Source organism: Xyrauchen texanus, chromosome 3 (assembly GCF_025860055.1).
Source record: "Xyrauchen texanus isolate HMW12.3.18 chromosome 3, RBS_HiC_50CHRs, whole genome shotgun sequence".
In the NCBI taxonomy this organism is placed as follows: Eukaryota; Metazoa; Chordata; class Actinopteri; order Cypriniformes; family Catostomidae; genus Xyrauchen; species Xyrauchen texanus.
In genome coordinates this window covers 38,559,529-38,631,617 of record NC_068278.1, presented here as the reverse complement: position 1 = coordinate 38,631,617, position 72,089 = coordinate 38,559,529, and the positions used below count along the sequence as shown (strand labels likewise).

Here is a 72,089-nt window from a genome sequence, read left to right as displayed (position 1 = left end):
TAAAATTATATAAACAAAGCACTTCATGACCCCTTTAACTGTCCAGTTTTGTTGAGCCTGTGCCCACTGCAGCCTCAGCTTTCCCTTCTTGGCAGACAGAAGTGAAACCCAATGTGGTCTTCTGCTGCTGTAGCCCATCCACCTCAAGGTTCGATGTGTTGTGCATTCTGAGATGATATTCTGCTCTCTACAATTGTACAGAGTGGTTATTTGAGTTACCGGTGCCTTTCTGTCAGCATGAACCATTCTGGCCATTCTCTGTTGACCTCTCTCATCAACAAGGTGCTTCTGTCAGCAGAACTGTCACTCACTGGATGTTTTTGGCACCATTCTGAGTAAACTCTAGAGACTGTTTTGCATGAAAATACCAGGAGATCAGCAGTTACAGAAATACTCAAACTAGCCCGTCTGGCACCAACAATCATGCCACGGTCAAAATCATTGAGATTAAATTTTTTCACCTTTCATTTGTTATCTTTATTAAACATTGCTGGAGCAACATAGTTGCACACTTGGGCTAAAAGCATTTGTTTTATGGGGCCTTTAGCCCCAGCAACAAGGGGGCTTTTAAACCCAAATACTATCCTTTCACTTACTGGACAGATATTAAAAAAATTTGATTTAAATACCTTGAGCAAAACTGAAAATGACAAATAAAAAGTTTATCTCAAATTTTAATAAATTTAGGGATTTTCATTAACAGTTACATAAATTTGCATAAAGTTATTAAATATTAGATCAAATTACCTCAAAATCAACCTTTAGATATTGCATGCTATGACTTATGGATCAAGAAAATGTTGCAGTGTATAGTGTAACAGGAGTCTAGGAAAGTGCTGTGGAAGTTTTTATTTCTATGTTGTTTTTTGGGAGAAAATCAAATCAAAAGTACCTTATATACCCCAGTGTATCTTATTAAGTAGAAATAATTACTGTTCACTCAGTTTGATGGCAGCAAAGCCACAAAGAAAAACTGACAAATCGTTCTCAGAGATGTGCTGTTGTAATCATGTAGACTATTGTAGGCCTACAAGATCCAATGAAATACTGAGTTCATTCATTCACTTAAACTTTAATTTGATAATATGACAATATATAGTATTGATACACTTGATCTGAATTAGGATGTAGCCTTTGTATCTCTTTGTCAAATAATTTTTTTGGCCCAAGTGGTGAATCTTAGAATAATATGCTCATCATTCTGGGGTTGGTAGCAGCCAATTCCTACAAAAAAATTAAAAATGAGATGATGTCATATATACAGGCATTTAATGGCATAACTAATCCGGATTTAAAAGTGCGGTCTCTGTGTTTTTGTTTTCTAAATGCCTATATGCCTTGAAACCTGTTTTGATTTTATTATTTTACGTTGTAAATGAAATAAAAACAAAATATTGTTGAATAAATCAAACAAATTTCTTTCTCCACAGCATTTATGTGGACTGTAGCCCTAGAAAGTATGTCCATTCACCAAGAGAGACTCTTACCAATCTCCAGACGGGTTAATTTCCCTCCATTCTCAGACAGAAGCTCCCAGTGTGTCTGGTCCGCATCAGACTCACCCAACCCATTCACACTCTCCAGATGTATGCCAAAGTTATTGTTAATAGTATATGTGAATCTGTTGTTAACAGAAATACAGGGAGCAAATTAGCAATACAAACAGATCAGTACCACAGTTGAGCAACAGTTCAAAGGTGGATTTTTGTAATAGTCCGGAGCCTTTCTCAGCTGACTGAAGAGACAGGTTGACTGTAAAAGTATTTCAGATATGAGACAAAGTGGGAAAATCCTATAGGAACCTGCTAATTAGTAAACTTATAGTTACAAAATGCTATTTAATTAATGTGCTCTTGACTCGCTCCTAGAGGTCAATAGGGCAAGAGTTTACTTATTTAAGAACAATTTATAAAAGAATGTTGTGAAATACTTGAAGCCGTTGTGTGTTGCCTGTAGGTCATTTAAAGCCCCAAACAGCACCCCTCCTTCAATCACAGAGCTGGAGTAGGCAACCTGCTCATTAGTGAATTCATTAATGACGGTCAACCTAATGGGCACCTGTTGGAGTTCACCTTTTCATGAGGGAGAAAGAAAAATAAGAGACTGTTATATACTTTTTCTAGTTTAAATGTATTAAAATGTATTAATTTAGTTTGTAAAAGGTGTACTCTGTACAATAAGATAAGGCTTTAGAGTAACATTAAATTAAAACATTTGTTAATAAAATAGTAGCTATTAATGATTTATCAGTGACCACCGACAATTTAAGTGTGCCCTATTCAACGGAGTATAAATAGGATATCTGCCAACAATAATTGATAAACAGAAAAAACTAGGGATTGAAAATAAATTAAACATTTTGAAACAGTCCTGAGAACACCAGAACTACCTGTATTGCTAATAACAAATACTGTTGCAATTTTTGTTGAATCCAGATTAATTTCCATATTTATTCATGTTCGTTTAAAAGTTCACAGTTTGTGCATGATAAAGCCCCCAGAACATCTAACATATCAACACACTGTATAACATCATCCTATACAGTATAATTTATGCTAATAGAAATTCATGTTTATGTCATGTCAGTTATGCTCAACAATGTTTTAAGCAGAAATCATGGCTTTATCAACACTCACCAAAGTTTGTATGCAACCCCAGCCCGGGGAAAGACAGCAAAGTCACAAAGCAGAAAAGGCCAATCATTCTCAGAGCCATTCTACCAGCCTGCCCAGCATGTCTGAGTGTCTTTCACACCCTCACACTCCACGTATTTATATTCTTGTCGGTCCATACAAGCAAATTTCTAGGTAATACATTACTAAGAAGTCTTATCTCAAGTTTTACCATAGTTGACTGCTAAGAACATAGATTAATTGACATTGATGCTATTGATGCTTTGTTTCAATATTTTCCTCAAATGTTTACTTGGCTTGATGTATTGAGCTGTAAGTCGAGCACAAAATTGATAACATTGAAAGTATAGAAAGAGATATATGCTTGTTTGGTGTAGTCCCAGTTTTCTTTTGCATGTCGTAAAACATTACATGAGAGGGTGTGGATTGTGTGGTTAAAAGGATATTCTGGGTTCAATACAAGTTAATAGACAGCATTTGTGGCATAAAATTGATTACCACAAAAATTTATTTTTACATTTCTTTAAAAAAAGCAAAAATCTGAGTTACGGTGAGGCATTTACAATGGAAGTGAATGGGGGCCGATCCGTAAATGTTAAAATACGAATTATTTCAAAGCCACAAGGCATTAACAATATTTGTGTTAACATGATTTTTGTGATTAAATTGCTTACTAACCTTTTCTGTGTAAAGCTATAGCCAATTTAACAACGATGTAATGTCAACAAACCCTAAAATGACTGCAAAAACAACAATTTAAACACCTTTACAGTTCAAGTAATACATGTTTTAACAGAAGAATTAATGTAAGTGCTTTTATAAAATTATAAGCTTCACATTTCTGTAATTAAGCCCTCCAAAAAATGGGCACCATTAATTTCCATTGTAAGTGCCTTACTGCTTTGATTTTTGCTTTTTTTTTTTTTTTTTAAGAAAAAAAGGGATGATTCAAAATGATCTTAGGTGGTAATCACCATTATGCCACTAATGCTATCAATTGAGCTTAATTGTACTGAACCTAGTATAGTCCTAGAAGTCATCATTCAGAACTGAACTCTTCTTATCTCCTAACAGTTTGTGTACTTGCAATTAATTATAGGACATTCATGAGTTTGCATGTCCTCTAGTCCTTTAAGTGGAAATGGTAAGCATATTGATGAGGGTAAACAAATTTGTATCGCTGTCCATAAGGGAGGGGATCTAAATTCTCTCCCAGCACTATTGAAGTTAAGATTAAAAATTATAAGAAAAAATTAAGGAGGATTTGGGGTGGTGGAGGGATGCCAGAAGAATTGTCATAGAAGTGAGGTAAGCAGCAGCTTATATGCACTTGAATTGTGATTGACGGGTGTGATGTGATTTGACAAGCTCCTCCTGAACTTCTGATTATAACTTCACTCATTAGGCCTATATCATAATGGAATTGTGGCGGGCCGGGCGGGGTCGGAATTCCGCACACCCGGCCCCTAATCAAACTAATTAGCCCTCGAGAGGGATAAGGGCCGACCGAAGATGGCAGTGCGAGAGAGAGATTTATGGACAGCTGTCCGACACCTACAGTATGTGTTTGTCTTTTTGGTTCAGTTTTGTATTAAACTTATTTATATTGTCAAGCCAGTTCTTGCCTCCTCCTGTCCCTTTAACCCCCCTTTACACTGGTGCCGAAATCCAGGAAGGAGGAGGGATACACCATAGTGGAGTTCTTGCCGCTAACATCCACCCCAAAGGAGCAGCTGAGGCCAGTGTACACTTATATGAGATTAAGACTAGTCATATGAGTGTTTTAAAATGATTTATACTGTTATTTTACTTTGTGCTACAAGTACATCCATGAGCACTACCAGGCCAGATCAGATCAAGTCTTCAAAAAGCTTAATGCATCCACACCGTTAGGCTTCTAAGATCACTGGATGAAGAAGAACCAGTTACTTGGTGCACCTTTAATTTGTTTGGCTATGCTTATTTTACTTGTTGAAAAGATAACTTGTAAGACAATTCTGCTTTGCCATCCGTCTACTCCTGAATCTTTTACTCTTTACAGCACTGTAATCATGGAGGAAAGATATGGAGAAGTTCTCAATCTACTCACTTTAAACAAGTTCCCTGCACAGTACAGCAAGTCAGAATGGCAAAATTTGAAGCGGTTTGCAGCAAAGTTCAGAGTCACTGGTTAGTATGTCAGTAGTTTTGTACCAAAAGTGGATTAAATTAGGTACATCTCTCATATAATTTAGGTATTTTAATTTATGGTTGCAGATGGAATGCTACACTTCAGAAGAAGAAAAGCAGTAAAGAGCAAGGAGGACTGCAGAATGTTTGAAGAGTTCCACAGCATCCCTATTGGAGGCCACAGTGGAATATTCAAAACGAGAAATGCACTGTGTGCCAGATATTATTGGCCAGGGATGACAGTGGACATTGAGAAATGGGTAATTACCTATTATGAAACAAAGAATTCAGACTGTATTATCTGATTATGTATTATATATCTGAAAATGACTATAGATTAGATTAGATTCAACTTTATTGTCATTGTGCAGAGTACAAGTACAAAGACAACAAAATGCAGTTTGCATCCAACCAGAAGTGCAAAAAATCAGAAAGGTGCAACATTATTAAATATAATAAATGCACATCTGTGACTGTACATTCTATTTTAAAGGTGAACTAAGTAATTTTCCTTAAAGTTTAACACGTTGTATTCGGACATAGTACTTTTTTCACATACTGTTTTTCGCTTATTATGTAGGGAAATAGGCATGGGGGGAGGGGGGACACATACAAAATGTGTAGTTGCTGGGGGTCCTCTAGTAGGAACAGGGTAAGGAAAGACTGAGCAGAAAAATTATTTTTTTTCTGATCATTATTAAAAATATGTAACTAGACAGTATCTTGTCATATTGCTTTTGTGTTATAAAAGCAATAAGCTCAGCATTGTGCCTAAGAATGTCACTTACATCATCACTGATCTTGTGGTTTATTGTTTTAATCTATCACAAATGCAAATGAGCTTTTTCTAAGACCACCTAAGTGTTACAGACCAATCATATCTGGGCAAAAGTTGTAGTCTGTCATATTGTTGAACATATAAATATGAGTAATTGTTGTAGATTTTACTACATTTCTTTTATGGTCAATAATTGTCTATTTTCTAGGTCAGTGAATGTGACAAATGCCAAAGGGTGGGAAAACCTCTTATAGTAGACAGTGAGCTGGAGAGTATTCAGGTATGTATGCCCTTGAGTTGCTAATGTATTTACTTTATTTTAAATATACAGATTTGTGATTTGAGAACTTAAAGATAAATATTATTTTCTGCTTGCCATTCATTTATTTTAGGTCTCCTCAGTCTGGGAATTGCTAGTAATTGATTTGACAGGGCCACTGTCCAAAACAGTTGATGGACATGTGTACATATTAACAATCACTGAGTATTTCTCAAAGTGGGTAGAAGCTTTGCCTTTGAAATCCAAATCTGCTGTGGAAATTTCAAGGCACCTGTGTTCTATAATTTACAGACACGGTTGCCAGTCAGGATTTTATCTTATCAAGGCAGAGAGTTTGTTAATGAGGTGAGTCAAAATACATGAACTATTATAGTGCCTAATTCTCTTTGCATATCAGTGATCTATCAACACATGATTGGTAGGTCACTGATAGGTTCCTGTAGCTCATAAAATAGAGCAGGGTGCTAGCAATTCTGGGATCATGGGTTTGGGTCCAGGGATTGCATGAAATTGATAAAATATATACCTTGAATAGATTGTAAGTCACTTTTGATTAAAGCATCTGACAAATGCATAAATGCAAATATAAATGATTAAAGTCAGAATTCATAGATACTTTCTTTTCAGATAAACATCTGCCTTTGTGACCTGCTGCAAATAAAAAGGAGTGTGACGGCTGCATACCATCCCCAAACAAATGGGTTGGATGAAAAAACAAATGACAACATAAAAAGGTAAAGTAACTAAGAAAGACTAGCATATTAAGTCTGGCCATTTACACTGAACAAAAATATAATATCCCTGTTAGTGCCAAGACAATCCATCTTTGCCAAGACAATCCATCCACCTGACTGGTGTGGCATATGAAGAAGCTAATTAAATAGCGTGATCATTACACAGGTGCACCTTGTGCTGGGGACAATAAAAGGCCACTAAAAAAAAAACGGCTCTTCAGCATGAAACCATTCTAACAGTGCCGTTTACAGCTGACAGTTACGGGTTACAAGGTTTGAACATCAACCGTAATGAGATAAAACTTAAATGCACAGCTTTTTAATACTTCTGTGTACAAATTTGAAAGCTGCTTATTGGATAAATTCAGGTAAACATCATATTATGCGACTACGCATCACTTTACGGAGAGTTTATCACCTACTAGTTAAGTCTTGCCTTAAGAACAGGTGGTGAAACCAAATTAATCACTGACTTGGTTACAAACTAACTAGTGGTTACTAAGCCCTTAGTGTGAACTTTACATCCTAATTTACGTGACACCTTGCGCAGAGCTGGTACAACCCTACCCTGTTCAGCAGTGGTGTGTACCTACTGACAGTGGTCCGAGGAGGGACAAACCACAAACTGGTGACAGGGTGTTGGGTGCCTAAGGCTCATTCATGAGTGAGGGCAACAAAGGTTATCCTGTCTGGTCCAAACTGACATAAGATCATCTGTGGCACAAGTCAGAGAAAATGTTATTGATGGTTACCGGAGGAATGTGTCACAACACACAGCGCATCACACCCTGCTGTTAATGTGGCTGCTGTTGGATGACCATAATATTATGACCATAGTGGTAAATGTTTTGGCTCATCGGTGTTGACTAAAATGCTCCAAATATCTAAATATTTATTCATTGGATATTAGTGTTTAAATTTCAGATTCTCAAGTTGTCAGAGAAGATGATCATGATTGTAGATCCACAAGGAAAAGAAGATGCTTACAAAAGGAAGATACATAGAAACTGGAGGTCATTGCTCACATTAAAAATGTTCTTAATTTTAATCTTTTGATCAATTTAAGAGTGCACCAAATCATTTTATGGTTGTTTTACTGGCCAGTGCAGTGAAAAAAAATACTTAGTACACCTTTAAGAAAACAAATCACTGTCACTAATGTAGTAATCATGGCTGACAGTGAATAGAGCAGTTCTACAGTGACACTGGTGACCAACCAAAACTCTTTTTGTGTGATGCTCCACCCACACTTTGTAAGGGATAATGTACAGGCCTGTCGGGGTTTATTATGTGATAACAATCTGCTATCTGTGCATAATCCTGCTTATTACACAGCTACTAACCAAATAAATGAATACATGGACAGAAAATATTGATTTGCTTTGAAATTACATAATTATATTAGAAGAAATAAATCGCTGAACAGCTTAAAGTATATCCGCCTCAGGTTTGTGTCGGAGTTCTGTTTGTGTTTATTTAGTAAAAATGGCCGTCTGACTCTTAATTATTCCGCATTTTACAAGACTACTTGCAAATAAACAAATACATGTTCATGAAATATTGATCTGCGTTCAAATTATGCGAGATCAAATACGTAGTTGAACTGCTTGAATCCACCTCTGATTCAAGTCGTTTTTTTGCTGTTAATTTTATGAAAATGACCATCAAACTTCATTTTTGAGACTGTTATAAGACTACTTGCCAAATTAATTAATAAATTCACATGAAACATTAATTTATGTTGAAAATATTTTATTAGCTTACTTGTAGAGAATGCAAAGATCCAAGAAGCAGTAAAGATGGCGTGCAGTACCCGGGTGACCGGTCTGATATGTCTTTCTCAGGCTGTTACAAGGAGATATCAGACCACTAGATTGCCATTGACCAATCAGAATTGAGGATTCCAGACCGCCATGTAATAATAGGTGTTAGTATAAGCCCAAGACCACTTTCATATTGATCAGTGAAACCTAAACAGTTACTGAGGCAGATAAATTATTGCATCTTTAAGATTTACTTTTCATAAGCAGTAAAATCATTTATAGGTGTCTATCATAATTTACCTGTGATCTCAAATATAAAATATTTGCTTAAGGTGTTTTTTTTTATTTGTTTTTTTAAGAAATTTCCTAAACATGCAAAGTCACAATCTGACTTGGACTACACATAGTTTTTCAACATGAGCAACAGATGGATGGGAGCAGCTGTGGAGTCTTAGTTTTAAAAGTAGGGAAACAAATTATTTAAAAATCAGCAAAGATTTGTTTTACATTATGTATAATGTTCTTGATTAACTTTTTTTTTTGTTAGTTTGCAGAGGATTACCTAAAAACAGGAACAGCTCTCAATGTTCAGACAGATCCAAAATCTGTGGAAATATCCAGAAATTGTATAGCATACACATTAATTGAGCATATTAGTAAGTTTATTTGCCGTAAAATTCACAATCGCCTTTTAAAGTAATTTCTGAAGACTGGTATGATGGTCTATAGAAGTCCTTTTTGTATTCTTCATCAGCATATACTTGGCATTGCTAATGTTTCTTTATTATCAAGGTTCCATAACCAAGCACAATGTATTGATCAAGTGGATCGTAGTGATAAAGTATTTTTGGTAAATACCCCTCTCTTTATCCCACAAGGTAACGTTAATGCCCTCTGCACAGTCTGTAACAACATAAACCCATGCAATGGCATCTCTGACAGCTTTACCATGGTAAATGACACATAGATTCACCATGTTCACAGTATAAACTTGATTTGATGTATTGTTGATTTCATTCACTTGACTCTTTATAGGTGCAGTGCAATTTGTGTTCAAGGTGAGAACACTTAACTTGCATCCCTGATGTCACGACTGCAGAGGAGCTGCCAATATATAATTGCACCCATTGCAAATTATAGCGTTTTATTTTTTCAGCTGATCTGTTGTTTCACTACTTTATTATTGGGTTGCTCTTTGTTACGTCCCTGGACGTTTGTTTGTTTTTTGTGATTAACATGTTTTTATTGATTTAATCTATTAAACAAGAACATTAAAACATTAATAAACAGAATCAATATTTAACCATATTTGGTCACATAATTATAGACACACACAAAAAAAAAAAATTATAATCACACACATCCTCTCTCTCTCCTCTGTCCCTCCCTGAGAGCCCTCCAAAATAGGCATTATTTTCCCCATTTCTACACAAAGAGGTCTAAACTCCCCAGTCTTCTGGATGCCCCTTCCTCAAAAGCTGCCAACCTGGCCATCTCCGAACACCACTCCTGAAATGGGGGTGCTCCAGTTGACTTCCAAGCTGACAGGATGTGCTACCCCTGTTTTTACATCATTTATTAAGACGGTAGATCATTCTGATGGGGTATATCAAGCTGACGGGTTGTGCTACCCCTGTTTTTACATCATTTATTAAGGCGGTTTTTAATATAAATAGCTCATTCTGAGAAAGAAGCACATTTTGTTATGAAACCAAATATGACAGCTTGAACTACCGGTAGCACATCCTGAGCGGGTAGCACAGATTGTCAGAACACCGGCCCCTAATCAGGCTTATTATACCTCGAGAGGGATAAGGGCCGACCGAAGACAGTAGTGCGAGAGAGAAAAATTTACGGACAACTGTCCGACACGTGTGTGTGTGTGTGTGTGTGTGTGTGTGTGTGTGTGTGTGTGTGTGTGTGTGTGTGTGTGTGTGTGTGTGTGTGTGTGTGTGTGTGTGTGTGTTTTTGGTTCAGTTTTATATTAAACTATTATTTATATTGTCATGCCAACAGATGAGGATGAAAGTCTGTGAGCAGCATTGATGTATTATCAATACTTTCCTTTATCTAATTATTTTATTGTATTTTCTCAACCTGACAACAGGGCTAAAAGGTACATTTGATTTGATTTTCTCCCAAAACACTGAATAGCAACAAAAACCACCTCTGCACTTTCCTAAACATCTCTTAGTCACTATGCACTGCAAAGATTTCATGATACAAGAGATGATTGCTTGTGATTCCTAAAGGTTCATATTGAGGCAATTTGATCTAATATTTAAGGTGTTTTTTTAAATGTTTGAAATGTACTTAACTAATGCAAAACCCTGAAAGTATTGCATTTATTTTGAGACTAAATATTTATCATTTTCATTTATCTGTTACAATGGAGATTAATTTGTTTAAACAATTGAGATGTTATGAAATAGTGCCTCCTCTAAAGTAGTCACATCTATCTATCTATCTATCTATCTGTCTGTCTGTCTGTCTGTCTGTCTGTCTGTCTGTCTGTCTGTCTGTCTGTCTATCTATCTGTCTATCTGTCTGTATGTCTGTCTGTCTGTCTGTCTGTCTATCTATCTATCTATCTATCTTCTTGCATCTCGAGGCTACATGCACAAGGATTTGTATTTACCCCTTCAGCATAAAAGTACTGAACATCCTTTTTTTAAAGCATGATACATGTTGCGGGAAAGGTTACACATTTTCTCTCTTCATCCCTACGTTAGGTTATGCAGTAGGCACAGTGGTATGATGTTGAGCGAATGCCAGCAGTTACCGTATGTGCGCTCGCCATTAATGATATAGGGCGTCGTTTGAACGCTAGTTACCCCGTCGGTTTCACCGAAAATAACCCCACCACTGCAGCATCAGCACCATAGGATGCGTAGGTACCACCTTTAAAGGGACCGCGCGCAAAATGTTCTCATACTGCTGGATAGGCTGTTACTCCCCTTTGTTGAAGTTTTCCATTTCCCTAATTGAACCCCCAATTTAGGAGTTCTAAAAATAGATTTTCCATATGTTATCCTGGCCCTGCCCGCGTTAAAGGAAACAACCCTTTGCCCGTGTAAACAATTTAACTGAACGCGTCCTTGCGATAGAACAGAAAATCGAGACGTGTTTTTAACTGTTGGACTTCGTTTTAAGTTGACAAGACGCCAAAAACAACAACAACAACAAAAACTCTTATATGTTTAGCCTACATTGGAAAACACTTGAAAAGCAGTGCAGACGCACGCCAAAACGTCATCGGTGTGAAAGGCCCCTTAGAGGAGCAGGTTACAGAGGCTCGACTTTTCTCCTGGATTATGGGCAAATTGATATCTCCACCTGTCCCGTGACCGTAGGGTGGCTGCATGCCAAACTTGCCCTCACTTTCTGCAGATTATTATTATTATTGTTTTTTTATACAAATAAACCACCACACAACAGTCCAGTAGGCATGTCATTACGCTCTCTACATGCATCTGCTAACACAAATTAGCAAAATATTAAAGCATGCCAGTATAGGACAATTACATCTGTCTTCAGTACAGGAAAAACATAAACAACGCTTTTAACAGCACAGAGATTATGAAACATAATTTTGCACCTGCGATTTTTCCAGAATTGGCTTGTTATTTTGGAAATATAATTTTCTAACACCTGAACCAAACCCATCTACAATGTCCTTACTCAAGTGTGTTACACGGGTTTTTTCGGATTAACCCTTTCAACCTGCCAGTTACGCCCAGTATACCTCAGACCGCCGGGCGTGCCAGAAATGCTCTCACCACTGCGTGTTATTAACAACTACTGCGGTACATCAACCGGAGGACCAGAGACGACGAGCTCAACTCCTCTCCCACTAGCAGGAAACGCATACCGGATGACTGATGTAAATGCGGAATGGTCGATTGTTTGTCCTTCCATCTGCTATCCGAAATTACCACTCGGGGGTTTTACAAAGATGCTGCACCTGTTTAATTATTCATGACTCTTATATTTGTTTTGGATGGGAATAATCGGTGTATTTTCAATTAACGATATGATTGTGGTGTGTAGCGGTTTTCCGAAGGAGAAGAGCATCCTCACCGACTCCAGTCCGCGGGATAAGGTGTGTTACGGACCTGAGCATCTTTTCTATTAACTGGACTGTAGTGCCCACTCCTGTTGCTTGATCCTGTGTGTACATATGATGTAATTGAGTTCTAAGGCATGCATTGGACATTTTTATAAGAATCGACGCTGCCAGTCCCTTGAGTCGTCTTGATCATCTCACCACGCCATAAAAGTATGTATCAAGTAATTTTGTTTGTGTATATGGGCGTGTAGATGGACTCCTATATAAACACACAATCCTGGGTTTTGCATGCGTCTGATGCCATTGAAAGGTTCCCGGGCATGTGTAAAGTGTAAAGAGGTGTAAAGAAATGTGAGACATATATGGAATATGAAAGGTATTTCAGTCTCGTACATTTCTTTGTTCATGAACAGACTGTTCGGCCCCCTTTCTTAACAACATAATTGGTCATTATGTATTCTGTCTCATATCTGTTCTGGGGTGTAGAGCACCAGTGAGTGAAGAGACGTGGTGACCTATCTCTGGCAGATTTTAGAACAGCTTGACTGTGTTTCTGCAAGGATGTGGCCTTTCTTGGACTGATCAGAAAATATCTATTACATTTAGACTGTGTTTCATTGCAGTCAAATGCAAAGCTGTAGCAAGGTATTCTGGGCCCCCTGACTGTATATTGCTCTGGGCCCCTTTCCTATAAAAAAAATACAGTTTAGAATTTGTTGTGGTCAAATGTATAAGCAACATACTGTATCAGTAGTGATATCCATTATTGATTGTCCCACTAAACGAAGAGCACATTTAGTGGGGCAATCAGTAATGGGCATCACTACTCTAAATTGAAAATAGAAGATTCCTGGAAAACACGCTGGCTTATAAGTCTTGGAGATGAAACAGAAGGGGACACGGAAGAATATAAGTGTTGCTTGTGACTGTGATAACTCATTCCTATGATTTGGGTGAATTTACAGTTCTTGTCCCTTAAGGATTTGTGGCTCATCATTGGGGTGTGTATTTCATCTTGCTACTATACGACTGCCACCCTAACATCACTGCCTTTGCAGAAAATAACTATATTGTTCAATGACATACTTATCGGTATGTCAAAGGTTAGCACAGAGGTCTTATTTACCTCATTCACATTGAAGGCCTAGTGTCTCATATGGGCAGTGCTGGGTAGATTACTTCTGAATTGCAGTCTACAAATTACTTGCAACCAGTAATATTAAGGAATCTATTCTAATTACATTTGGAGTAGGATAGTATATACCATGTTGACAATGTTGTGTAAATGCGTTTAAAAAAAACTTACGTAATGAATAATTGTTTTTGGAATTTATGTGATTTTTTTGTGTTCTACTTGCTGTTTGTTTGTTCCTGAGTTTAAAAAAAAATGTATATGCACTTAAAGGGATAGTTTATCCAAAAATGAAAATGTTCTCATCAATTACTCACCCTTGTGCCATCCCAGATTTATTTAGACTTTATTTCTCCTGCTGAACATAAATTATGATTTTTAGAAAAATATCTCAGCTCTGTAGGTCTGTACAATATACGTGAATGGGTGCCAACATTTTGAAACTCCAAAATGCACATAAAGGCAGAGTATAAGTAATCCATAAAATTACAGTGGTTAAATCTATATCTTCAGAAGCCATATAATAAGTGTGGGTGAGAGACGGATCAATATTCTATTTATATTCTATTTAAGTCTATTTTTACCATAAATTCTCCTCCTTACACAGTAGGTGGCAATATGCAAGAAGAAAGCAAATAGCCTAAAACAAAAGAAGAAGAATGTTAAAGTGAAAGTGGGGATTGATCATAAAAAAAGGACTTAAAAAATGATCTGTTTCACACCCAGATGCATCATATCACTTCTGAAGAGATTTAACCACTGGCGTCTTATGGATTACTATTATGCTGCCTTTATATGCATTTTGGACCTTCAACATTTTGGAACCCATTCACTTGCATTCTGAAGACCTGCAGAGCTGAGATATACTTCTAAAAATCTTTGTTTGTGTTCAGCAGAAGAAAGAAAGTCATACACATCTGGGATGGCATGAGGGTGAATAAATGATGAGATTATATTTGTTATTTTTGGGTGATCTATTCCTTTTAAGGGTCATAAATCACAAACACATTTTTAAGGATATGTATGTTTTGTCTATATATATATATATATATATATATATATATATATATATATATATATATATATATATATATATATAATTTAATTTTGTCTTCCAGGTTTGATATTTTTTGGGTTCAGACTTCCAGAATCAGTAATTAGTGGAGGTTTCTGGATATGATGTTGACATAGCATTTGACAGCTATACATCAGCAGTGTTTAGTTACTTGCATAATTATTCGTCATGAGAAGGCATGATCTAATCATTTGTGTGCTGTTTTTGTCCACAAATTCAGAAGCATGGATTGCAAATGTATTTATGATATATGGTGTAAATATATGAAGGGAGTTGCATGCTATCACCTGTGATGCTGATAGAGCTCTAGGCACTCCATCAATGACAGACTGAATTATGTTTAAGTTTAACAAGCATTTCTTATGGGAGAGTTATAATTATGGACAATCGCCCCGGGGTGCAGAGTTCAAAATCATTTTGCGAACAGGTGGTGCATGGGTAGGGAGGAGGAAACAAACTCTGGTTCGTACCAAGCAATCGAACCAAGTGTGAAAGCAGCCGAAGTCTATATCAATGGTAATTTACATTTAAATTATTTTTAAAAAGAACAAGTAGGGAAATAATAAATTATGAGCAATTTACTGCTGGTGCTTGATAAATATGTAATCATGTAATCTATTAAAAGTAAATATATTCTGATTATGTGTATTTTAAAATGTAATTTAATCCAATTACAAGTACTTAATTTTTGTAATCTGATTACGTAATCGAAATAGCATATAATCCATTATTACTCAGCACTGCATATGGATGTATAGACCAGCTTTCTAGATTTTAGACTACAGCATTTGTGGACACTGCTTTATTAGATTCTCCAGTCCTAAATCTTGTGCCTTGAATAATAATGGAAAATAGGCAAAGCGCTTCTTAATAGAAAATACCATTTTGACATTACAAACAATTTAAAGTTAACATATCTTATCATAATATATTATATTAAAATTTATATTTTTAATCATACACGTGCTTAAGTTGCTAGCTGGCAACACTAAAAACATTCATCCTTTTGAGAGCCAGGGTTCCATCAGGCACAGCACCCGGAATTGTTTTAGATGCTTTGCAGCCTAAGTGCATTCTCATTGATGTGAAATACAATTACTCATATGGATTCCACATTCTCATTGCTTTCAGTTCTGTTTGTGCCTCTGTTGCTAGGTCCAGTGCTTGCACTGTCAGTGTCATTGAATACGAGTGGTTAAATGCTGATATAAGTTTACAAGACCGAAACTCTTGATTGCAGAATGTATGCATTCTGTCTTGCATGTTGCAGACTACTCCCATTAATCTGTCATTATTGTTTTATAAGCTATTTTTAATGTTTGTATAAATGTAAAATATACAGTACATTTATAAAATGACGATAATACCAAAGCCCTTTATAATAGGGCTTTGGTATTATCTGTCATCAGGTAATTTCGAGTGAATCAGCACAATACTGTTGTCAGGCTGTAATTGAATCCCTACTCCTCACAACAGTTCTGGAATTACAACCTCAGCATTCCACGTACAGCAGGAAAACGTGAGAATCCAAATAATTCTGCCTGACAAATTTGTCTGAAAAATAATTTTTATCAAAAATAGAGGATAATTCTTTAAAAAGCTCATATTAGATGTTTTAAACGTTAATATAGGATTGTACAGATGTGTTAAATTGTGCTCTAAAAAGCTCTGCATTACTAATGAAAGGTACAAAAATATTAAACACTGAGATGTTCACTGAGACCCACTGGTCATGTCAGATATAATCCAAGTGTTTTCTGAGGGCTGCCCCCGCAATGGAGAAAAAAGGTTTCCATCAATGCTTCAAGTGCTGGCATCAAATTCCATAAACTTCAAGCCTTTCTCTAATAACTCAAACTGTCTGCAAGTGGTGTAACCCTTATGTCTGAGCAGATGCTTCTTCTTTCACAGAGATGACAACTTTATGCTCAAATTAGCACTTTTCTAGATGTCCTTAGTGCAGTGTAGTTAGCTTTCTAATATCACTCCAATTGCCTAAGTGAATATTCTTTACATTATGTAACTGTATTAGTATAATGTAGTTAGGATGAGATAATGTTCAAAGAGGAGAAGGATGACCACCATGACTGAAGTAAGTTAAAAATAGGTAAAGCCTACTGTTTTCTTTCAAAAGAAGGAACAGTCTTGTTACCTATCTGTTCCTCCTTTTCTCTGAGCTTAACTTCACCAATGTAGGCTACCATATACTCAAATAATTACACATCAAGGACACATTCTCCATTGCATACAGTGTGTGAGTGTGAGTGAGTCAAAGTGATTTTATTGTATGAAAAATATTTGATTGCTTTGAACATGTGTAGATTTTTGGGACAGTTTTGTGATTCCAAGTTTTAACATTTTCAAAACTCAGATGTAATTAATCATATGTTTCTGTGTCTGTATAAACACGCTCTCACATCGAAATTGTAAGGATTCAAATGACTTTACTAAATTTGGCTAATTCGTGTGATATTGTACGACTGCAGTTATACAAATTCGTATGACCTTCACTAGAACCAATGACATTGCTGGACATCGTCATGTCCTTGACACCTTGTGCTTACTTCCGTATTACACATCCGGGCATTTGCACGTGATGAAATCGTACGAATTCATACAAACAAAATCATACGAATGAAATCATATGAAATAGCCAAGTCGTAAAATTTGTCAAAATATTTGTGAGATTGGGTTGGTATACATGTTCAATGTTGGTCATTATTTATACATTATACTGATTTCTCATCATTGCTTCCTCCCTTATTTTCCAGGCTCTTGGTATGGCTGCGAAGTCCTTAGAGCCTGGGTCAGTTTCCATTCCAATGGAGGAAACCAAGCGTGCAGGAGGAGCTCCTCCAGATGCTGCCTTGCTGACTCACTTAAAGAAAGTCGAGAACCATATCACAGAGGCACAGCGATTTTCTCACCTACCTCGACGTTCAGCAGTGGACTTAGAGTTTACAGAGCTCTCCTACACCATTCGCGAGGGCCCCTGCTGGAGGAGGAGAGGTATAGCTTGAATTTATGATGATTAGAGTGATTAGAGTAAGATGAAGCTTAAATTTTAAGGCATAAATTGAAAATGAATCTTAAAGGGTTAGTTCACCCAAAAATATAAATTCTCTCATTTACTCACCCTAATGCCATCCCAGATGTTTATGACTTTATTCTGCTGAACACAAACAAAGATTTTTAGAAGAATATTTGAGCAATAGTGGTTACATCTCTATATCTTCAGAAGTGTTATGACAGGTGTGGATAAGAATCAGTATTTAAGCCCTTTTTATTTTAAATTATCCTCCCTGCCCAGTAGGTGGCAATATGCATGAAGAATGTGAATTGCCTAAAACAAAAGAAGAATGTGATATTGAAATGAAAGATTTATAGTAAAAAAGAACTTAAAAATCAATCTGTTTCCCATCCGCACTTACCATAACACTTCTGAAGATATGGATTCAACCACTGGAGTTTATGGATTTCTTTTATGCTGCCTTTATTTGCTTTTGGAGCTTCAACTTTTTGGTACCCATTCACTTGCATTGTGAGGACATACAGAGCTAAAATATTCTTCTAAAAATCTTTGTTTGTGTTCATCAGAAGAAAGAAAGTCATACACATCTGGGATGGCATGAGGGTGAGTAAATGATGAGAGAATTTTCATTTTTGCACTTTAACTGAAGAAGAATTTATATTAACAAGTGATAAGAAGGATATATTATATAAGGAATTCCAATTATGTTACAAATTAAGCATAAAATCTGTTATCAGGCTAATAGTAAGTGCTAACAGGAAAAACATATTTGAGTGATGGTCAATTTGAGATTTCTAATGTGTCAAAAATCAAGACGGTGTTGTTTATTTTTCTTTGACAGCCTCACAGTGCAAAATAAATATTATCATAATCAGTGTATCCAGTTATTTACTTCATTAATCTTTCCCAGCCCATGACAAATGTACCAGATGATATACAATTGAGTTCTATTATTTTTATATAAAACTTATTATAATTACTATAGACTAAACCTAATCCATACCCTTACCTGACCCCTAAACAAAAACATTTAGCATTTTGGGGGTAGCTAAGTACGTACAGATACACACATACATACACAAATTTACACGGACACAGCTACTCTTAGTAGTTTCTCACACAATCACACTTACACATGGTCATGCTGACACACGCACTCACCCCACCCTGTCCTGAACTGAGATTGCTGTTCTCAGCAGACTTAAGATATAGTAAATAATTCACTTCCACAGATGGCACACTGCTCTGCTGTCTACTGCCCAGCCTAACTAAACCTGCCCAATATGAGCTCAGCCCACACACACTGTATTTACAAGGACACTCTCCCTCTTCAATGCCCATGTTTTTGCTTTGGTTCAGTTGATCATACTGTGTCTGTCGCTGTGCAGCATAGAATACTTTTTGATGGCTGGATGAGGCTTAGGGGGATGTGTCGTCTTGGCTAAACTTTTCTGGCATGCTGGGAATATTTTCATTCTCATCTCTGAATCTCAAGCGATAAGATAAAAGGCTATCTGCAGTACCATATCCAGTGATGTCATAAAGATGCATTGCTGACACACCCCTCCATGAAGAACTTTGGAGAAATGTAACATCTAAGAAACAATGCAGTTAAGTTTTAAATTGATTACAGGATAATGATATGTTCCTTAATGCTTTTATACACACAAAAAAAAGACATTGTTCTTTTTTAGAATTGCAGTAGTACTCTATGTGCTTTACTGATGAGAACAATCTCATTACTGTGCATATCTCTATCTTCTACTGTTTTTGTCTTGTATTTCACATCTCACACACATTCTTCACACTTCCATGGATTTTAGCCTGTAAGCAGCAGAGAGGCTGGTGCAGTGCTGTGTTAATGCTGGTGAATGGTGGCGATTGCACAAACTGCAGCTCCTTTAGCTGCATGTCCTCCAGCATGCTGAGCTCAACACACTCCCACACCAGAAACCATATAAGGAGGAGACAGACCACAATAAATGGAGGAAATTATAACACTTGTAGGGATAGTTCAACCAAAAATTATCATTCTTTCATCATTTACTCACCCTCGTGCCATCCCAAACATGTATGACTTTTTTTCTTCTATAGAACACAAAATAAGATTTTTAGAAGAACATCTCAGCTCTGTTGGTCCTTACAATACAAGTGAATGGTGACAAGACCTTTGAAGCACCAAAAATCACACAAAGGCCACATACAAGTAATCCATAAGACTCCAGTGGTAAAATCTATTTCTTCAGAAGCAATATGATAGGTGTGGATGAGAAAAAGTTGATCTCCAAATCTCCACTTTTACTTTCAAAATGTGGAAAGAATGTGAAAGTAAAAGGGGAGATTTATGGTAAAAAAGGACTTAAATATTGATCTCTTTCTCACTCAAACCTATAATATCACTTCTGAAGATATGGATACAGTAACCACTGGAGTCTTATGGATTATTTTATGTGGCCTTTGTGTGATTTTTGGAGCTTCAAATATCTGTCCACCATTCAGTTGCATTGTAAGGACCAACAGAGCTGAGATATTCTTTTAAAAATCTTATTTTGTGTTCTATTGAAGAAAGAATGTCATACACATCTGGGATGTCATGAGGGTGAATAAAAGATGAGAATTTTCATACTGGTGTAAGTTTTCCCACCAAAAATGGTAAATTCTCTCATAATTTTTCTAATTAGTTTAAGTTAAATCTTTCTTATAACTCATTATGCCAGTTAGTGCCTCCTACATCAGTATGCCATTCTTTCATTATTATGTCATACCTCATTATACTGTCCCTCTGTTGTTCCATCTGTGCAATTTACTGTATGTATGATGCTTCTCATGCTGAAAAATGGTTGATATCATCTTTCTCACCTTTTGAATGAGACATATTTGTTCAACAACTTCATTTGCATATCTTTATAGCTTTATAAAACACAGTCAATTTGAGAATATTTTCCGGTCAATATTTTTAAGATATAATTTCAAAAAAAAAAAAAAAGGTCAAAGGTGAAATGTGAACTGTCCGTCATAGTAACATTGACTTAGAATTGGGACTATCTGTTTGTTTGTGCAAAGTAAAATGATGAGGGGAGTGTTTTCAAGAAACCGGTTCGAAACCTGCCATTCTTTTTGGCAATTCTATTTGTTACATCTTACGGCACAAAAATGACCAATTCTCACACATACCAAGGTAGAATGAACCTGGAAGTGCATCTAAATCTTGCATGCAAGCAAATACATTTGCTAATGCAATTTTTAGATGCTCTTCCATGTTCATTCTACCTTGGTTTTAACATTATACTCACTGTACAGGCTATGTATTTGCAGTCAGTTTAACGTGGATGCATGTGGAAAATGTCATTGTGAATGACATATTGTTCCCCCTATAAGTACCACCCTAACTCGAAGCCTTGCATGATAATGTTTCAGAGTATAGAGGCAGAGCAAATAGAGTAATTGTTATGTGCAGGCTGATGGTGTTGTTTTTGATGGCTGAGTACAGGTTGCTCTGTGGCTTTCCTGTCATTTATCTCTCCTTCTTAAATGTCATACTGGCTCTTCCTTGTTTTTCCATTCCCAGCCTCTCATCTTTATTGATCCGTCTCAGTTGTTTTTGCTTTTTTGTATTACCTCAGGTCCCTCTCTCTCCACTCTGTCTCTCTCTTGAACCTTGTTAACCTGTCACGTTTTATCTTCTCTATTCCTGCAGTTTTGTATCCCCTATTCTGCTTTCTGTCATTCTTTTAGAATGTTTGAGACATAACCATGCACTGAATTCTGATTGGTTGCCTTGGAAAGTATGAAGCCGTGGGATATACAGGTGAAACTCGAAAAATTAGAATATCGTGCAAAAGTTCATTAATATCAGTAATTCAACTTAAAAGGTGAAACTAATATATTATATAGACTCATTACAAGCAAAGTAAGATATTTCAAGCCTTTAGTTGATATAATTTTTATGATTATGGCTTACAGCTTATGAAAACCCCAAATTCAGAATCTCAGAAAATTAGAATATTGTGAAAAGGTTCAGTATTGTAGCTCAAAGTGTCACACTCTAATCAGCTAAACACCTGCAAAGGGTTCCTGAGCCTTTAAATGGTCTCTCAGTCTGGTTCAGTTGAATTCACAATCATGGGGAAGACTGCTGACCTGACAGTTGTGCAGAAAACCATCATTGACACCCTCCACAATGAGGGAAAGCCTCAAAAGGTAATTGCAAAAGAAGTTGGATGTTCTCAAAGTGCTGTATCAAAGCACATTAATAGAAAGTTAAGTGGAAGGGAAAAGTGTGGAAGAAAAAGGTGCACAAGCAGCAGGGATGACCGTAGCCTGGAGAGGATTGTCAGGAAAGGCCATTCAAATGTGTGGGGAGCTTCACAAGGAGTGGACTGAGGCTGGAGTTACTGCATCAAGAGCCACCACACACAGACGGGTCCTGGACATGGGCTTCAAATGTCAAACGTCTTACCTGGGCTAAAGAAAAAAAGAACTGGTCTGTTGCTCAGTGGTCCAAAGTCCTCTTTTCTGATGAGAGCAAATTTTGCATCTCATTTGGAAACCAAGGTCCCAGAGTCTGGAGGAAGAATGGAGAGGCACACAATACAAGATGCTTGAAGTCCAGTGTGAAGTTTCCACAGTCTGTGTTGGTTTGGGGAGCCATGTCATCGGCTGGTGTTGGTCCACTGTGCTTTATTAAGTCCAGAGTCAACGCAGCCGTCTACCGGGACATTTTAGAGCACTTCATGCTTCCTTCAGCAGACAAGCTTTATGGAGATGCTGACTTCATTTTCCAGCAGGACTTGGCACCTGCCCACACTGCCAAAAGTACCAAAACCTGGTTCAGTGACCATGGTATTACTGTGCTTGATTGGCCAGCAAACTCGCCTGACCTGAACCTCATAGAGAATCTATGGGGCATTGCCAAGAGAAAGATGAGAGACATGAGACCAAACAATGCAGAAGAGCTGAAGGCCGCTATTGAAGCATCTTGGTCTTCCATAACACCTCAGCAGTGCCACAGGCTGATAGCATCCATGCCACACCGCATTGAGGCAGTAATTAATGCAAAAGGGGCCCAAACCAAGTACTGAGGACATATGCATGATTATAATTTTCAGAGTGCCGACATTTCTGTATTTTTATTGATTTCATGTAATATTCAAATTTTCTGAGATTCTGAATTTGGGGTTTTCATAAGCTGTAAGCCATAATCATAAAAATTATATAAACTAAAGGCTTGAAATATCTTACTTTGCTTGTAATGAGTCTATATAATATATTAGTTTCACCTTTTAAGTTGAATTACTGAAATTAATGAACTTTTGCACGATATTCAAATTTTTCGAGTTTCACCTGTAGCATACACCGATCAGCTACAACATTAAAACCACCTGCCTAAAATTGTGTAGGTTCCCCTCGTGCTGCCAAAACTCTGCGACATTCTGAGATGCTATTCTTCTCCCCACAATTGTACAGAGTGTTTATCTGATTTACCGTAGACTTTGCCGAAATATTAAAACCAGCCCGTCTGGCACCAACAATCATGCCACGGCCGAAATCACTGAGATCAAAGTTTTTCCCCCATTCTGATGGTTGATGTGAATTGAAGCTCCTGACCCATATCTGCATGATTTTATGCACAGCAATGCTGATTAGATAATTGCATGGATGATTGTTTGTGCCAGACGGTCTGGTTTGAATATTTCTGTAACTGCTGATCTCCTGGTATTTTCACACACAATAGTCTCTCGAATTAAGTCTGAATGGTGCCAAAAACAAAAAACATCTAGTGAGCGGCAGTTCTGTGGAAGGAAATGCTTTTTTGATGGGAGAGATCAACAGAGATAGGCCAGACTGGTTCAGACTGATAAAGTCTACGGTAACTCAGATAACCGCTCTTTACAATTTTGTTGAGAAGATTGTCATCTCAGAATACTATTCTGAGACTGTTTTGGCGGCACGAGGGGGACCTACACAAAATTAGGCAGGTGGTTTTAATGTTGTGGCTGATCAGTGTACATGCCTGACACATATGTTATACAATAGCAATACATATGTTAATAAACCCAGTGGTGTAGGTAAAGTTATAGTTAATGCCCAAGCAGGAGCGGTAGCAATCTGTTCTGTGACTGATATGCTTTATAACAAGGAATTTGTTCACTCCAGGTGGACTGACTCTGCATTTATTGGTTCTGTAGTAAATTGCAGCTAACTAATTCAAGTGCATTCTAGTACTGCACCAAATATTTAATTAAATTTGAATTAATCACATTCAGTTCACATGCATTCCACCTTTAAGCTGTTTACTAGCTCATTCTATTGCAAAATGTGTGATTCTGTGCTTTTCCTTTGGGGTGTAAATCTTAGAAGTTAAAAATGTTTACAGATCCTCTCATCAAAACATTGAGAGATGTGAGAATTGTACATATTGCATCACTGTATAGTTCAATCATTGTTATAATTTGCATTTATACCCTGCAGTTTGTACAGCAATAACAGTTCTAGCCCACCCCTGCCATAACTCTTCTTTCACAAAATGTTATTATTTGCATTCTATTAATGTATTATTGACATATAATTAATATATTATTACTATGTCGTCAAATTATTGATATTTTAAAATGTAAATGTCTAGAGGGAAAATATATAAATTGTGGCCCTGTACCAAGGTAAACTTTCTAGTCACAACCATATTGCCAGTAGATTGTTGGATGCCTTCCTTATTCCTGCACATAGCCACAGACTACACGGATGCATCTATTGATTAAATGTGTTTAAGCTTTCAAGTGCTCTCTCATACTGATCCCCGTTCAGCTCATCTTCAGAATACAGACCCATGTGAGAGAGCTAGTGCAGTGGTGTTTGCTTTTAACCAGGGGTTTTAGCACCATAGATAGAGAAGAGGATGAGTGGTGCTCAGGTTACACATCATCAGCATGTAGAAAAATCTGTCTTTAGGAATTATAGTTACATCAGTATGGAGGGCATATCATTTGTTTGGGCATAATCATTAGTATGCAGCATAACATCCAGAAAGTTATTTGATGATGTAAGGGTGTTGTCCCTGTCTCTTGCTTTTTTTTTTTTTTTCTCTCTTATCATTCATATCTTGTTACTTGATGGAAGCACAGAGATGGAGAGGAGATGGATAGGAGGAAGAGAGAGGGAGCTAGCAATTAGAGCACTTTACTAATGACTCAGGGTTGTGATTGAAATATAGAGAGACATGCAGAGGAAGTGGAGGACAGCACATAACATTAACAAACAAGAGTTGTAGTAGCGGTCTGAGTTCATTTCTCCCTCTTGAGGCAGAGATAAGAGTCACTTGTATGACTCAGTCCGCTAACACCCTCACCCAAAATATAACAACACATACAGTATACACACGTTTGTTTTCCCATCATCGTAGTACCTTTCAATTGACTTCTATTTTAACTGAGCTAATACTGTTTTCTATTCCCTAACCCTTCCCCTAAATGCTGCATTATCATTGAATAAAACCACCCTTATTTTAATTTGTCCAAGGGGTTATAGTTGTGTCCTGTGGACGAATATGAATATGAATTTATCAAACTAAAGGCAATTTCATCATTTAGGAGGAGTGAATTTTTATTCTGTGGCTTTCCTAAGATTTTATGCTACTCAAATTAATTACCTTTCTACTTATACAGTGCATGTACAGAATGCTTGATCAGAAGGTAGTTCTGTTTATTAGGTTTATTAGTTTACAGTGTATTTGGATAATAATGTAATATATTGCATTGATCGTTATTATATTATATTATATTGGGCAATGTGTTTAAATTGCATTTTTTTAAATTCATAAATAATACCTTTCTGTTGCTCATACATTTTAAATTTGTATTTTTGGAAGTTACTTTAGGCTTAATATTCTTCTATAATGCATAATATACTTGTACAACAACAAAATGTTTATTTGGAGCTACAGCAAAATTCTCACAGATAAAGATTTTGTGTGTGTGTGTTTATATATATATATATATATATATATATATATATATATATATATATATATATATATATATATATATATATATATATATATATATATAAATATATACAGTATGTACATTAATACTGCAGTATATTTTCAAGCCCATATTTTTTGATGGCAACTAACTCTGTTGTACATTTCATTTGGCAAGGTAGTTGCTGTCTTAAAACACAGTAATTAAAATATTGTGTGCAGGATATAAGGCACTTCTGAAGTGTCTGTCCGGAAAGTTCTGCAGTCGAGAGCTTATCGGAATCATGGGACCCTCAGGGGCCGGCAAGTCCACTCTCATGAACATTCTTGCTGGCTACAGGTGAGAATGCATGTTTGTGTTCAGAGAGAGAGAAAGAGAGTGAAAGAGGGAATATTCATAACACTAATACATGCCATGTCACTGCCCAGCATTTCTGTTTATGCATTCATTTAGGGAATATTCCAGGTTCAATACAAGTTAAGCTTAGTCGAAAGCATTTGTGGCATAATGTTGATTACCACAAAAAATTAATTTTGACTCATATCAAAAATGAAAGAGGGACAAGTCAAAGTCATAATTAATATTATGCTACAAACAATGTCGATTGAGCTTAACATGTTTTGAACCCGGAATATTCCTTAACGATATGGTGATTCCTGACCGCTTGTCCCTCTCTCTGCAGAGAGACAGGCATGAAAGGTCAGATCCTGGTAAACGGGCGACCCCGTGACCTCCGTACTTTCAGGAAAATGTCATGTTACATCATGCAAGATGACATGCTACTGCCAAACCTCACAACTCGAGAGGCCATGATGGTAAGAGACACTGTGTGCGTGTCTGCCAGGGTTATTACAGTTTGTTATTACATCGAAAATGTTGCTAGTTTTTTATTTTGTTAGCATGTTGAAAATGACAGTTTTTTAAATTTTATTTCAGTGATGGTATTTGTTTTAATTCCTTATAACACAGCATCACAAATTGTTCCATCTACGTACAATGACACACAACACTTTATAATAAAATGCGATAAGTGAATTGTGATTTGTTGTTTTACATGTAAATTACATGGCTGCTTCTTTAATTGGTGATTGGACAGAAAACACTAATAGGAAGGCTTGAGAGATTAATTATCTCAGACAATCCAACATTCAGTGAAAACATGAACAAATTTGAATAACATTTGAGAAGTCTTTTTTTCTGTCATTTTGAGTTTTCATTTATATTTTAGTGCAAATTTATGGTTTCAGTTTTGATTTTGTTCTTTTGCAAACTCCCATATTTATTTTTATATTAGGCGAAAATACTTTTTCACCGCTACTGTTGTTTTCATCTTTGTAATAATTTTCATTAACAATAACCTGGTGTCTACTTGTGAGTGTGTGTGTGCACGAGAAGCTTTTTGTCATATATTACAGATTAATTGAATCTTTCTTTGTTTTGTGTAGGTCTCAGCTAACCTCAAGCTTAATGAAAATATGGAAGTGAAAAAAGAACTGGTAAGTGCACTTTTTCAGTCCTTATTGTGGCACCACTATATATTTAGACTCTAAATATGTTGTATGTTGGCTCTAAAAAATTTATATAGAGTATAAATGTATATAAAGGAGTCGATAAAAAATGCTTCTATTTAGCATTTTTCAAAATTAATATAGCTTTTATTTTTTTCCATCACAAATTATATTATCAACATAACAATTTGAGGGAGAAGTTAAACTGAAAAATGAATGTGAACAATTTCTTACATGTACAGTTGTGGCCAAAAATATTGGCACCCTTAATAAATATGAGCAAAGAAGGCTGTGAAAAGAAATCTGCATAATTTATCCTTTTGATCTTTCATTAAAAAAATTCACAAAAATCGAACCTTTAATTTAAGAAAAACAATTAAAAGAGGGGAAATATCTTATTATTAAATAAATATTTTTCTCCAAAACACGTTGGCCACAATTACTGGCACCCCTAGAAATTATTATGAGTAAAATATATGTACAGTATGTTCCCATTCATATTTTAAATTCTTTAGTGCAACTGGGTGACTAGGAACATGAAATTGTTCAGCCATGACTTCCTGTTTCAAAAGTGTATAAATATGAGGTAACACACAGGCCAAATTCCCTTAATCATCAATCACAGTGGATTAGATTAAAGAATATAGTTCTGATGTGAGGCAACAGTTGTTGAGCTTCACAAAATGGGAAGTGGCTAAACGAAAATTGCCAAAGCATCTAAACCTGGCAACCTCTGCCAGAAATCTTACAATGGGCCGTGGTTGGATCTTCCAGGACAATGATCCAAAACAAACATCAAAATCAACACAAAAGTGGTTCACTGACCACAAAATCAAGGTTCTGCCATGGCCATCCCAGTTACCTGACCTGAAACCCATAGAAAACCTGTGGTGTGAACTAAAGAGGAGAGTCCTCTGAATTCGAAGGATCTGGAGAGATTGTGTATGGAGGTATGGTCTCAGATCCCTTGCCAGGTGTTCTCCAAGCTCATTAGGTATTATAGTAGACGACTCAGAGATCTTGAAATCTTGGCAAAGGGAGGTTGCAAAAAGTATTGAATTGAGGTGCCAATAACTATGGCCAATGCTTTTTGGAGGAAAATGTGTATTTAATAATTAGATATGTCCTCTATTTTAATTGCTTTACTTCAATCAAAGGTTTGGTTTTTGTGATTTTATTTAATGAAAGATCAAAAGGATAAACAATGCAGATTTTTTTCACATACTTATTTGCTCATATTTACCAAGGGTGCCAATATTTTTGGCCACAACTGTATGTGTCAGCAATGAACCAGGAGAGAGAGAAGTTAGTGAGCCCAAATGCAGTATTTAATGAAGATGACAAATATACAAATACAAAAAACACAAGGCTTGATGAACAAAGGAACTTCTTTGCTCAATGCTACAATGGACGAGACAAGATCATGAGTGAGGAAACACAAGGGAATATATACAGGCATGGGAATTAGCAGTATGAGGAACAGCTGTGAACATGAAGGGATGTGACAGATCTCCCTCCTTAAAGGGTGACTCCTGGTGCCCAATGATGGATGCAGACCAGGAAGGATCCGGAGGATGATTATGAGGCCAATGAGTTGGTGGATGATCAGGAGGCTAGGGAGGAGCCTTCCGGAAGGATGTGGGGTCCTGAGGTTTGGGTGGCGGCTCCAGGCATGTAGAGGGGTCCGGCGTTTGGGAGGCGGCTCCAGGTAGGGAGAGGGGTCCTGTGGTTTGGGAGGAGGATGGGAATTGAGACTCAGGAGGAGGAGCCGAGGCAGAGTGGGCAGAGATGCAGGTGGAGAAGGGATTTGCGTTCCAGGAGGAGGAGCCAGAGACGGAGTGGGTGGAGCCACAGGAGGTTTAGTCTCTGGAGGCGGAGCCGCAGGGGGTGAAGTAGTAGGTGGCTCAGAAGAAACCGCTGCAGGAGGCGACGTGGGCTGAGCCGCAGCAGGCTCAGGGAAGTGAGTCTTTGGAGGCAGAACCACAGGGGTTGGAGCTGTAAGCGTCTCAAGAGACATAGGAGGAGGAGTATCAGAAGGAGGGGGCAAAGCCGTCGGAGAAGGAGCGGGCAGAGCCGCTGGAGGTTGGACTTTGGGGAAAATTCCTCTAGGGTTGGAAATTAGTTCTGGGATGGACGAGGCTTGCAACGCTGGCTCTGGGACGGACACAGCTTCAGGAACTAGCTCACTGACCGTGGCAGGCGTGGTCGCTGGTTTGTTGACTGTGACAGGCTTGGCGTTGGCTCATTGACCATGGCAGGTGTGGGCATTGGCTCATTGACCGTGGCAGGCGTGGGCGTTGGCTCGGTGGCCGTGGCAGGCGTGAGCGTTGGCTTGGTGACCATGGCAGGTGTGGCCGTTGGCTCTGTGGCCATGGCAGGCATGGGTGATGGCTTGGTGGCCATGGCAGGCATGGTCGTTGGCTCGGTAGCTGTAGCAGGCGTAAGTGTTGGCTCTGTGGCCATGGTAGGTGGCTTGTAAAACCCCTCTAAGCGAACTGCAGCATCGTAGGACCACACTGGTAGTTCGAAGACCTCCCGAAAGTGGGTGATGATGGCATCAAGGGATTGAGTTACATTACCTCTTCGTTTTTTTTACACTGACTGATTCAGATTACAGTGAGTGGGCATTTTTGGACGATTCATAGAGATATGGCAGCTTGCCTCTATCTCTCCCACACCTGGCTCAGTATCCGTTCTACAAATAGTAAAGCTCCCGTGTTTATTATGCCCGGGAAATGCATCAAATGTAATGAACAAAAGTGTGAACTGCTCCAAACCAATCAGTTTTTGTGCTAGTATGTACAGTCAAGTCAAATGTGTAACACCTGAAAATGTATACAGAATATAGCAATTTTAGCAACTGGAAGTGAAAAAAAAACCCGATACTGCATTCATTCAGTTTTTCTTTTTACACATTAAACGGTCAACTATTAATCACAGATATTAACACATTAAATTTCCCAGCCCTACTATAAATTTACAGTACATGGTGATATTGTGTAGTTGTTTTAGCTAAATGATTATATCATGTGTGACAGGTAAATGAAATTCTCACCGCATTAGGACTACAGGAGTGTGCCAACACTCGCACTGTCTCTCTGTCAGGTGGCCAGTGTAAGCGCTTGGCTATCGCTCTAGAACTGGTCAACAACCCTCCTGTCATGTTCTTTGATGAACCCACCAGGTACCTGCAGCAGCAATATTTCCATAATTCTTTCAATATTTGATTGGAAATGATGCTTGCTTGCAGAAATATTAGTTTTCAAACATTTCCTTTTAATATCCTCAAATGTGTATGTGTGTTTGTGTTAGTGGTCTAGACAGTGCGTCCTGTTTCCAAGTCGTGTCCTTGATGGGATCTCTTGCTCAGGGAGGAAGAACCATCATCTGTACCATCCACCAGCCCAGTGCAAAACTCTTTGAAATGTTTGACAAGGTGAACGCATTATTTATTATTAATGATACAATCTAAAATTGTATAATGAAAATTGATTTCTTGAATGAAAGAATTGTATTAAGTTTGTGCACATTTGTTCATGTTATTATTTAAAACTTTACAAATTCTGTCTGTCTTTGCAGCTTTATATACTGAGTCAAGGTCAGTGCATATATAAGGGGACTGTACCTAACCTTATCCCCTACCTGAAGAACCTTGGACTCCACTGCCCCACGTACCACAATCCTGCAGATTTTAGTAGGTCAAATGTGTATATGTGTATGTATGTGAGAGAGAGAAATATAGAAATAAATATACAACATAGTTTAAACGTTGAATAGATTACTGTAGCATTTGTTTGCAGTATATTGTCAGAGCTGTTATGTATTAATAAGAGTAGATTTTTTTATACTTATTTGTTAAAAGTAATGAAATTAAACATTTTCCTTTTTATTAGAAATTATTAGAACTTATAAGCAATCTGTTTAAATTTATGAAAACTCACATGACATGAACACTCAAGTAATATCAGTGGTCTAGAAAAAGCTTTTAAAGAAAAATTTTATTCAACATAAGTCAGATCGTCCCCTCATGGTAGAAGCAATTCAACACAAATTTTAATAAACAAATTTTAGACAAAAATACCACGTGTCTACTTGTTAATCTGCGGTAAAATCATATAAACACCATAGGCATTCCAGAGCTGGTTGGGGCAGCATAGAGCCTAATAATCCTGTTCTATCAGTTGTTTGAGACAAAAAAAGTGCCAGTGAAACCTAAACATGTATTTACCTAGTGTAAACTAGGTAAATACCTAGAGTGGTGGTGGAGTAGTGGTCTAAAGCACATAACTGGTAATCAGAAGGTTGCTGGTTCAATCCCCACAGCCACCACCATTGTGTCCTTGAGCAAGGCACTTAACTCCAGGTTGCTCTGGGAGGATTGTCCCTGTAATAAGTGCTCTGTAAGTCGCTTTGGATAAAAGCATCTGCCAAATGCATAAATGTAAATGTAAATGTAAACACTGCGGCTATTTGGTACAATCAAAATATAGCTCTGTTTGCTGGAGCATCCTCACCAGCCCAACACAACAAAATTGGCTCCAATGGCATGAATTTGGGAAGTCTATCGGCCAGTGACAAACAGGGGGAATGTCGGGGAGTCATTATTTTTGCAATTCCGTTGGGTGACACTAATGGTGCAGAAATTACACCGTTCACCTCTAAATGAATAGTTCACCCAAAAATGGAAATTCTCATCATTTACTCACCCTCATGCCATCCCAGATGTGTATGATTTTCTTAATTCTGCTGAACACAAACAAATATTTTTTAAATAATATTTCAGCTCTGTAGATCCTCACAATGAAAGTGAATGAGTAAAGACATTTAAAAATTCCAAAAAGCAAAAAAAGGCAGAAAAAATTAATTTCACTCCAGTGGTTAACTCTATATCTTCAGAAGCGATTTGATACATGTGGTTGAAAAAGAGTCAATAATAAATTATCCTCCCTGCCAAGTAGGTGGCGATATGCACAAAGAAAGTTAGTTGCCAAATACAAAAGAAGTAGAACGTGAAAGTGGAGATTTATAGTAAAAAGGACTTAAATATTGATCTTTTTCTCACCCACACTTATACATTAATTGAAACGTGGGATTAACCACTGGAGTAAAATAGATTGCTTTTATGCTGCCTATATGTTCTTTTGGAGCATCAAAATGTTGGTACTCATTCACTTGCATTGTGAGGATTTACAGAGCTGAGATATTCTTGTAAAAATCTTCTTTTGAGTTCAGCAGAAGAAAGAAAGTCAGACAGATCTGTTAGGGCATGATGGCGAGTAAATGATTAGAGAATTAAACATTTTGGGTGAACTATCCCTTTAATAATGTATTAATATATTATATCAAGTGTGATTGAGTGGCTGAGGGAACAATGCAGTCTTTTTGGGCTCCTCTTGTCTATCAGCTGGTCAGTCATCATGCATAGGAATTCTACTATCTCTCTGTTGGCAGTAATTGAGGTCGCTTCAGGAGAGTACGGTGATCTAAACCATGTGCTCTTTGAGGCTGTCCAGGGAGGACTGTGCTCAGATGAAGGCAAGAAGAACTCGACTGACAACAATGACCCCACAGCATCCTGTCCCACCCAATGTCATAATGTGAGTCATGGACACACACCCTCAAACACAAAATCTGTCTGCGTATCAGTACCACTGGCTCTGATCCACCCACCTCTTGTGTTATTGTGTATTCATACAGGATTCAGGCCATATTGAGAAACACACCTTTGCCACCAGTTCACTCACACAGTTCTGCATACTCTTCAAGAGAACCTTCATCACTATATGCAGGGACATGGTAAGGATGGTCTCAAAACAATCCCTAGTTAAGAACGTGCTTCTCATGTTAACATCTAAATTAACTGTTTTTATACGAAAATATTGTTAAACATGACTACAACCTGTTTAAATTACACCAACAAAAGTCATTATAAGGGTTACATCAGGTGGAAATAGCTCCTTAAGAAAACATTTGAATGTTACTACCTTATACAATCTTACACATACACTTTCCAGGGTGTCAGACATTTTTGTTTCCTAGAAATTCCTATAATGTAAGGTAAAAACCAGTGAACATTGGCATTCACCAGCTATAATGATGATGTAGAATAAACAAAACAAATGATACCAGAAGTATATTGTTCATGCTGTGTTATACTATTACCTTTGAATGTGCAACCTCATAATCATGTAGTTAACTGAGTCATCAGTGTCTCATTGTTTAGAGGATCAAGGCCCTTACTATTGCCTATATTCATGTTTAAGATATGCTGATTCAGTATGATAACAGATCAAATATGGAACAACTAGGCAGTAAAATGAGAGACAATAATGCAGTGCAAAACTGTAGTGTATGTAATCAGTCTGTTAAAAATGCAACCAAAAGCAATGTTGTCGATGTGTGTTTAGGTATTAACTCACTTGAGGGTGATGTCACACCTGTTTATTGGTGTGCTGATTGGTCTGCTGTACCTGAACATTGGGAATGATGCCAGCAAAGTGTTCAACAACACTGGGTTCCTCTTCTTCTCCATGCTGTTTCTCATGTTTGCAGCACTCATGCCCACCGTCCTGACATGTAAGGAAGTCTCTATGTGTGGGGGTGTTCATAAGGCTTTATGCAAAATACATTTTGAGTGGTTACCCTACTCCGTCTGGCGTTGTAATTGATCATATTTTTTTGATTGAGAGGATTGGATTGAATTAAGCACTGATGCAATTTGTTTTAACTTTCAATTGCAGTTCCACTAGAGATGCCTGTGTTCCTAAGAGAACATCTTAATTACTGGTACAGCCTCAAGGCATATTACCTGGCTAAAACCATGGCTGACATTCCATTCCAGGTATTTTTGTTGAATACCTTTCTTATTGTATGATGTATATACAAATGTTTGAATGTGAGAATCTTAGTTACCAAACAGTCTGTCTTTGTTTCAGATCATTTGTCCAATAATGTACTGCAGTATAGTATACTGGATGACAGCGCAGCCTCCAGAGGCAGGCAGATATCTGCTGTTTATGGCACTGTCCACCTCCACTGCCCTAGTGGCTCAGTCTCTGGGGCTTCTCATTGGAGCTGCGTCCACCTCACTGCAGGTATGGGGTTTAGTAGTGGTAGCATACAAAAGAGCACAAAAAATATAAAGCACAGTAAGGTGGGGTTCAAAAGTCTGAGACTATAGAAAATGCTTCCATTTAGTGTTTTTCTTATTTTATACAATTTGTTTTTTTTTCAATTACAAATTATATTATCAGCATAAAATTTCAAAATTGACATTTTTTATTTTGAATCCCAGATTTGAATCCCCAATGTATATACTTAAACATTTTTCTAAGTAAATCTTAATGGTATAAAATTAAGTAAAATCGATTTAACTTTATGACATTAAATGTATTAAAGTATAAATTAAAGAGTACATTTAATTTATTTAAATTTAATTTAAATTACATTTAAAATTTACTAACAAATATGATATACATAATATTTAAATTAGCATCTTATTAGAAAATATCACATTTTTAATAATATTTAAATTAACATCTTATTAGAACATGTCACAGCTTGAATTTTCTTTACAAAAACATGTACTACATGACATACAGGGACACTCAATGCAGTCAATGAGACAACATCACCCTGCAATACTGGCGATAGAAACAAGGTATGTAATTTGGTGCACAAATCACTGTGACGGTGTTAACAAAAAAAAACCATACAATTATTTTGATCATGAACGATTAATTTTGAATAGAAAATAACAAACTAACAATTAAAACGTTGTAAATAAACTTGTAAACAATGAATCCATGCAAGATCATTCATTATTCAAGCCCAGGGCATGCTGGGAACACCAGCTTCAAAAAGATATGTAAAATGTACTTATTTTATTTAACAGCGAAATGTACTCAAATTAGCGAAAAAAATATGACAAGGTTTTCTATTTTAAGATTAATACATGACGCATAGTAAAAATAACAAACAATGATAAATAATATTTACATTTAAGCTAGAGCATACATTTTTACATGTTTGAATGTAGAATTTACTTACTATTTTCTGCTATATTTACTTCACCACAAAATATATATTTTTTCATTGCAGTACATAGTAATTAAAACATCCTCACGTCAGATCAATAGACTAACAGTTCGTGAACATGCTCTTGACATACTGTATTATGCCGTGGTAATCATGTAGCCAGTGGGAGTTTGAATCTGGCTCGCTTCCATTCCCTGTCTCTCTTTTCCCATAATTTTGTGTCTTCTCTCAGCTCTCCTTTCAATAAAGTGCAAAAAGCCCAATGATTAAATGAACAAAAATTAATTCATTGTGTCATCTGTTATACAAAATGTACAGTATGTGTTCTTTAATACACAGAAAGTACCTTAAAATACATTGACCATCCACTAACTCTATAAATAACAAATATTTTCTTCATTTGGATTGGTTTCAGGTTGCCACATTTGTAGGTCCAGTCTCTGCCATCCCAGTTCTTCTGTTCTCTGGCTTCTTCGTCAACTTTGACACCATTCCTAAATACCTTCAGTGGAGCTCCTATGTGTCATATGTCAGGTTGGTCAAGAACCATAAAATGAATGGGCGTCCTGCCCATTCAAATAGATTTTTGTGATAAGTAGATTTTGAATACAAATTCTAAATGTTTTTTTTTATTTTTAATTAATATAATTATTAATCATTATTTGTATCTTTGATAATTCTGTGACTGTTGTGGGTAAAATGCTCTGGCAGAAATCACCTATCTAAATTTGATCAGTCCAGTCGAGTCATTCTTGAGATCATTTGCTTTAAACTCAAATCATCTACCAGGTGAGCCAGAATGGTCACTGGTGCCACAGGTTCTCACACCCACACACTGAAGAATGTTCTCTCTTCTTCCACAGGTATGGCTTTGAGGGGGTAATCCTCTCCATCTACGGCATGAACCGCTCAGAGCTGGAGTGTCCCGGTGTGGTGTGTAAGTTCCAAAAGCCAGAAGAGGTCCTGCAGCTGCTGGATGTGGAGGATGCAAAGCTCTATGTGGACTTCATGGTGTTGGGGGTCTTCTTCTTAGTTCTGAGACTCGCTACTTACCTAGTTCTGCGCTATAAGGTCAAGTCAGAGCGTTAGAGCTAGGGCTATATGTAATTTTACATACACACATAGTCTGCACACTCACAAGTTTGTTTGTCCATCATGGTGGGGACATTCCATTGACTTCTGAAAACCCTAAAAACCCAGCCCTCGCAGAATTTTTATTAAATAATTTAATTAAACCATTAAACTAGTTTCCTCACAATCTAGGTGATATCAAGTTTTACTGTCTCTGGTGTCCCTAACAATTTAGGCAAAATCAGACCCATACACACACATGCACACAGATATACTAAATGCGCATATCGATCCACTTGTGTGCGCCTCAGCACATGCAAAGAACACAGATTGTGACACATAAATGTTACATATTGATTCCAGAGCCATTATTTAGCAGTGCAACATTATACTCTGTTTTTGTTACTTGACTTTTTAATCCTCCAATAAGTATATAATAGTAAATGAAGACTATTATTTTTGAATGTAGTATTCCGTTCAGTTAAGCATTGTAAATACATTGTACACTGATATGACTTTGAACTTGGAAGCATGAGTCTCTGTCGATAGGACTGGATGTAACAACATAGACAATTCCATGATAGCTCTCTATAGCATGTGAATTGGACATGAGCCAACATGTGAATAAGTCTTTTACTATCGGATTGATGGATAGTCATATTGTCTTAATGTTAATGACTTTCATTTAGACCGAGCTGAAGAACCGTATGTGTTTTGGAAGAGAGTGCACTGCATGCTTGGGGGCACCTTAGAACATGCAAGCAGTAGAATCCAGAACTGTGCTGAGCTTGGTCAGCATATTGTGGACACTATGAAATGTCTAACCAGCGTATCTTCAATTCCATTATGTCTTTTCAGTTCACGAGTCTTCCCACCAATACTCTGAGTTTCTGCAGGAGTTTATAGAACAATGTACTACCATTCCTGCGATGACCTGCTGAAAGAACACTTTAAAGAACACTTTTACAGCCTCCAGGCAATTCTCAAGATTCCACATCAGCCTAAACCTAACCATTTGGGCAATGTTGCAGCAAGTGCCCTTGATGTGAACTGCCTGTAATTTGTTTTCTAAGAGGGAACTGAAATATCTTGCTTGACAAACATTTTGGCTGCCAGAATTAAATCTGTCCTCTTACCTTGAATTTTCTGACAACTGCCTCTGTGGTCGCTTGAGAGAGTAGATTGTGTTGGGCTCTCTCAGCTTCATAAGATATAAGACAGCTCCCTACAGTGACCAAAAAGGAAAAGACTTCAATGTGAATTGGGGCTGATCACAAAGCTCCATTGACTTATTGCATTTGCCCATGAATGATACATATCAAATGTCAGAAAATGATCTGCAATCCTGATATTCTGATATTAAGACTGTTCTATAACAGCTCAACCTTGTTATATTCTTACATGAAAACTACTTTCTGCTTCGTTGCGACTGTTTTCTATACACTTAAACCGCACTGCTGAGGATTTGCAGTTAGCTGCACTTTCGAATGAGTGACACACCTGGCCCAAGATGTGTGTCCTGAAAAACATGGAATTCTGGATGGAGATTTTATGCATCTTCAGTAGAGTGGTGTGCTGCATATGAACATGCCTCTTGTTTGCACCTATATATATATATATATATATATATATATATATATATATATATATATACATATATATATACACTTTTTTCCCTGCTTTATAATCCCAAGCCAGGCTACTTAATACTGAAATGCAATGCAAACATCTTCACAACTGACTCAATGTTTTTGAGTCCTGCTATGTGTTATGTCTCCTTATATATAGAACAATACTAATAACTTGAGTATATATACACACGAAAGTATACACTGGTGGCCAAAATTATGTACAGATTTTGCTCTTATGGAAAGAAATTGGTACTTTTATTCACCCAAGTGGCATTTAACTGATCACAATGTATAATCAGGACATTAATAACATGAAAAAATACTATTACAATTTGAAATAAAACTTAAAATCTTCAAAGAGTAGTGCATCCTCCACATGCAGCAGTGACAGCTTTGCAGATCCTTGGCTCTCTAGCTGTCAGTTTGTCCAGATACTCTTCCTGTAGCACTTGCCATAGATGTGGTTGTCTTGTCGGGCACTTCTCACGCACCTTTTACAGTTTAGCTGATCCCACAAATGCTCTTTTCCAATTATCTGTTGTCCAATGTCTGTGTTTCTTTGCCTACTGTAACCTTTTCTATTTGTTTTTCTAACCTTGGCTCTTTCTTTGCAATTCTTCCCATAAGGCCTGCACCCCGGAGTCTTCTCTTTACTGTTCTACATGTAACTAGTGTTGAGCAGGTAGAATTCAATGAAGCTGTCAGCTGAGGACATGTGAGGCATCTATTTCTCAAACTAGAGACTCTGATGTACTTATCCTCTTTGTTAAATTGTACATCTGTCCTTCCACATCTCTTTCTGTCCTTGTTAGAGCCAGTTGTCCTTTGTCTTTGAAGACTGTAGTGTACACCTTTGTATGAAGTCTTGCAATTTCAAGCATTGTATAGCATTCATTGTATGACTGATGAGTTTCTAGGGAAAGCAGTTTCTTTTTTGCCATTTTTGACCTAATATTGACTTTAAGACATGCCAGTCTATTGCATACTGTGGCAACTCAAAAACAAAGACAATGTTAAGCTTCATTTAATGAATCAAATAGCTTTCAACTGTGTTTGATATAATGGCAAGTGATATTCTAGTACCAAATTAGCAATTTAGCATGATTACTCAAGGATAAGGTGTTGGAGTGATGGCTGCTAGAAATGGGGCCTGTCTAGATTTGATCAAATTAACTTTTTCAAATAGTGATGGTGCTGTTTTTTACATCAGAAATGTCCTGACTACAATTTGTGATCAGTTGAATGACACTTTGGTGAATTAAAGTACAAATTTCCTTCAGAAACAGCAAAATCTGTACATTATTCCAAACGTTTGGCCACCAATGTATTTGTTATGCTTTAAGGGAAATTGTAAATACATGTATGCACTTTTGTTGAAGTGGTTTTATTGGAACTTTTTGGGCATTAATTTGTAATTAACTTTATTTTTATATCCGTAAATATGACACGCACTGCTGGAAAAGGGAGTATTATGGAAAAGTAAAATACATGATGAATTTGGAATCAGAAAACAAGGTGCTGCAAGGAATTTATGTTGCATATGTGTTGTATTCCAAAAAGACTCCTAACAGAAATTAAATAATCTACAGAGGATTCATTTTTAGGAAATCTTTGTTTTGTTTTAGAAACATTACCATTGGGCTCCAAGGTTACTCCACTATAACTCCATTTGCGTTCTCATTATCGTCAGTGGCATTAAGAGAGGCTCTTACTCATAGTACTGTAAGGTATGATTGCTCTTTTTCTAGAACAATCTGTCCACTTAAATATTGCACACAGATTTGAATATGATCTATTGATCATCCTGCAATCAAAGAATCATTGCTTTATAATCAGTTTTGCTTTATTGCCATACCAAGGTAAAACTAGGTTATCTAAGATCCTAGGTGAGCACCCTTGGCCGTAGATGCTTTAAGAGCACAGACTCCATTTTCAAAAGAGCTGCTTCAGAACAGGGATCAATAAAAGGCAGACAAACTATTAGCTGTACTACAGTCAACAATTCTGCACTCAATATTGTGTGATACTAACTACTCTGCAGCCTGTTAGATAAAGTTTGTATGTGTTCTATTTCCATTGGAGTCACTTGACAGGGCTAGAATAAGGAAATGTTCACCATCAAGATTTTTTCTTGTAATGGTACACAGACTTGACAGAATGTGCAGATAAAATCTGTAGAGAGTTGGGTAATACCTGTTCTACTGTAATAGCAATAGTATTGTTCTGTGCCTAGTGAATGATATTTAATCCTTGAATATTCTATATATTTCCAGTGGTTGTCTGTTGATTCTCTATTGTAAAAAAAACATTTGAGATGTCTGTGCCATTAATATGTGTTGTTATGGGTTGCTGTACTGGAGGGTTGAGATAATAAGAATAAGATAGTATTTCACACACTCATCTTGAGCAGTCATATTTGATTAACAATATTTCATTAATTTACAAATTAATTCTTTCACATTATTTTTGTTTGCATGTCTTAATGAACAAAAAGCCTTCATCATCTTCTCTCAGATTAGAAAAAAGATAAGCAGGTAAAGTGCAAATGGATTTAGAGATTTTTGATTCCGTTTAAAATACATTTTTGGCAAGGTTTTGGCTTGTGCTGCAGATTGTGTAAACCAGAGAAAAATATTTTTTGTCATTAGCTTCCCAGTTGTTTTGCAAAATAATTATGTTTGTCTCATAAACAAATGCAAGTTATGTGTGCTAAAACATGTTCAAATGATTATAATAAATGCATTTATATATTATTATTCAGTATTGTATTTTATTGAATTTCCAGTGTAAACGAAACTTTATGCAATCTCTGCATGTTGTAATGAATCATAACTGTACAGATGATCATTTGTGCCAATAATATGGTGGTAATACCGTATTGTTGGTAGTAATAATACAATGTACTGTGGTAGCTTAATTGTTGCTTTTGATTTGCATTGTGAACATTTCTGTCAGACTCTCAGATTACAGTGGTTCATTATTTTGGCAACACTGTACAATAAGGTTCCATTTGTTAACATTAGTTCCCCGTCGGTCTGTCGCTCACTTCGACATTGTGTCGAAGAAGCGACACTAGAGGTCTCTCTTGAGTGCCGAATATACCTCTGATCTATGAAAAAAGGCCAATGAGTAGTTGGCGGACAGAATTTTCATGTCCCGCCCCCGGACATACTGGTATAAAGGTGGGGAAATGCGTCTGTTTCATTCAGAAATATTCTTCGGAGCCGATGCATGCAGCGTTTGGTCGTGCATAGCCAATCATGTTGATAGATAAAAATTTAAATCAGGACAGGGAAGTAGTGAACACAGATGGTGGGAAAATAGTACAGTAAATGTACAGTTACAGCACTTAAAATGTACTGAATTAAAAGTAAAATTATAAAATTTTTAAACTACTTAAAAAGTTAAATTCTTGGGAAAAAGTAGTTAATTACAGTAATGTGAGTGTGACAGGGTGGAGGGCGGGGCCGGGTCATGATGCTACACACCCGGACCCTAATCAGGCTAATCAAGACTCAGAGAGGGATAAATGCCGATTGGAGAAGTGTGACAGAGAGCAGCTGTCCGACACCTTTGTGTGTTTGTCTTTTTGTTTAAGTTCTCCATTAAAATATTATTTATATCGTCAAGTCGGTTCTCGCCTCCTTTCCATTAATCCCTTTACAGTGAGTATTTGTGTTACTTTACACCCCTGTGTTGTAGTGATCTCCAATCACGATCATTCAAGTTTTTTTTCCGACCACGTTTCTTCCGCAAAGCTGACGGTTCACCACTATCCTTCCAGATTAATAATGCATTGGACAGTTCTTAACCCAATTCCAGTGATTTCAGCAATAAAAAAAAGTTGTTTTCTTTGCTTGATTCAGGCCAATAATTTGCCCCTTCTGAAACACAGATACATTTTTTCCACGACCACGGGATACGTCTTCCGACATGGTTGTTTAATAAATGAGAAGCTACCCACTGCATCAGTTAGAGTTAAAATAATTGTTGCCAGCAGAAACGTATCAATCACTGCAATAATGATCCAATCATTGGCTCTTAAGTATCTGATTATTTAAATCCAAATGGCAACTTTTTTTTGTACAGGCATTTTTAGTTAATCTGCTTTTTATGCAAATCGTTGCATTTAACTGAAAACAACAATTTACATTAGATTGGATTTACTGTATGAACTATGTAACAGAATTTGTTCTATTTGTGTTTCACGAATAAGACCCATTGAGTCTGAAAAATATGTAAATAGAAGGAAAGATATTTGAGGTCAGACTGGATGAATTTACACAATTTCATTTATGCAAAAACTGTTTTATGCCTGCATGGTCACAGATGATAGAACAATCATAAACTTTTTTAGCAACCACAGTTGGGCGTTTGTGTGAACTCTCACTCAAGGCTACTGGGTTTGGTTCATTATCATTTTTGGTTTAATCAAAGTCTATGATTCATAAGCAAAGAGTGTTTTGATTTTTTTCTGACTTACAAACATTACGTTTTTACTATGACTGACCAATCCAAAATATAAAGGGAGGACAGAGCAGATGAGCAACAGCAACTTTTTCCATCAAAATAAGTTGACTCAAGATCTGTTTATAAAAACTTAAGGTCAAGAGCAAAATTACTGATCTTGACTCAGTGCTAGGAATCTGTGGGGTGAATTTTTTTGTTTTGTTTTAGTTTTTTGGGCCAGGAATTATAGGTGTGGTTGACCTCACTGTAAAATTCTCACCATTTCATGTTGATCTGTCTCATTTATTACGTTGATTGCAGTGCTTTGGGACACCATGGAAATGACAGAGGAAGTATTTTTTTTATTACCCCTCATAGACACACATCCACATGGACAGCACACAGGCAGACCTTTACCTTATGGAAGATTCCTCAGCTTTGACTTTGTGCCTTTTGATTTGATAAGAGCACACATGCAGAAACACGCCACATTACAATGACTTTATCAGCTCTCTCGTTTTACTACCTAAAATACAATCAATGAAGTACTAATGTGGAAGGCATTATGACTGCTTTATAGCAGTGGACTTAATCTCATTGGCTGTTCGTGTACAGCACCTAACAGAGGGTGTATACTTATTTATTAATCTGTTCTTTTGCTCACTTGAGGAGGTTTACCTTCGGTCCCAAGGAGGGAATCGACAATCCAGCCATGGTGATTGCAGGTGAAACAGGTTAGTGAGGTTTATATTTTTATTAGTATATTTTTCTGCTACTAATATATATATATATATATATATATATATATATATATATATATATATATATATATATATATATAGATAGATATATAGATAGATAGATAGATAGATAGATAGATAGATAGATAGATAGATAGATAGATAGATAGATAGATAGGTGTATGTATATATATTTATGTATGTGTGTGTACAATGTATATATACTGTATGCATATATACAGTATATGTATAAGATGTTTCACACCAAAACGTTGTCTTAAGATGGTTATTTATATCTTCAGCTTCAGTGTGTCAATAGGAAATATATATTTTAGACTCCCAAACGTTCCTTTTGCAAATAGAATAGAATAGAAGAACATGGATCCCTGTAACATGAAGAGACTGAAGCAGTTTCGACAACCTAAATAGATAGAAGAACTGTGATGAATTCTCCAAGAAGCTTGGAACATCTTATCTGCCAACAACCAAGACAAACTGTGTCCAGGTGTACCTAGAACAATTGGTGCTCAGGCAAAGGTGTTCACACCAAATATTGATTTAGCTATTTTATGTTTAATTAATTGTTAAATAAAAACTATTTATGCCATTATTTTTTAAGAAATCCTCATTTTGCTAGATTTTTCACAAGTGCCTAAAACTTTTGCACAGTTATGCGCTTCAATTCTTCTTATTCTTATTCTTATTATCAGAGTTACCAATGTGGTATAGCATAATAGAAATGCAAAGAAGTACTGCTTTGATGTGTTATCAGTTACATATTCAATTTTTCATATACTTATAATCTGTGCCAACAGAAATTTAGAAAAATATATGGTTTGCCATATAACTATTATCTGTTCCAGTAGAACCTGTGTCAGGTCCCTCACTTCGGATGTGTGTGCTGAAGAGGGAAGAGGGGGAAACCTTTGGCTTCAATCTGCGTGTGCAAAAAGGGAGGCAGGGTCATGTTTTCAGGCAGCTACAGTCATGTGGTGTGGCAGAGAGAAGTGGGCTCAATGATGGGGATCGCCTGCTTGAAGTAAATGAGATGTTTGTAGACAACATGGGACATATGGAGGTGAGAGGTTATGACATTTGAATCATGTAAATTTGGTATTTTGTAATAATATTGTGTACTGTAAAAGCTACAGACATCTTCTTTGTTTCTGTTTCAAGCTTTGCAACAAGATTATTTCTGCAATCTCATTTCTCTATCATGTTTCTCTCACTCTCAGGTGGCCCGTTGGATTCAAGTGTGTGGTTCTCAGCTGTGTCTCTTGGTGTTGGATGGCCAGGCCTATGACAAGGCTGTGTCTGAGGGTCGTGACCTTAGAGAGCTGGCTAAAACCAACCGTGGGGAAGAATGGAAGCCACCCCGTCTCTGCCACATCACAAGAGAAGCTTCATCTGGCTTGGGGTTTAGCATAGTGCCTGTGGAAGGTAAGAAAAGAACCATAATATCCTCAATTTACATTTTAAATAAACATCTTCAAAATGAACCTTTCCCACAATGCTGTTGTCCATTTTTAAAAGAAGTGAGGCTAAATGTTAAAGATGAAGTGTATTTTTCTGCACCACTAGCAGCACTACAAATAATGACTGTTTTCAAACAGGTTTCTCCCAAAAAAAACACCCCTTCATTCTTCCATCTTCCATCAATTAGATAAACTGATATCCCCACCTCAAACACTTTTCATAGTTTGAGCCAATGTTGCTATGTTGGCTCAAACAATTCCTGCCATTTGGAATGCTCAAACAAACCACAATGTTTTGATAGCGCCACAGTATCCACACTTTTCAGGTGAAATAAAACAAGAATTACTTTCTTATAATTGCCTCCTCATATTAAGCTATCCTATGAGAAAGTATTTTGACATTGGAAGAATTATGGCTATCGCAATTTTACCAAGATTTCATAAGACTAGATTTCATAAAACATAATTCAAAATATAATCATCAATAATAATGTTTTGAGGTTCATGTTGAGGTCTGTTGGTTTATCCTTGGAGCAGGTGAGGAAGGCAAATTCTCTACAAGTCCAGTGAATGGAGGAGCTGCACAGAAGGCAGGAGTGAAGAAAGGTGACCATCTGATCTGGATCAATGGTGCCATGGCTTCTGAACTCACACACTCTGCCATCAGCAAAATGGTAAGAAAGACTATGACAAGGACTTGCTTTGGGGAAAGTTTTATTTAACTGAACTGGACAAAAATGTCACCATAAACTTTTAAACTGAAATTTGCAGAGCTACTTTGATGTGTCTTATACATCTCACAGACTCGACACAGACTCGTCACTCACTTGTAGGTTGAGTTGAACTTTAGTCTCAAGTGATGCAGTCGGTTTATATCCCCAGGTAAAGAAGTGTAACGATCACATGACGGTGCTGGTGATTGACAGCGAGAGTGAGAAGAGTTATGCCCGAAGGAAAATGCCCATTCTTCCACCCATGGCTGATGCAGTGAGCATGCCTTACCAGCCCCGCAGACTGCATCTGGTGCTTGGGTCAGAAGGGTACGGTTTCCTGCTCAGGAAGGAGAAGACAGGGGCAGGACGCACTGGTAAGAGGCACAGGCACACATGTTTGACAAGCACAACCTCAAATTCTGTCTGTCTTCCTGAAAATTCATACAGCAACACAGTAAGATATATTCTCTCCATTTTTATTTTTGGTTTACATAGTCCACATGGTAAGAGAGGTAGTTAAGGGCAGCCCTGCTGAATTGGGAAGTGTTAAAGAAGGTGAGGTGCTTCTTGAAGTAAATGGAGAGCCCACAGGCTCATTGGGTCATGATGAAGTTGTCAACAAAATCAGACAGAGTGGACAGAATGTCACCCTCACAACTATGCCACCACAAGGCCAAGAGTTTTACACTAAGGTAAATGTATACAGAGACACTGAGTTCATTTAAGAGATCTTCATTTGTTTCCCTGATGCCTGACTGTCTTCTTGTCTTTTAAATGTCATTATATCATTCTTTCTCAGCTGGGCCTCTCTCCCTTGCTGTTCTGTGTGAATGTTACAACTGGTATCCCTATGGAGAAAAGGGAAATCCTGATAACACCGGAGCTTACAGTGCCCCCTGTTGAGCCCCAGGAGGATGTGCAGATCAATCCTAATGTTAGACTCTGTGTGCTACAGATGGGCTCCGTTGGATTTGGCTTCCATTTGGGCAGCATTCAACAGAAACCTGGCATCTTTATCAGCCAGGTACAATGAATCCCTTTCATTGACAAATAAGTATTTAGGTGATACTGACTGCAGATGTTAAAGTGTTAGTTCACCCAAAAAATTTAAATTCTTTAATAATTTGCTCACCTCATTCCATCCCAGATGTGTATGACTTTCTTTCTTCTGCTGAACACAAGCAAAACATTTTAGAAGAATATATAATCTATAAGCTTTGCAACAAGCTTTGTTGGTGAGGTTGTTGACTAGGTCCATAAAAGGCAAGTGAATGGTGATCAGGCTTTGAACCTGTGAAAAGCAGTTAAAGTCATTTTAGACCTAATCCATCAGGCTCCAGTGGTTTAATCGTCTTCTGAATTGATCCTGATGGTTTTAGGTGAGAACAGACCACTGTTCACTGTTCATTTTCACTGACAGCAGTCTCCTGGGCAAACATGATTTCAAGCTTGATTACACTTCCTATAATACCATCTAGCACTCTGCACATACGTCAAGCGCTAGGAAGTGTAATCAAGCTTGAAATCTTGATCGTGTCTATAGACTGCAGTGACAAGATGCACAGTGAAAAGGGAGTTATATTTTGGTCTGTTCTCACCCAAACCATCTGGATAATTCCTAAGACATGGATCAAACCACTGGATTATTTTATGCTGACTTTATCTCCTTTTAGGAGCTCCAAAAGGCCTGATCACCGTTCACTGCATTGAATGGACTCACAGAGCTGAGATATTCTTCTAAAACAATTTTTTTGCATTCAGCAGAAGTAAGAAAGTCAAACACATCTTAGATGGCATGAGGGTGAGTAAATGATGAGAGAATTTTCATTTTTGGGTGAACTCTCCTTTTAAGGCTGGTTTCCAGGTTTGAAATGTAGTTTTGTTCTGGACTAAAACGCCTGTGGGATTTCTTTTTGGAAATCAGTTATATATGTAATTTTCTTATGACAACCAACATTTACTTTTTATATCATGATCTTATAATCAAACAGCCGTTGTGAACATAGTGAGATTATCCTTGTGTAAAATATCTAACAAATAATTAGTTAGAAAGTATGCAGCTACATAAAACATTACCTTTTGAAGAAGAAGAGTGATGTGAAAGTTACATGCTCAGACACCATAAATATAATATATTTAATTTTGATTAAAGTTGTTTCTGTGACAATAACCAAATGAAAATAAACATTGTTTTCAAACAGATTTCTGAATACTCCCTCCATCTGGCATTGATTGAACAAACAGATAGCTCCACCCCAAACTCTCTCCATTGGTTGAGCCAATGTTCAAACAAAAGATTAATGTTTTAATGTTTTTTGGGAAAATCAATCTACGAATGGTTTACTTGTAGTTGTCATTGTATATTAAGCTGGAATATGAGACGAGTTTTAAAAAAAAAAAAAAAACATACACATTACACTTTTAATTAAAAAAAAACAATGTTTCATTATCACAATGTGTTATCTCATGTTCTTTAGGTAACAGCAGGAGGCCCAGGACAGAGTTCTGGTCTTCTACAGGGTGATGTGGTGGTGGAAGTGAATGGACAGAATGTGGAGAAAGAGTCTGTGGAGGATGTGATCTTACATGTGAAAAAAGGAGGGAGCTCTCTTTCTTTACTAGTAGTTGATCAGAGAGGTTATGAGTGGCTGAAGAAGAACGAGAAGCCAATCAAAGTGAACCAACTGGCGACAACCTCTGAGGTATGCAATAATTTATGATGTCTTCAAACAGTCACAAATCAGGACCACATTATCACTTCATATCATTTGCCTTCATTCATATTTGTTAATGTTTTATTTGTTAGGGAGAGAAAAATGTCTCAAAGGCTGCTGAACCACCAACAGAATGATGAACTATTAGTCCACCTGGAAATGTCTTCAGGGGTGATGGATATTAAAGCAGTCCTTAAAATGACAAAGAAATCAGCCATGGGGAAAATTTTCTGTTCAAGACCTTGCAAATACATTTAACAGGAAACAATTTCTTTATCTTTAAAGCTGTGGTTAGGTCACTGGAAGTAAACATTTCCATTAAGTCTTGATTTATGAAAGTATTATATAAACCTACTGTAAGGTAATAGAAAAGTTATAAAAGTTTTACTTATGCCTGTCTTCACTCCACACGTTTTTTGTCATGTTGTACTGCCGTTTCAGCATTGTAATTTGATCCCAAATATGTTTCTCAATGAAATGAGAGTCAAAATTATTTTGATTTTATTTTTATTAAAGTTATTAAATAAATAAATAGTTCAAATGAAAGTATTAAGTCAATAAGTAAACAAATGTCTTTGTGTACATGACTAAATCAGCACAATGTTTTTAGTAGTAATTTACTGACTAATGCTGTGCATATATTTGATCTAAGATTATTTAGATTTGTGTGTTGCAAGGTTTTTTATATTCAAACTTCACAACAATATAACAAAAAGGCAAATATCCACAAAAACATGGCAAAAACAGGCTGAGATCAGTTGGCAAAAACATGCATTTAGACATAAAAATTAAATAACAACACAACACAATAAGATAAATGATTGTATTATATTGTATAAATTGTATATATAAAGGTTATGGGTTGTATTATATAAAACCCTTATTTATCAAAAATATTCAAGTTACTTGATTTGTATATTTTTTTTAAATATTTTTTAAAGGGACAGTTCACCCAAAAATGAAAATTCTCTCATCATTTACTAACCCTTATGACATCCCAGATGTGTATGACTTTCTTTCTTCTGTTGAACACAAACAAAGAAGAATATATCAACTCTGTAGGTCCATACAATGTAAGTTAATGGTACCAAAATTTTGAAGCTCAAAATGCATGTAAAGGCAGCATAAAAGTGATCCATAAAATTTCAGTGGTTAAATCCATATTTTCAGAAGCGATATGATAGTGTGGGAAAGGAACAGATCAATATTTAAGTCCTTAAGTAAAAATTTCTGCTTCACAAAATACAGTATTAATATACTAAAACCCAAACAGTAATGTGTTAAATATGACCACATTTATGCAGAATGTGAACATAAACATTTACATTCAATTTGTTAATTTCCTCAATTTCAATTCTATATTTCATTAATTGTAAATCAATTGGCCTGAAAGATTTCATCACTGGGTACGCACAGAAACAGTTTTTTTTTCTTCATCTTCTTTTTTTTAAACAAACTATTAAATTCTGATGACATTAAGAGTAGTATTCTTTCATTTTCTTCAGTATGTGTTGCATTCGTGTTACTAATGGCAAAAGCATTTCTAAAAGCCTAGAGGCCATTCAGACCAATGCAGTGTAATTAACCCAGATAGCACATAGGTCTCTGAGATGTCTGTTTTAGATCTTTTCATCTGGAAAGCATCTAACATCGGCTAAACATATTAAAAAGATCACATTTAGAATCATTATAAAAAATAAATGTCTCAAAGACATTGGGAGAGCGGGGGACAAACTGACACTTTTTGGTTTTCTTAAATTTGTGTAAATATACTTGGGGTTTGATGTATTTTTATTTTTTCACATTAATTTCACACGTCTATTACATATATGTGGTCTTGTTTCAAGAATACGGTGTATATTGTTTTTGCCATCTACCTCGAAATAAAAGAAAGTGAAATGTTACAATGTGCCCCCGCCTAACAAGACCACTAAACAGCTTAAAGTCCCCCTCTTAACAATTGTATCTGGTCTAATTAAAAAGCCTAGAAGATAAACTAAACTTTTATGTCAATTAAAGCCATTTATTAACTTTGTCATATAATATAGCAATAATTTTGACACTTGACAATAAATACACAACAAAGCCACAACATTGACCCAAAGAATGCATGGATTGATGACAAAACACACACACACACACTGCATGTGTGTGTGTGTGTGTGTGTGTGTGTGTGTGTGTGTGTGTGTGTGTGTGTGTGTGTGTGTGTGTGTGTGTGTGTTTTGTCATCAATCCATGCAATCCAATTAAGAGGAATTATGTAAATTATATTTCTTACTGTTTCTCACTGATATTGATCATATCGCTTCTGAAGTTATGGATTTAACATATGGAGTCTTGTGGATTACTTTTTTGCTGCTTTTATGTGATTTTTGGTGCTTCAACATGTCAGTACCCATTCACATGTATTGTATGGACCTACAGAGCTGAAATATTAAAACAAAATATATATATTTGTTTGTGTTCACCAAAAGAAAGAATGACATACACATCTGGGATGGCATGGATTACTTTTTTGCTGCTTTTATGTGATTTTTTTTGTGCTTCAACATGTCAGTACCCATTCACATGCATTGTATGGACATACAGAGCTGAAATATATAAACAAAAAAAAAAAAAACATTTTTGTGTTCAGCAAAAGAAAGACTGTCATACACAACTGGGAGGGCATAAGGGTACAAATGATGAGAGAATTTTCATTTTTGGGTGAACCCTTTAAAGCACAAATACTAGGACAACTCCATTTTGAAAACAAGCAGCTGTAGTTTTAAAAATCTACATTTACGAATACACACAAAAAAAAAAAAAAAAAAAGGAAGAAAAGCATCACGTTATTTGAAACAAAATATTAATTTCACACTCAATTATTAGACCAGATTTCATAATATCCAAATATATAATATATTCTTTGTTTTATCCAATTGTATGTATCATTCCAAAAGGGATGACAAATGTACAGAAATGTCTCAATCAGTGCTGTACATTTGTCATTGGCCTGTGCTGTGTGTGGTGCAGGTGACTCTTTAATTAATTGAAAAAAGGTCGACCATAATATACATGGAAAAGGGCTATTAGCATTAGCAGCATTTAGTCGGCTGTTTTATGCCGTCCTTGTTTTTGTAACAATATATTTTAATCTGGTAAACACTTAGTATATAATTTACTTAATTTGTATTTCAGTAGATACTTTAATAAAACATTGACATTTATGTTCGATATATGCTATATATAGCTGTATTTATTGCATGCTCAAAATTTACGTCAGGCAAATTTTCTGCCTTCTTGGTTGTGGGGTCCTTCGCTGGAGGTGACATTCATTGAAGGGTCTCGGTTTGTGGACGGTGCACAAAACTTCGCAGCAATACAAATAATGGCACAAGCAGTACAGAAACTTGTGGCTAAAGTACCAACTTTGGTCGGTGGTAAGAATATTCATCTTTTACTTGAGCTGTAGAAGATACGTTTGTATAAGAAATTTGAGTTGCGCAGTGGAGTGGAAGGCCGCAGTAATGAGGAAATCGTGATTAAATACGAAATATACACATGTGTAAAAAAAAATGCGTTGACTTTGGGTTCAAGCAAATGACCAGCAATAAAGAAATGTAATTAGTTAATGCTTTAGAGTTCTTCCACATCTAAATATGGCTATTCAATCTGAATGATGTGCTCATTCAACCGTAGTATGGTAGAGTAGACAGTGTCAGAAAAGTCGCACTGTGTTAACGTATATGTTTTTGAAACATACAACCATTAAATAATTATTAATAACTCATCATGCCTTTCTTGTTTATTTAGTCTCTGCTTTACGATGTCATTCTTTATATTGATATTTTGCAGCCGCTGTGAGCTACTCCAAGCCCCGACTGGCCACTTTCTGGTATTACGCCCGCGTGGAGCTGGTGCCTCCGAGCCCCGCCGAGATCCCCAAGGCCATCAGTGGTGTCCAGGATCTCCTAAAGGGCTTTCAGTCAGGACGGCTCGGTCAGACCACAGTCAGGGTCAGTATGCATGCTTTACAGGCTTGTTATCATTTCAAGGGGCTATTACATCTAGCCATTTAGCAGAAGCTTGTATCTAAAGCAACTTCCATATGAGGAACATAGCAACTATTCTGTGAGACTTGACAGTTTTTGCACATAATTGTCAGTCAAAAGTATTACCAAAATCGAATAATTTGGGAGAGAGTGTAGCTATATGACGAGTAAATTACAATGTTTTGTGATACAGAGTCTCTCTTAGTTTCAGGTCAATAGCTGCAACTTAAATTTTATTCAAGTAAATTAATTCTTGATTTAACTGAAGTTATCAAGATGTGCAAAACCTGTTGTTCATATATTAAATGGAAGATTACTCTCCCAGAGCTAAGATCAAAGGCAGGGATTATTCTGATCTTTTTAGTTAAATTATTTCTTTCCTAAAAAATATGTTGTTTGCAAAATGTATTTGTAGTATTGTTTTTCTAATGACAATGGTGAGATAAAGAGACAAAGTGTCTACCTCAGGGTTTCCGCGGGGCATTAAAAAGCATTAAAAGTCATTAAATGGATTTTGCGAAAATTAAGGCCTTACATAGCATTAAAAAGCATTAAATGTTATTCCTACAGGCATTTAATATTTTAGATAGTTTTGAAAATGTTATATTACCAATTTATTTTGAATATAGCCTTCACAATTAATAACTTTGATTTGCCATCGCAAAATATGTACATTGGTGTGGTAAACATGCGGATCCAGTTTGGTAATTGCCTCCTGCCGGTGCAAAATTGACGCAACTCTGGACGTTTAGACAGCAGCGGGCTGGGACCTGGAGGAGTTGCAACAGAGAAAGTAAAGTTGCAAAGAAATGGGGAAGTGCAAATTCCAGCAAAAATGGATGGAAGACGAAGAATTTTGGACATGGTTGCAGCCTGTTAGTGGTCAACATGGAGAAGGATTTTGTAAAAGTGTTTGTAAAAAAGTTTTTAAACTAGGTACAATGGGTGTTAACGCCGTTAAATTCCGATGGCCACAAATCGGCTGTGAAATGCAGATGGTAATTAACTATGTCTAGATACTTTGCCATGACTGACAAAGTAACCTCTTTAGCCACTACCACCACAAACACCACAACTGCTGCTGTAGTGACCACCGCTTCCAGCGGAGCCGCTACCGAAGGAAAATCGAGCGACCTTTGTTGCGACGCTGCAGGCGGAGGTGCTCTGGTGTCTGAACACAAAGATAAAACAATTTTCTATAGCATTTGAATTTTGAATACATTAAGTTCCAGCCTTTAAATGTTCAGAGTTTGAGTTTTTCCTTCACTGTCCAGACTAATAGAATTTGGGTTTCTAGTTGAAGGAGGTCACGTGTATTCGATGATACAATTTACACAAACTGAAACTTAATGGTTTTTTACATTCATGGCCTGTTTTTTTCTTCATGCCTAGCAATCAACATCTAGTTGATTGGTACCTTGTTAAATCAAATTTAAAATATCTGCAAATAAATTGACAGTTTAAGCTGTCTCCTGAGCCATTTCAAATTCAGTTCATAGTGATACAGTTTATTTAAATTATGTAGATTTTCTCAAATATCCAAGATTATCATCATTGAAAAATGTAATGGTTACAATTCAGAATTTGGGACATGGGTATTTTAAAATGTGTGTGTGTGTGTGTGTGATATATATATCTCCGTGGTTAGTCATGGGTCGTGTATGTCATTACAAATTGTGGTAATGGCATTAAAATAGGCATTTAAAAGCATTAAATTAGAATTGATGATACCTGCAGAAAGCCTGTACCTGTCTGTTGGGCTGGTTTGCTGGCTAAGAGCTGGACATTGATGAAATTAAACTCAATGGGCATCTTCCATTTGGGAAAACATACTGAAAAACCTGCTTATTTATAGTTCCAGGATTTTTTATATTTGTCTATTAATTGCAGTTTTGTCTCCACAGGATGCTGTAAGGAATGGACTTGTTGCCACAGAAGTTCTAATGTGGTTCTACATTGGGGAGATCATTGGCAAGGGAGGCCTTATAGGCTATGATGTATAAGTCTGGACTGTCCTTTCTGCTTGTTCTCTTTGCTGAGTTTTGTCTGTTCTCTTCACTATTTTAATTCTTGGAATCCAGGAACTAAATAAATGCTTGAATTAATTGAAATGCTTAATTCATTTCCTTTTAGTATCATGCTAGTTAGTTTACACCAAGTACAGTGAATTCAAATATCAAAGTTGTGTCAATGCATTCTCATATTTAGACAATCAAACAAAGATCAGCCCTTACAGAATGCACTTCCATTTTATGTTTACAAACTCAATGTAGTTTCAATGCAATTGTGAGGTGGTTTAGTGTTAAACATTGGGAGAAATCTCCAGACAGAAGGCTAACAGGAAGATATTACAAAAGTTATAAAGCACATGTGTAATTAAGATGCAGTGTAGTCCAAAAACACTTCTGTAATAATTGACATCTCTTCACTTTCTTGATTTTCTGATAGCATCTGGGTAACATTTCCTAAATATTTGCAGAACTCCTGTCAGACATCTTCAGGGTCTTCCTCAAGATTTTAGTGAATAAGAGGTAGTTTGCTTATCTGTGTGGCTAAAGAAAAGGTTAAATAAATTGGTTATTTTATTGACTTTATTTTAACCATATGCAACGTTGTTCACTGAAAGATAAAAAAAAAATTACAATTGTGGAAATTCTACTTGTATTAAATTTTAAACTCTTAAAGCAGCTTTTTAAGAGCTGATGCTGCAACAAGAATTGCAGGTCTTAATGCTAGTTCACCCAAAAGTGAAAATTCTCTCATCATTTACTCACCCTTATGCAATCCCAGGTGTGTATGACTTTCTTTTGCAAAGCACAAACTCTGTAGCTCCATACATTGCAAGTGAATGGTGATCAACACTTTTAAGCTCCAAAAAGGCTGCATTAATGTAATCCATACATCTTTATTGTATTTAATGTGATTTAATCCATGTCTTAAGCGACCAAGAGGGGAGAACAGACAAAAATATAATTCCCCTAGATTTTGCCAATGCAGTCTCTGGGCACAATCATGATTTCATGCTTGATTACTCTTCCTAGCACTCTGTGCTTGTAGTGTAATTGAGCTTGAAATCATGATCGCCATGGAGACCGCTGATGTCAAGATTTATAGTGAAAAATAAGTAATATTTTGGTCTGTTTACACCCAAAGCTGACTGGATCACTTCAGAAGACATTGATATAACTACTGGAGTCTGATGTATTACGTTTGTTGCCTTTATGTACTTTTCGGAAATTCATAGTTTTGATCACCATTCATTTCCATTGTATGCGCCTACAGAGCTGACATTTTCTTTTAAAAATCTTTGTGTTCAGCAGAAGACAAAGTCATACACATGGCATGAGGATGAGAACTAAATTTACATTTTTGGGTGAACTATCCCTTTAATGGTCTTTGAGTTACTTATCTTGGAAATCTTACGATTACATAATATTGCCAAGAGATGTTACCCAATTGTGGACTGGTGATATCAGCCCCACTCCCTGTTTTATGGTGTGCTATTAGCAGACACTGGGCCTCCAGTAACCCCTGTGAGGAGATGAATGTAGAGTGCCAGGTCTCGATTTCCTTCAGATGGCTGGCACATCTTGGTTAAATACTATAACTACCCAAATGGAATCTGCCATTGCCACTCCGTGATAAAGTTGAAGGTTTTTTTGTAACTGCTGGTCACTTTCTCCAACCCAAATCCAAACACTTACTTTAGTGGGATGGTAGCAGCTTACTCAAGTTTAGATGGCTTCCATGATGATGGAAATACAAATCGCACATGTTTTCTTGCTTGATTCACTTCAATAACTTTTAATAGGCATTTTATGGAGATGCAATAAAATAAGAATATTAATTTGGACCGTTTTTAAATTGAACGTACAGTATGATACCTTACTTTTTTTTTTTTTTTTTTTTATGGAATGTGGTGAACCTTTAAAACAGCAGCTTTTTAAACAACACTTTCGATCACAACAGATTAAACAGCAGTGGGTTTAATTTAGATGTAATGGTGTGGATATTGCTTTGATAAAATATCATTAGCTTACCTGAAAGTTAATAGTGTTTCCTATTCCATACGTTCTGGCGATGGCCATGCGAAGTCTGCAGTCTTTAATCGCACACTAAAATTTAGTTTTTATGCGTGACATGAAGACAAACTCCTGCTATTATAATAGAGACATTGCATAACTTTACCTTAAAATGACTGGTAACAATGTAAATCACTAGTTGCTGCTCATTTTCAAATTTAAAATAAGAAATAGGCTGGGTTGGACATATTTTCATTTCAGAATCCACTTCTCCAACAACGGTCCCTTGCATTAATGTTGGGACACAAACTTAAGAAAGTTTGCACTGGCTGCAAGAGCATACTCCGCAGCAGGCCAAGCTGGTTCAGCACCACGTGATGGTGGTGCTCCAGGTATTTCAAGCCAAGCCCAGCAAGAAAATGGATGAGCAACGTTATGCTCCAGAGTCATTCAAAACTTCGCACCGCTATGGATTTGGCGCAGTACACAAAGAAAGTCACTGTGCAAGCCATTGGTAAGTCAATGGGCAACCTGGTATTTCTGGATCGTCACATCTGGTTGACCCTCACAGACGTGTGACAAGGAAAAGCCTCTCTGTTGGATGCTGCAGTGTCTCCAGCCAGCCTCTTTGTGTCGCGACTCGGCAACAATCACAGGCTATGAGACATTTTATGCTGAAATGGAGTAACGTTTCACAGCCGGCTCGCTCGCGCTATGTTTCGAGCCAGCGCCCACTCAAAAGCCCCATGCCCGCTACCTCAGCACCGCCACTGAGTCACCGGTGAGGCCACGCAAGCTGTGGCCCAAACGGAAGCAGCTGTTTAAGCGAAATCTGATGGACACAGCCCTTTGAATCAGAATGCAGACCTTGCTGTTCCCTCCGGGTCTGCTCCGAAGAAGGCTTGATTGGAGATAAAGCACTGTTCCCCATCTCCCCGCTGTTCGTTGTCGGGAAAGGAATACTGCTGTTCACAATATTGTTCAATTTTTTTTTTCTGTCTCTCACATTTGTATGAATGCAATATAAAATTCAATAAATGCAAAAAAGAAAACAGTGCTTGATGCATATGCATGAGACGCTCACACATTCGCAATAAAGAGCTCTTTTCCTTTTCAAAGCCCACACTTTGTGCACAACCGCTTCCCACTAGCGAGTGGCACATTAAACCAAATTGTCGTCTGTCCATTATGCGTGGTGAACCCTTATGGGTATTTCAGATTGGGAGCTAAAAACGATCAAACATTGGTATACAATCCAATTTGCATGCCAGCCACCCCGTTTCAATGGCGTTCTCTCTCTCTTCAAATGTTCAAACCAAAAAGGGTTTTACTGCTGCTATTTTCTTGTCCCAAAAAGACAAGCTTCGGCCAATCCAAGATCTGTAAACATTTGAATCGTGCACATTTCAAATTATTACTCAGAAACGGGTCTTATCACATGTCCGCCTACATGATTGGTTTGCATCTATAGATCTAAAAGATGCGTATCTATTTGCTTCAGTGGAGAACGGCCACTGTCCTCTCTGGTACTCAAAGTCCCAAGCACCGCTGGGAGCGGACTTAATGGCCCACAAATATTTGTTTCTCCCAATGTGCCTAATTCATTCTGTCATATGCAAAGTCCGAGAGGATAAGGAAACTATTCTATTGGTTGCACCAAAATGACCCAATCAGGCATGGGTTCCGGAAATGTTAGAGATGTTTTTCAGCTCACCATGGGAAATACAGATGAGGAGGGATCTCCTCTCTTAGGCGCAACGCACAATCTGTAATCCCCAGACAAGCCGTGGAACTTGCATGTGTGGCCCCTGAACAGAGTGTGTTAAATGCACCTGAACTGATGCATGCAGTCATGAACTCCATCTTACAGGCTAGAGCGCCGTCCACGAGATGCCTCTATGCGCTAAAATGGAATGTGTTCACTGATTGGTGTCTTTCACTTAGAAAAGATACAGTAAACTGCAACATACATGAAATTCTCATATTTCTTCAAGAGTGATTGAAAGCAGGACTCACTCCATCAATGCTCAAAACTTATGTGGCGACTATATCTGCGTATTACACACCAGAAGCCGGCGCCACTATAGGCAAGCATAATTTAATCATAAAGTTCCTTAGAGGAGCAAGACGATTAAATCCACCACGGCCAGCTACAGTTCCGACTTGGGACCTAACTTTGGTCCTAAAAGCGCTCGCAGGGCCCCCTTTGAGACTTTGGACTCGTTTATTTGTGCATGCTCTCCATTAAGACTGCATTACTGCTGGCTCTTTCCTCAGTAAAACAGGTCGATGACTTACATGCACTATCAATTGACAATTCATGTCTGGAGTTTGGTCTGGGTTTTTCAAAAACCACTGTCAAACCCAAAAAAGGCTATGTGCCTAAGGTTCTAACCACGCCCTACAGAGCACAGATAGTTCTTTTTAATTCAGATGAGGAACAATCATTGCATTTGTTATGCCCTGTGTGGGCGCTACATGCATACTTTGAGTGCACCTGCCAGTCCAGACTGTCTGTTTGCCCAACAAATGTTTTGCAGCAGGATGGTCTTCTCAAAACACATTTGCAAGGTTTTACAACCTAGAAGTAACGTCTCTCTCTCCTCATAAGTCCACTCTTTTTAGAGCGCTTTCTATTTCGTTGGCCAAATGTATACTTGTGCCCCTCCCCTTAAGTACGGGCTCTCTATCATTTACACAACTGCCTGCATTCAGGTCAGTGTAATTTACCATGAAGTCACAAGCACTTTCAATATAAATAAAAATAAACTCCCTTCTTGACTGGGTTCATGAAGGGGTTAATTTTAATATTATATGACTGTAGGTCATATATTCATTCTGAGTGCTCCCCTCCTGGCACAACATGAGGGTCTCTCACAAGACTCAGAGTTCTTCTGAGGTTCGAGGGATGTGCTCATCCCTCAGTCAGAAAATTCTGAGGAATGGTGTTTGTGCACCTGCTTTTATAGTGGACAGCTTTCTGCCTAAAAGGGTGTAGCTCAAACACCATAGCCAATATTAGAATATTGGCATTATTGTAAAGAGGTTTCAATTAGGTCGTGTGGAAGGACATCTCCCCATATGTGTTTGCATGCATTGTCTCATTCCCCACGTCTTAAGGAACCGAGGTTACATACATAACCAAGACATTTTTCTCTGTGCTCTTTGTGAGCAACTTTATATGAAACACCCACATTCATATAATAACAAGGGGCAATGTAGCTATGGCTTTATTCCAATTTTGTGGAGACAGTTTTTGCCAACGTCCCAGTGACACAATTTTTTTGCTGATAATATTCCAGATTAGACAGATCCTTGGTTAGTATGTCCTGCTTTTGAACTTGTAAACCACCAAATAATCATTGAAAACTTGATAGAATATGGAAATACAGAAGATTTGAATAAATTAAGCACGCAAACACCATTCCTCAGAATATTGTTCCTTCAGGACAGCGATTCCTCTTTCGTCTCGTCTAGAAGCCTTCTACTACTTTAACATCGACATACATGAGTCAGCGGGCAGTATCTTCACGACAATGTACCCTGCAGTGTTCCGGCAAACATTTACTCTGCCTTGCCGCTTGATGCTTCGGTGGTGAATGGGCCACTTCACTTGGGAGCACATGAAAAGCTGAATACTACTTCTATTAAAATGAATATGAGAAATTGGAATGCCCAAAGGTTAACTAATCAGTTTTACTAATTTGGGGAATTTGTCACCAAATTTTGCGATTTTTCTCATCGTTCCTGTGACGTTTAATTATGTTTTGCGACATGGAGCTATTATGGCTATATTTAAATATACCTGCCGATTTCTTTTGGCCGATTTTGGGCAATTCAATTATTAAGTCATACTATGTGGTAAGAAGTCAGATCTAACAAAATATGCATTGACCACTATACATATGTGCAAAACCCTTTTTTGTTCAAAAGCAGGTGTGTATGTGGACTCATTTGCATCACTTCAGAATTTGTCTGTTGCTGAGACTGAATGGTCCTTAGCCCCTTTACATTGCTGAACATGGTCTGAAAAACGTTGCTGCTGTCAAATTACACACTCAAACGCACATGATGTATGAGGTGGTCACACGAGGAGGCACGGCGGGGTCACAAGGTCGAGCAGGTTAAATTTGAGGTGGGCCTCATGCCCCTCAATCTCCATGCAATGTGTCTATGCCGATACATTATGTGCACGACTCGTCTCGTTCAGCAGATCTGATGTTGGGGATGATAACAATGTCATGTTTCTCACTGCATCTGGTGAGTGGTCAGTGGATGATGCTACCACCCCTCCCCCCAGCGAGAGTGAGGAGTGTGTGCACCACTGATAAGGAGATGCTTCTCGTCCTTTCAAGGGTGGTCGAAGAGTTCGATATCGAGTGTTTTCCTTCAGAGGAACCTATACAATCTCACCTTAATGAATGGTTCCTGCAATCCGGACACCATGAAGCAACTGCGTCTCATAGATCTGCCCCATTCTCCCCTGAAGTTAAAAAAAATCCAGGCGCGTGCCCTGTTCAGCTCGCCTGAGTAGCGATTACATCCTTTCTCATGTGGAACTGTGGAGGAGGCAGTAGCGGCACACCTCTGCCCAGCGAGTAGCAGGGTGTGGAAATCACGCCCCATTCATTCTTCCAAGCCCTGACATCTGCACTGGCTGCAAGAGCATACTCCGCAGCAGGCCAAGCTGATTCAGCACCACGTGATGGTGGTGCTCCAGGTATTTCAAGCCAAGCCCATCAAGAAAATGGACGAGCAACGCTATGCTCCAGAGACATTCAAAGCTTCGCACCGCTATGGATTTGGCGCAGTACACAAAGAAAGTCACTGTCAAAATCTGCTGTCAAATTACACACTTTGTCGGTGAGCTTGTTTGTGCCCAAATTATATTCTTTTTATAATATATGTAGGTCTGTATATAGTGAGTTTTCTTATTTAGTTTTTATTTGTGAAAAATGTTAGATATGGAAAATTAATGTGGTTCTGGAGATTTTCAGAGGGAGGAGTTTGGCAACACTGCAACGAATATAGAAAGGAAGTCCCGCCTTTCCTTTCCTTTTATTTTTCCTAATTACCTTTAAGACACAGACATTGGCTGTCAATCAACTTTGAATGAACATATGCATTAGCTATACATGCTAATGTGTTTTTTAGCATAATCTGAGGTAAAGAAGCACAATTTATGATACCAGTGTTGTCAGATTTTACTGCTGATTTGAAGTATGTTCAAATGATTAATGTCTGCCAAATGATTAAATGTAAAGTATGTTCTCTGGTATTTCCCCATTCAAGTAGATAGGAGCTGCACTTGTACACTGCTTGTTTACATAGAAAAATAGCTGTAAGAGAGCGCTCCAAAGATGGCTACAATGGACTGACTTGCTAAAAAGACTTTGATACTACTCAATCTGTGGACACTTTCTCTCATAGATTCAATGAATCATGGCTGACAGGTAACAGTGAATTTCTACAATGGCATCGGTCACTGAGAACTATTGTGTTTAAATTATGCTGCATCCACACCCCTAGGTGTCAGTGTAAGTCCAAGACAACATATTCAAAAAAATTCTGATTGCACCTTTAATCAGTTGAGTGGTTTCAGCAACAAAAATTCTACAAGCCTGAAAACATGTTACCGTAAAATATAACCATCAACATCTGAAATATCATTAGTTGTTAGTAGTAATTATAAACCCAATAAATCATTGTTTCTTAAAATTTTTGTTAATGAGGAACTAGCATATATTACAACTTTATTGAAATATGAAGAGGCCATTGCTGAATAATGTTGCTTTTACAGTGGCAATAAGTAGCACTTGCTTTTGGATACACAATTTTCAGAATTCAAGATAATATTAATAAAAAAGAAAAAAAGCAGATCTTGGCAATTTGAAGAAATTTCTTCATTTAAGCTTCTAGAAGAAATTATATATTTTGCAGATTTAATCATAACTGAAAAGTGCTATAATTCCTCCAAAACTTGCTAAATTGTTAAAATAAAAGCATGTGGCTTTAAACATACAAATACAGTAAAGAGTAAAAAAAATATCCAAAAAGTGATCGAAGTAAAAAAATATCTGTCCTTCAAATTTCTTAAAATAGTGTTCATTTTAATTGGCAGATCTTGACTGATGTTCCAACCCCAAAACCAGGATAGAGGGGCTCAGTAAATGTGGCCTCAAAACGATACAGAAGCGTCATAGTCTCACCAATGCTATAGAAGGCCAACACCCCTGCGGGATGGTCCAGATAGACCCCGATCCTTGAAGAGTGAGGGCCACTAACAGACTTGTCTACTCTGTCATGCCAGGCAGAGTACCCTGAGTCAGAGCAGAGGAGGCTCCAAGACTTATCGTTGTAGCCCAACAAGCACAGGGAACCTTTACCCTTACGGCTAATGCCCCGATAGGCTACTCCAATCGAGAATTCCCCACTCCACTCAATCTCCCAGTAGAAGCGGCCACCTGACAAAGCCTCACGACAGAGCACTTGGGCAAAGCTGTCGAAGCGCTCTTGACTATCAGAGTATGGCTGGAGGTCTCGGGTTCTAATCACCTTCTTGTTTCCTTCCGACAAAAACAGCTCCTTATGCGCGGTGTGGTGGTCTAGTTTGAGCTGACAGTAATCTGGAGATGGACACAAAGATACAGGAAGCATTAATGTGTTGGTAAGAACAGATGTTTGGATTTATATCTCGTTGTATGTTATTTCTTATTTAGTTAGGAATAACTAATAGTTTTGGATTACAAAAATCGTGATTGTCAGATACTTACATTTTAGGAATTCAGTTCTGCTTCTGGGTTCTGCAGGAGGTGCACTATCCACTGTATGGACTTCTCTAACTGAACAGTAAGAAAAACACACACATTAGCATGTCATATTTATGTTATCTTGTATTTTCTTTAAACTGTCATCTTAGTTCATCACCATGCCTTACCTCTGATGCCTTTTTCCTTTGTGCGATTCTCCAGAGTGTACACAGGTACTTCATTCACTAATAATGAATATAAAATAAGAAATAAAAGTACACGTCAGTAAAACTTGATTTACAATACATTTCTTGAGTAAACATGAAATGCTAGATTTATGCCAGCAGAAATAAGGCACAAAATCCTATTGTTTGAAACTCTCTCAAAATAGAATTGCTATAGCTTCTTGCTTCATCCAATCAGAAGAGCTCTTTTGTTTATCATTTGCAGGTTTCTCAGTGAATGAGAAACAGAGTGGAGGAACTGTAAGCTCGGTTTACGCTAGGCCCGTTTGAGATGCCAAACGCCTCGCCTTCAAAGTAGACTAAAGCAGGCTGGTGCAATCAGGGGAGGAATGAAAAAAGAGCTGTCAAGTCGGACAGATCTCAGAGTGGATTGTCACTACGAGATCAAAGGTAGATATCGTGGGATTCACGTTCATGTGCTTTGTTGTTAATAAAGTGAAAGCATATTTAAATGCTTTTGCTTTTAAATGACAATCAATATGATGAGCAAAACAATTAATGTACCTGTTATTTAATTCCCCCCATAAGATGTGTCTTTCCATCCATTTTCTGTTTAATAAATACATGTATTTTAGAGATTTCAGATATACAATCACATATCCCATACAGAGAGTGTACTGTCAGAGTGCTGGGAGTATTCACATGTAATAATTTATACACATAAAAACATGATATTACAGATAAAATATCCAACACCTGTCGGTGACCACCAGTGATTGGTTCTGCACAGAACTTGCTCATCTCAAATTAGCCTACTCTGAATATCATCTCATGACTTCCTTGCTAACTGTATGTACTGTACCAGGGTCAGGAATTTTCAGAGGTATTTGTTTTACTTTGCAAGGGCATTTCTTTAACCTTATAAAATGACTCTGTTTCATTAAATCAGCATAAGCCAATATTTTCAGGGCTGGGTATTAGCACTGATTTCCAAATGTAATTTGATTCAATTAGATTCCAATTTTTTATTTAATATCAATTAATTTGAGAATATTGAAGTTAAAGTGTCAACAGGCTTGGTTAAGTACATATTGCCTGATCTCTTAACTGCATAATATGCATTGGGACTGAAACACATTCAGGCTAACTCATAGGCTAACTTTTTTGCTCATTCATGTATTTACAAAGAATTTGGCGATTAAGTTAACAGCCTACAAAACTAATAGAATGCAGCTATAAGTAGTAATTATTTAATTAAATATTTAATTAACAGATTAATTAATATATTAATTATGAAAATTATAAAATAGTTTTTGCCCTGAGCCCCTGCTAATTTCCAACCATGTGCTCTATAGTCATGGGTAACAGATGAAGAGTTATTTTCAGGCGAATCAGGGCTGACTGTCAAAGTTAAAGAATGAACTATTTATTGGAATTTGGGATGTATCAGATTTTCTGATTGCCAATAGATTATACTCTAATGTCATGAATCTAAAGTGCAAAGAGTGCACAATCAGAGAGCATTGGTAAGGGTATTTTAAATGAAACTGTGGTCAGTTTTACACTTCATTCACAATTTAATTTCATATATAATAGCAGGCAATGTGCTCAGATTAGCAAGCAAGGGCTGCATCATCCTATTACCATATATGTGCCTGGTATGTGGAAAAATCTGTGTGCTGACCTGATTTTGTGACCTTTCGCAGTTCCTCTCTGCCCAGCTCCTCCAGTCTCTCTTTGATCTCAGCCACAGCTTTCCTTGCAGCACTGAAGGAGAATTCAGGATTCAGAGACACTCTGGGCAAAAAGCCATCATCAGTCGGGGTGCAAAGATAATTGAAATTCTGTTGAAAAAGAGAAAAAATCTTGTCAAGTCAGGTAATGTTTTATTTCTGGTGCTTTTCCCAATGCATGTTGTTTTTTCTGCTTTATAGAAAATAGGACCTTTCAATGAGGAAGTCTAAGGTGAATGTGGCAAAACATGTATTTCCTAATAGTTCATTCAGACTGAACGTGTTTGTGCGTTAAAATAAGCTAGATGCAGGGCAATGAATAGAACTGACCGCAGATGTCTTGATAAGTTTTTTAAAAGTGAAACGGCATCTTGAAACACGCGGTGCTCCAGCGCAAGACCTTCATCTAGCCAATGTTAAAGGAATATTCCGGGTTCAATACAAGTTAAGCTCAGTCGAAAGCATTTGTGGTATAATGTTGATTACCACAAAAATCTATTTCAACTCATTTCTTGTTTTCTTAAAAAAAAAAAACATACAATGGAAGTGAATGGGGCCAATTATTGGAGTTTAAACAGAAATGTGAAGCTTATAATTTTATAAAAGCACCCCAATCACTTCCATTGTAAGTGCCTCACTGGAACCCAAATTTTTTGCTTTTTTTAAAGAAAATGAGGGACAAGTCAAAATATTCCTTTAACAAAGAAAAATTATGTATACAAAAACAGCAAAAAACATGTTTTATGTAAACACCTCCTAAACAGTATCTACTTTCCAATAGTAAGGACTGGAGAATCCTACAGTACCTGCAAGAAGTGGATATGATCCTCAGTGCTGTAGAGCTGTTTGAGTCCAGTCTCTTTCTTTTTTAGCTCATCAATCTCCTGCTCCAGTCGCTCCATCAGCCCCTCTGCCTGATTGAAAGCAGCCTTCTCATTGATGTTGATCAGTTTGGTGACCTCTGACCTCATCCTCTCAATGGAGGTGATCATCTCGTCAAACATCTTCTTGCTTTCAGTCATTGCTCTTTGTGCAGAGCTCTGCAATGAAAACCAATACAAATTTTAGGGTGTAAGATCACTGCCATTTATTTCAGCACACTCGGACATTGTCTCTTTTTTAATGTGCAGTTTTTTTCTTAAAAGAATAGCGTTATAGCTCATTATAATTACACAATCTGCTACTGCAGCTATATGTCAGCACATATCTAAAGTACCAACATCTAGATTGCTCTATGAAGAACAAAAGATCCATTATGGCCATCTGATTTGTTCAAATGTGAATTTGATAGGAGCAGTTAGGATCGATTTGAACGGTTACATTTGAGTCTGAAACATACTTTCAGAGAATCCACAGCTGTCTTCAGTTCCTCCAGTTCTTTGGTCCTCTGCTGGCATTTCTGTTTGATCTCTGCCTGAGACACTCCAAGGAGTTTCTGTCCTTACACAAAATGATAAAAAAGAAAACATACCTCAATCGCTGTTGACATTAGTAGAATTTTTATACAAATATTTTTTGTTGTTGGTCACTTTCTTCATGGCAATGTTTACTTATTTCCACTCTAGTAAATAATCTCGTATGTTAAATATATGTTGTACGTTTTCCCAGAATTCAAGAATCAGCTTCACATGGGTTTCTTTATTTTTGAAAAGAGAGGGGAATGTTAATCACGCCAGGAATGTAAAACTCCTTGGAGGAGAGACGTTTCTAGGTGCACATGCTTGATTCTTTAGGAAAATAGAAGGGGGCTTTAGAGCAACCCCTTGCCAAGCTCACCGAACCATTCTTCAAGATAAGCTTGAAGGAATGTGAAGAATCTGGGGAGGGGGTGAATAAAAGTAGCCTTGGAGTCTGTTTTGTGCCATGGGAGATGGGGCTTAAATTTAGGATTCCCTGTGTTTAACAGAACAAACAAACCACATGCAATTAGTGCATGCTATAAGTATTAGATTACAGATACAATTTTCTTAACAGGACCCATGACAGGTTAATCAAAACAGTACAAGAAACACAGCCATTCTTCTCCCTCCTTGCTTGAGCACAGATATATATATATATATATATATATATATATATATATATATATATATATATGTATGTATGTTGTTCAGTACAAATGAATTGAAGGAAAAGCTTTGAAATCATTTGAAGATCTTCCTTCTGTTCTGTGGTTTATATTGATGAAACAGTAAACATCAATGCAGTATCTATAGATAGATTTCAGTGATATCATTGTTATTATCATCACCGTTACTTTATATAGTGACTCAGGATAATAATATTTTCAGGAATTCATTGGACAAAACAATGTCAAGTAAAGAGTTTGAAGTGGCAGCTGTCCACATTTCTTTCAGTTATACTTATCTGCTGAGGTTTATGATGACTTTAGTGATAGGTCAAGGTACAAAAAGCACTGCTCTATTTTTCTCTCTCAATGTGTGTGTGGGAGGGGGGTGATTTTCTCAAACTCACATTCCTTCATGGGACCTGCCTCTCCCTATACCCGAATCCTGACCTGCCCTGTTTCTCATCTCATAGCCCAGAACATTTATTTTTCTCACAGCAAAAACAGATTTTTCCAGAAAGCAGGCCAGGTTAGAACAACTTTTAAGTCATGTAATCTCTTCAGTTGCACATTGTAAAACAGCACACCCTGTTGTTTGGCTCCCATACCTTTGAGTTATATTTGAAAATGATATCTGGATCAAAGTTTCAGTTACTGTTTGACTAATGTCCCCCCAACCCCAACCATGTCCATCATTTCTATCTATTTAATCATCATCTCCTCCCCTTGTAATGCATATTTCCTCATCAGATCTTTGTAATGATCTGGTCCAGCTTGTTTGCGATAGCACAGAACCAGTTTTACAGTGTATCTTAAAAACACTCATATTATAAAACCTAAAATTTAATATATTTAAATGATATAATCATATACTTGACCACACAATCACCACTGTAGCCTCTCAGTAAGCCAGAAGTTACACTTTTGTAAACAAACATACTAGTTTAAGACAGTTTATTCTTATTAAGTGTTTTACAGGGAGCTTTATTTACCTGTTTTTCACCTCTTTCTGCTTCGGCTGAGACAATATCATGCCCCTTGTGCTCACTGACAGTACAGAGGGCACAAATACACATCTGGTCCGTGCGACAGAACAACTCTAGGCTCTTCTGGTGGTGTGGGCAGATCTTACGGTCCAAGTTCCCTAGCTCATCCACCAGCTTGTGCCTCTTGAAAGTAGCTGACTCGTAGTGGGGTTTAAGGTGTTTTTCGCAGTAAGAGGCAAGGCAGTTCAGGCAGGACTTGACAGCCTTAAGCTTTTTGCCAGTACAGTAGTCGCAAGGAACATCCCCAGGGCCAGCAAAGCTTCCATTACTGGGAGGCATCAAATTGAGGTTCAAGCCCGTCTTCTTGATCTTCTCGGCAACTTTGGTGAGAGTAGCATTTGGCCTCAGCACAGGTCTCTGGGTGAATGTGATCCGACACTGGGGACAGATGTAGATGCCAGTGTAATCTGCCTCATTCCAGTAGCCACTAATACAGTCCATGCAGAAGCTGTGACCGCACGGGATCGCCACTGGGTCCTTCAGGAGCTCCGTACATAGTGGGCAGCTGAAGTAATCTGAAGACATTTGATCAGCCATAGTTTTTCCAGCTGATCTATTCACAAACGGCTGAAATATCTGCAAGAGAGAACGAGGACAAAGAAGCCAAGCTCTGCCTGGCGTGTGTTTTACTACAGACAGCCTTGAATTTCTGAATTTCACAGGTTACTAATTAAAAGAAGCAAAGCCCTCCCCTTTGTTCTGAGGGAGTGTGTGAGAGAGTTTGAGTTAGAAAGAGAGAGAGAACAGGAAGGGTGGGAGACTGACAGAGAGAGAGAGAGAGAGAGAGAGAGAGAGAGAGGGTAGAGCACAACCCAGCTCTGATAAACAGGTTGAGCCAGGACTGTGAGAGTCCTGGATTCTTGAGGGAGAGAGTGGGTGAGGGAGGGGCAAGTGGTGGAGTGAGAGACATCGAAGAAAAAAAGGTAAAGTTGAGAATGAATGAACTGTAGTACAAAGCAGGGCCATCAAAGATTAAACTTATACATTAAAGACCTCTCTTTAACTATTTTTCACACACACAAACTGTATCAGTGTTTTTGGTTAGCTAAAGTATGTACTGATATGTAAAAATGCTTATTGTAAATTCTTGTGTTTATTCTCTGCTGCACCTTTATGACTAAATACTTACTGTAGCCATAGCATAGTCAAATGGATTTTATTTTGGATTAGCAATTTTCATATTTATGAATGGTTTATGATTTATTTTATCCTGTAACATCTAACCTATAACGCAGCTAGTTTAAGTGTTAAATGTATAGAGTTCAAACTGTCTTTAACAAAAGACAAGGGCATGTAACTTTGCTCACAACACTAAATAAACAATAGTAAGATTCAATGTTTGAGGTGTGTTTCATCTGAAAGTGTGTTGTGAATATGAACTAAGGCCAGTTGAACTGGAATGGGTGTTGCGAACTAGAAAATATACCATTTATTTGCTTTCAGTGGGTGTGGCACAAAGAGTATGAACAATATTTTAGCTTTTGAGAATATTTCAAACGTAGCATTTCACATTGTCAAAATAGTTTGTAATGCTACAAATAGTTTTGGGGGTGGGGGTGTTGCAAAGAAAAGCTCTGTTATTGTGTTGGCACTGTCTTGGCACACTACTTCACTTGTTTGCTTCTAATTGCATTGTTTTTGCCACTGACATAATAAACATGCACTTAATTTTAAGTATCTTTGATGACAGAGTTTTTCCTGAAAATAAATATAAAGGTATGCAAAATATGAAATATTATTTCATAATAAAAATAAAACTGCAACTTTTGAAAAACATGAAATAGCATGAAATACAAATGCATAAATTCCTGTCATGATTCTTTGATGTAATCTAGTGACATAAAATTACACTCACTACTTTTGAATGCTATGCAACACTGCAATATATATGACTGAGTAATCTTTAATAAAATAAAGTCAATTATTATAAAAGCAATTATTATTAAATCTGGTTTACGTAATACCTGTTTACATAATATGTAAAATACACCTTAATTTAAATAGGCTAGAAAATAATGATGGACATCTAATCCATACTATTTTGTTCTCTGCATGTACACTTACAACAAAATTTCAAAAGTTATGATTAATGTTATATAGATTATGGGCCCTATTTTTAAGCAGTGCTTTAACTTATAAGCGTGAAGTCAATGGGCATGGCCATGAAGTGTTGGTATTTTCGTGCAAGCATGCACTAAGACTAGGTGCAAGTGGGTTTGGCCAAATCGTCTGCAAGGTGATAATCGGGTCAATGGAGGTTCTTCTCAGGCAAGTTCTCCGTCCTATTATACAGTTGTAAGGGGGTTAAGATGGACAAGGAGGAGGCGAGAACCGGCTTGTCAATATAAATAATATTTAATTTAAACTCAAAACCAAAACACACAAACATAAACACACACATGACAGACATGCCCGTAATTCTCTCTCTCTCGAACCGTCGTCACCGGCCGCCTTTATCCCATGTGCGCCCCATCAGGCCGATTGGGGACCGGGCGTGCAACATTCTAGCCCCCACTCCACAACAGTCAATTCCCTGTCATGCACCAGTGATATAAACAAAGACAGTACAATCATAAGAAGTTGGTAGTGTAAAATGGACTGTATGCAATGAATTAGAATATAAATATGGATTTATCACTGTCTTTCCACAAGAATCAGTTGTGGGCCCTCTTCTATTTATTATTTATTTATCATATATTTAGGAAACATGGTGTCCATTTTCACTGCTATGCCAACGACACCCAGCTTTACCTCTCTTCTGAAATATGAATCGTCTTTGTCCCTCTCTCACGTTGAACCGCACTGCTATTCTCATTCATGCACTGGTTACATCACATATTGGTTACTGCAATTCTCTCCTCTCTGGTCTTCCTTCCAAACTTCTTCATAAACCTCAGCGGGTCCAGAACTCAGCTGCACGAATCATTGCTAGAACCCCCTCTATTGAACACATTTCACCTGTTCTTCAACATTTTCATTGGCTTCCGGTTAAGAACCGAATTTATTGTAAAATCTTGCTACTTACCAACAAGGCCTTAAATAATCTTACCTCTCCGAATGTTTTCATATCTATACACATACATACCCTCAGATCTTCAGATCCCCAGAGGTAACAGCTGGACAGAGAGGCAGGAGGAAGGGAAAAAGTGGGCTTGGAAGATAGGTAGAGATGGGTGTTGTCGGCATAGCAGTGAAAATGGACACCATATTTCCTAAATATATGACCAAGGGGCAGTAAATAAATAATAAATAGAAGAGGGCCCACCACTGAGCCTTGTGGTACGCCATTAATAACTTGTGTTAACTTTTTTAACATTTTTGAGTTGTACGAACTGAGAGCGACCAGAAAGATACAATCTATACCAAGACAGGGGGATGCCCATAATTCCAACTGAGACTAGCTTGTGTAGGAGGATGTTATGTGAGATCGTATCAAAGGCCTTGACTCAGGTCAAGGAGAATGAATCTAGACAGCTGACCAGAATCTGCAGCCAACAGCAGATCATTAGTAATTTTGACAAGAGCGGTTTCCGTACTATGATGTGGACGGAAACCCAATTGAAATTGTTCAAACACATTATTATCTGAAAGATAATCATAAATCTGAACTGCAACACTCCTTTCCAAAATTTTGGAAATAAACAGTAAATTAGAAATACGATGAAAATGATCAAAATTTGTTGGATCTGCGCCTGGTTTCTTGAGTATCGGGGCTATTGAAGCCGTTTTTAATGATATAGGAAACAAACCAGAAGACAGTGAAGAATGAATTATCTCAGTGATTAAAGAAGACAAAGAAGGTAAACAAGCTTTAACTAAATACATTGGAAGATGATCAAGTTGACAAGTGGTGGAGATAGAAAAGATAGAAAAGGCAAAAAGAGGTAGTTCAAAGGAAACTTAGTCTGACAGACCACACCCAGCATTGTTTAAAAGTATTTGCTTGAGAATATTTTGCTAAAGCTAGCAGACTACTTGGTAAGCATCATTGTATACTGTTAAAGCATTAGCCATTTTGGCAACATTTTCACCATTAATGTATTTTAACCCATTATTTGGGTGTGTGTGGGGGGGTAGGTTAAGTGGGTCAGACCCCCAAACACCCACAATGATTTGCACCCTGGTCTTTACACTTAGAAGTGCGGAGTATCAGTCCTTTATCTCTCAGGCTGAGTTAATGAGTTAGTTTCACCTACTATACTACTATACTACATACCTTATGAATATGTAGGGGGGAGGGCATGAAATTCTGCTTGTAGTAGGAAGTGACATAC

General features: G+C 37.3%; 4 protein-coding genes across 5 annotated transcripts; 3 read left to right on the top strand and 1 right to left on the bottom strand.

Annotated features, from left to right (window-relative positions):
- Window positions 1-12,227: 12,227 nt before the first annotated feature.
- On the top strand, window positions 12,228-40,621 carry LOC127627888 (ATP-binding cassette sub-family G member 4-like). 2 transcript variants are annotated; one of them, XM_052104490.1, is made up of 15 exons: window positions 12,228-12,459; window positions 17,405-17,642; window positions 25,865-25,982; window positions 26,326-26,458; window positions 27,089-27,139; window positions 30,190-30,335; window positions 30,464-30,587; window positions 30,731-30,845; window positions 32,603-32,748; window positions 32,849-32,947; window positions 33,559-33,727; window positions 33,892-33,992; window positions 34,087-34,245; window positions 35,604-35,722; window positions 36,052-40,621. In XM_052104490.1, the coding sequence occupies exons 1-15, from the start codon at window positions 12,358-12,360 to the stop codon at window positions 36,275-36,277; spliced, it is 2,046 nt and encodes a 681-aa protein (XP_051960450.1). In that variant the 5' UTR covers window positions 12,228-12,357; the 3' UTR covers window positions 36,278-40,621. The 2 variants fall into 2 exon arrangements, with proteins under 2 accessions (XP_051960450.1, XP_051960457.1); XM_052104497.1 differs by having other exon boundaries at window positions 12,228-12,636.
- LOC127624768 (Na(+)/H(+) exchange regulatory cofactor NHE-RF3-like) lies at window positions 37,170-48,277 on the top strand. Its single transcript, XM_052099642.1, has 11 exons — window positions 37,170-37,315; window positions 42,496-42,525; window positions 43,009-43,073; window positions 43,946-44,157; window positions 44,315-44,519; window positions 45,092-45,228; window positions 45,437-45,641; window positions 45,763-45,959; window positions 46,067-46,291; window positions 47,745-47,969; window positions 48,074-48,277. The coding sequence occupies exons 1-11, from the start codon at window positions 37,170-37,172 to the stop codon at window positions 48,116-48,118; spliced, it is 1,692 nt and encodes a 563-aa protein (XP_051955602.1). The 3' UTR covers window positions 48,119-48,277.
- Window positions 48,278-51,265: 2,988 nt separating this feature from the next.
- On the top strand, window positions 51,266-54,126 carry atp5l (ATP synthase, H+ transporting, mitochondrial F0 complex, subunit g). The gene is made up of 3 exons (XM_052105543.1): window positions 51,266-51,403; window positions 51,819-51,979; window positions 53,920-54,126. The coding sequence occupies exons 1-3, from the start codon at window positions 51,352-51,354 to the stop codon at window positions 54,016-54,018; spliced, it is 312 nt and encodes a 103-aa protein (XP_051961503.1). The 5' UTR covers window positions 51,266-51,351; the 3' UTR covers window positions 54,019-54,126.
- A 7,465-nt stretch (window positions 54,127-61,591) lies between these two features.
- LOC127626263 (tripartite motif-containing protein 16-like) lies at window positions 61,592-68,512 on the bottom strand. Its single transcript, XM_052101940.1, has 7 exons — window positions 67,762-68,512; window positions 66,044-66,139; window positions 65,511-65,744; window positions 64,656-64,815; window positions 62,975-63,031; window positions 62,811-62,879; window positions 61,592-62,663 (listed from the first exon to the last, which is right to left on the bottom strand). The coding sequence occupies exons 1-7, from the start codon at window positions 68,350-68,352 to the stop codon at window positions 62,143-62,145; spliced, it is 1,728 nt and encodes a 575-aa protein (XP_051957900.1). The 5' UTR covers window positions 68,353-68,512; the 3' UTR covers window positions 61,592-62,142.
- Between the last annotated feature and the right edge of the window lie 3,577 nt (window positions 68,513-72,089).

What these genes read in the sequence shown, in the direction of transcription:
- LOC127627888 (XM_052104490.1), top strand. Translation starts at nt 12,358, where the DNA reads ATGGGAATAATCGGTGTATTTTCAATTAACGATATGATTGTGGTGTGT. An exon ending in GTCCCACCCAATGTCATAAT is followed by an intron (nt 32,749 to 32,848) that starts GTGAGTCATGGA and finishes GTATTCATACAG; the next exon opens with GATTCAGGCCATATTGAGAA. An exon ending in TCCTATGTGTCATATGTCAG is followed by an intron (nt 35,723 to 36,051) that starts GTTGGTCAAGAA and finishes CTTCTTCCACAG; the next exon opens with GTATGGCTTTGAGGGGGTAA.
- LOC127626263 (XM_052101940.1), bottom strand. Translation starts at nt 68,352, where the DNA reads ATGGCTGATCAAATGTCTTCAGATTACTTCAGCTGCCCACTATGTACG. An exon ending in CAGAAAGAGGTGAAAAACAG is followed by an intron (nt 66,140 to 67,761) that starts GTAAATAAAGCT and finishes GTGTAAGGACAG; the next exon opens with AAACTCCTTGGAGTGTCTCA. An exon ending in ATCATATCCACTTCTTGCAG is followed by an intron (nt 64,816 to 65,510) that starts GTACTGTAGGAT and finishes CTTTTTCAACAG; the next exon opens with AATTTCAATTATCTTTGCAC.
- LOC127624768 (XM_052099642.1), top strand. Translation starts at nt 37,170, where the DNA reads ATGTACTACCATTCCTGCGATGACCTGCTGAAAGAACACTTTAAAGAA. An exon ending in GCCCTTGATGTGAACTGCCT is followed by an intron (nt 37,316 to 42,495) that starts GTAATTTGTTTT and finishes TAAAAACTTAAG; the next exon opens with GTCAAGAGCAAAATTACTGA. An exon ending in AAATTACTGATCTTGACTCA is followed by an intron (nt 42,526 to 43,008) that starts GTGCTAGGAATC and finishes TGCTCACTTGAG; the next exon opens with GAGGTTTACCTTCGGTCCCA.
- atp5l (XM_052105543.1), top strand. Translation starts at nt 51,352, where the DNA reads ATGGCACAAGCAGTACAGAAACTTGTGGCTAAAGTACCAACTTTGGTC. An exon ending in AGTACCAACTTTGGTCGGTG is followed by an intron (nt 51,404 to 51,818) that starts GTAAGAATATTC and finishes GATATTTTGCAG; the next exon opens with CCGCTGTGAGCTACTCCAAG. An exon ending in TCGGTCAGACCACAGTCAGG is followed by an intron (nt 51,980 to 53,919) that starts GTCAGTATGCAT and finishes TTGTCTCCACAG; the next exon opens with GATGCTGTAAGGAATGGACT.